General features: G+C 46.5%; 1 protein-coding gene across 1 annotated transcript; it reads right to left on the bottom strand.

Annotated features, from left to right (window-relative positions):
- Positions 1-28,591: 28,591 nt before the first annotated feature.
- LOC121275412 (mediator of RNA polymerase II transcription subunit 2-like) lies at positions 28,592-37,498 on the bottom strand (the record flags this gene model as incomplete). The annotated part of the gene is made up of 4 exons (XM_041182992.1): positions 37,479-37,498; positions 33,331-33,424; positions 29,397-29,453; positions 28,592-28,642 (listed from the first exon to the last, which is right to left on the bottom strand). Coding segments are annotated over exons 1-4 (222 nt in total), but the record flags the coding sequence as incomplete, so codon positions are not given.
- Between the last annotated feature and the right edge of the window lie 34,591 nt (positions 37,499-72,089).

Below are 72,089 nucleotides of genomic sequence, written 5' to 3'. Positions count from 1 at the left end.
TGCCAAACTTTATCTTTGCGGGATTTGCTCATTTGCCTCATGAGTGAAAAAAAAATTGAAATGTGGCCACCCACATAAAAAGGTTGGACAAGTCTGTTCTAAATACTGTGCCCTAAAAGGTGAGTCGCAAGGCTCCATGTTCCTGTCCACTCAAGCATCATCGTGAATCTCCTCCCTCCTCCGAGGGCATTGTGCACAGATGTCTCTGACACCTCCTCCTGCACTCTGGTGCGGTGACTTTCATCCTGTGTCACCAACACCACATGTGCGCTACTTCCTTCCAAAGTACTGATATCTGATTTGGTGGAATGTGGGTTCCTATGTCATGACATCACTTCTTTATGGCATCCCTTCCTGCTCTTGATTTTCAAGGGATGATCTAGCTGGTGGTGGGGGTTTGGGGGTGGGTTTAGGAGGGGTGTGGGAGCAGAACTGAGACCTCTGTAAGACACAAAAGGAGTTATTTAGGGACGGCCCTTCTCATTATGAAAGCACACTCTGATGTCCACCATTGCCTTAATCATGCCCATGCTGCCCGTACGACCCAGCCCCATCCTTACACTCCCTCTCTTGCTAATGTCCCACTGTGCTCAGCAAAGTGACATCATTACTTCTACCATTACCACCATGTGCCAAGGTGATTTCAACAGCGCCTTTACCACCTCGTAACAGTGATTCACCATCACCAACAGACAGCTGTTCAGGCACCCTGGCAATCTCCATGGCCACCTGTTCCACAGGAAAATGCATCCCAGCCAGGCGGACCAACCCCCAATCTAGGCCATCTCCATGGCGTTCTTCTGGTCTGCAAGGACAGCATGAATTTACATTAGCTTGATACATAGGGATATTGCTTTTCACTATGTCTGTGCACCACAGTGCTCATTCATGCATGCTCTGTGCACACCTACATGAGCTGCATATATGTACAAGCCTCATCGCTGAAGCAGAGCTATGTGCCATATCTTGAACCTTAGCCTCAGCATGCAGATATGACCCTTTCCTTGGAGCTCTGTGTGGATGAGGTAAGCTACTCATCTAGCCAGAACGCAGCAGGTCATTGACACTCAATCGGCACTGAATCCATGAGCGCTGATCTCGTCAGTGTGACATTCTTTGATTAAAAATGTTAGGTGAAAAGAATCATGTGCCATTCAGATTACAATGCTCTCATTCATTTTTGTGTGCTTACATGCACTAGCCATTTTCACCATATCATCAATAGTTACTGGTAAGGTTTGGGGAGAAACTGGCTCTGCGCAAATGTTTGGTGCTGTGTATGTATGCGGCTGTGACTCCAAGATAACATGCTGTACTCTGCAATCATTAACAGCCCTTCTTATTTTTCTCCCTCTTAATTACACTCTTAAGTTGTGACAGTATGCAGTTGTGAGGAATCTGGACAAGTATCAACGGTGTGGGCGCAATCTGATAGAAGGGTGGCATGAGGACAAGTGGGTGGGATAATGAGCATGGCATTGTTCATCGTTCATCCACCCACTGAGTCTTGGCAGCATAATATCTGTATCAAATAGTGGTGGCAAGATGATGCCATCTCCATGTCTGTGTCTTGAGAATCCACTCCATGCTTTCAGTGGTTCAGTACAGTACACTTTGGTTAGGCTGTAACCATGACAATTCTGCCTTAGGGAAAGCCCATGATGGGCCATCCGTTCCAGGGCCAGCTAACAGTTGAATGATATTTACAGCTTGGACACTCACCTGACAATGCAACAATGTCTCCCCTGAGGCACAGGAACTTCACAAAGAAAAAGCAAAATACTGCAGATGCTGGAAATATGAAATATAAACAGAAAATGCTGGAAAAACTCAGCAGGTTTGACACTATTTGTGGAGAGAGAAGCAGAGTTAACATTTCAAGTCCATATGACTCTTGTTCAGAGTCCAAGAGAAGTAGAAATGAGAGGAAGCTATACTGTTGAGGGGGTGGGGGAGTAGGTAAAGCAGAATAGAAGGTCAGCAATAAATGGGGACTAAGGAGTGATTGACAAAGATGTCATGGGTACAAGACAAAGGGGGCGTTAATGGTAGTGGTGAAGGCTAAAAAGGTGCTGCTAGTGGCATAAAGATGAGAAAGCAGAATGTGTTAATGGCAGAACAAGGGTCAGCACTCTGTGAAAGAACAACGTAGAACAAGTGACAGATAGCCCTGTTGAGGGGACGGGGGGGGGGGAAGGGGGTAGTAGTTGGGAAAAAGGATTTAAAAGGGGGATTAGAAAAGAGATTAAAAATAAAATGTAGGTAAATAAAAAAAATCTGTATATAAAAAAGGATTTCAAAAAAGGGGTTGAAGAAGGAGGATATTGACAACCTACCTCTCAAATGGGCCTTTCTGAAGGCCCACATTTTATCTGTGTCCATATTGCCTTGTGCTGGGCTTGCCTCTGACCACTCACTATTTCCAGGGTTGCCCACCCCAACTCCAATTCTAGCTTGCCCCTTCCCCAGGTCTGAACATCAGAAATTCAGGCAGATATTTGTAAAGATTGGGTTCGTGGAACTGGGAATTTTCCCATCTCTGCACATCCAACTTGGGAGCGAATATCTGGGCTTACATCTTTCCTAACCATTCAATATAGTCCCCTGATAACGAATAAACCTCAATTAAATCTCCTCTCTGCCATTACTGTTACATAGAAAGCTATATCTTTCCTTATAGCTAAAATGCTCCAGTCTTGGCAACATCCTCCTAGGTTTTATACAATTCCAGCAAAATCTCCCTGCTCTTATACCATAGGCCTCGATCAATTACTGCCCAATCTTCTAATTAGCATCTGAACAGTTCCGACCAATGCTAATTACAGAAAAAAAATGCACACTTACCTGCCAGTGTTTTAAAGGCCAGGCTTCCAATGCTGGCCTCTCCTGAGACCTCCATCGTGGGAAATGAGGCAGGCCTCAATGCTAAGCCGTGCCCCTTTTTATGGCACCAGCTGGCGTATTCTGGGAAATAAGAGTTTAAGTGTCCCAAAACTTGTGTTAAATGTGCTATTTCCAGCTCTGTTTCACAGTTATTTTCAGTATCTACAAAAAACTGTTTTGGATTGGGGGAGAGCGAATTTTAATAAAATAAGGCAGGATCTGCCCAAAGTAGACTGGGAACAGCTACTTATGGGGAAATCTATAGAGGAGCAGTGGGGGGCATTCAAAAAGGAAATGGGGAGGGTACAGGCTTAACATGTTCCCTCTAGGGTGATAGGAAGGAGTAACAAACCCAGAGAACCGTAGATGACCAGAGATATTCAGGATACGATGAGAAAGAAAAGAGAAGCTTTTAGCAGGTACAAGGGAAACAAATCAGCAGAGGCATTAGTGGAGTACAGACAATGCAGGGTGGAGCTTAAGAAAGCAATTAGGAGAGCAAAGAGGGGATATGAGAAAGCTCTGGCTAGTAAAAGTAGGGAAAATCCCAACATATTCTCTAAGTATATCAATGGGAAGAGGATAACCAGGGAAAGAGTAGGGCCCCTTACGGACCAAGGGGCAATCTATGGGTGGAGCCAGAGGACATTGGTACAGTGTTGAATAAATACTTCACATCCATCTTCACCTAAGAGAATGAGGATGAAGGTATAGAACTCGGGGAGAGAGACTGTGAGGTTCTTGAGCAAATTGATATAGGGAGTGACAAGGTATTGGAGGTATAGGCAGGCTTAAAAGTGGTCAAATGTCCAGGTCCAGATGATTTGTGTCCCAGACTGCTGAGGGAGACAAAGGAGGAGATCGCAGGTGTCTCACCCAAATTTTGAATTCCTCTCTGGCCACGGAGGAGGTGCCAGAGGACTGGGAACAGTTAATGTGGTTCCGCTATTTAAGAAGAGTTGTAGAGATAAGCCAGGGAACTACAGACCAGTGAGTCTCACGTCAGTGGTAGGGAAACTATTGGAGAAAATTCTAAAGGAGAGAATCTCTCTCCACTTGGAGAGGCAAGGTTTGATCAGGGATAGTCAGCATGGCTTTGTCAGAGGAAGGTCATGCCTAACAAATTTGACTGAATTTTTTGAAGTGGTAACCAGGTGTGTAGGTGTAGTTTATATGATTTTCAGCAAAGCCTTTGACAAGGTCCCACATGGGAGATTTTTAAAGAAGGCAAATGTACATCGGATATAGGGTAATTTGATAAGGTGGATTCAAAATTGGCTTAGTTGTAGGAGACGGAGGGTGATGACAGAAGGCTGCTTTAGTTACTGGAAACCTGTGTCCAGTGGCTTACCACAGGGATCTGTGCTGGGTCCCCTATATGGTGGGGTAGGATTAGAAAGTATGTGGATGACACAAAGATTGGCCGGGTAGTTAACAGTGAGGTTGAGTGTCTTGGGCTACAGGAAGATATAGACGGGATGGTCAAATGGGCAGATAATTGGCAGATGGAATTTAACCTGGAAAAGTGTGAGGTGATACACTTTGAAAGGAGTAATTTGACAAGGAAGTATTCAATGAACGGCATGACACTAGCAAGTTCTGAGGAACAAAGGGACCTTGGCGTGGGTGTCCATAGATCTTTGAAGGCAGAGGGGCATGTTAGTGGGGTGGTGAGAAAGGCATATGGGACACTTACCTTTATCAATCGAGGCATAAATTACAAAAGTAGGGAGGTCATGTTGGAGTTGTACAGAACCTTGGTGAGGCCACAGCTGGAGTACTGTGTGCAGTTCTGGTTGCCACATTATAGGAAGGATGTGATTGCACTGGAGGGGGTGCAGAGGAGATTCATCAGAATGTTGCCTGGCCTGAAACATTCAAGTTATGAAGAGAGGTTGGATAGACTTGGGTTGTTCTCATTGGAGCAGAGAAGACTGAGGGGTGACCTGATTGAGGTGTACAAGGTTATGAGTGTCATAGACAGGGTGGATAGGGAGCAGCTGTTCCTCTTAGTTAAAGCATCAGTCACAAGGGGGCATAAGTTCAAGGTGAGGGGCAGGAGGTTTAGGGGGGATGTGAAGAAAACCTTTTTTACCCAGAGAGTGGTGACAGTCTGGAATGCACTGCCTGGAAGGGTGGTGGAGGCGGGTTGCCTCACATCCTTTAAAAAGTACCTGGATGAGCACTTAGCACATCATAACATTCAAGGCTATGGGCCAAGTGCTAGTAAATGAGATTAGGTAGTTAGGTCAGGTATTTCTCACTTGTTGGTGCAGATTCGAAGGGCCACAGGGCCTCTTCTGCACTCTGTGATTCTGTGATTCTTACAATTCTTTTAATGAACACGCCGAGATTGAGGGAAAAAACTCATGGGTTTTAAGCTGCCTGGAACTGTCAACATCCAAAACTGCGTAGCATCACCCCAGAGACAGTGCTAACCCACATCCCTGAAAATGTTCAGCCCCCAACACCACCTCTCACTCCACAAAAATGCTCAACCCCATCCCCACCTCACTCCCCAACAATGCTGACTTTTCCAGCTGCAGCTGCCAGGAGCTGGGGAGTCTAGAAGGTGAGTTTGGAGAGGAGGTGCAGGAGGGGGTGAATATTGTTGGGAAGGAGTGATGTTGAATCCTGGTCACTAGTTGAGATGGATTAATGGATCGCCCGCTTGTTTCGGGATGATCAAGTTGGTACCGTAGACAGCAGATCAGTCGATGGTTCTTACGTTGAACAATTTCTAGTTATTTACAAAAGAACTCAGCAGCTACACTTGTGTACTTACCACTAAAACCCTGTCTCTACATTACAGACTCTTACTCTAGGCTATTCACTACTTACTGCGGACTACAGACTACTAAGGTAGCCCGCTCTACTCTGTCATTGGATAATAAGATCATGTGATCTTGTATTATAAAGATTTTTTTCAAGGTATATTATATATCAGATTACCACAGGTAAGGTGAACATTGCTGTGGGTTCTGGAGTGCTTTGACACTCCAGTTGATTTACTTAGAATTATGCTAGTTTTACATCTGCTATGAAAAACTCTAAGTAAATCTATGTAAAAACCAGCGTAAGTATTGGGCAAACAGCCCAAACCTCCATGATTCTGGCCAATCACAGAATAATCCAGACAGGATGAACCAGCAATTGGAAGTTTAAACTTCCTGTGCAAGTGTTGGGGATGGGTTTACATCAGGACTTCCAAGGAGTTCCGCGCATACCTTTTGGGGTACTTCCCTTCTCTGATTATCTAGAGACTGGAAGATCTGGGCCATAGGGAAGTATCTACTTGCCCTGCTACATTCGGGGATCTGTGCACATGCAGTCCAAGATCCCCCGTTCCTCTATATTTCTCGGTTTCCGCCAGTTATTGTGTATTCCTTTGTCTTGTTTCCCTTTGCTAAATGAATCACCTCACACCTCTTTGCAATGAATTCCATTTGCCATGTTTTGCCCACCTGACAGGTGCATTCCTATTTTCCTGGACTCAACAGCTTTCTTCTTCACTTTCAACCACATGGCCAATATTCATATTGTTTGCAAACTTCTTAATCATGCTCTTTACATTTAGTCTAGATCATCAATATGCTTCATGAACGGCAAAGGGCCTACTTCAGTGCCCTTCAGAACCCCATTGGAAACAACCTTTTGACTGTAGAAACATCTACGGACCATTACCTATTGTTCCCTTTTGAATCCAACTTGTCACTTTCCCTTGGATCCCATGAGCTAATCATTTTCTGACCATTCTGCCGCATGAGCCCTTGTCAAAAGCCCTGCTAAAATCCATGTAGAGTGCCTCAAAATTTCTGCCCTCATTGACTTCCTTGTTCCCTCCCCAAAAAATTCAATCAAGTTAGGCATGACCATCCCTTAACAGATCCATGCTAATCTGAGGTTATGCTGACTTGTCTATAATTACCCAGGTAATCCCTTCCTCATTTTATAACAATAGTATATTAGCAGCCATCTGGCTCTTTACCTGAAGCCAGAGAGGCTTGGAAAATGATGGTCAGAGTTTTGCTAATTCTTCCCTTGCTTCTCTTAACAGCCTGGGATACATTCAAGCCGGCCTGGTAATTTATCTACTTTTGAGGATGTTAAATGTTGCATTTTGTCAGTTTATTCACCTATTTTATATATATCAGAGCATTGCTGAAAAAAAAGACATGCTTTCAAAGCTTTTTGTCTTATATTCATCAGATCAGATTCACAAGAATACCAAATCTCAAAGGGAACAACAATTTATACTGCATGAGAAGGTGCTGATTAGTTGAAAGTGGACTCTGATTGGTAGAGGCATTGCCATGGAGAATGCATCAGGGATCGGCTGTTTGAAACAGGCAAAGTACTGACCATAACTAACCAACCTGTGCTTGCAAAACTCAGGACATTGTGTACAACATTAGATGTGATTCTGCAATTGGACAACAGTGATAAACAATCCTAATTTTGCTAAGAATTATTTTGAAAACCAATTGAAGATTAGCAGTCAGTCTCACAATATAGCTCACTTACACGTGCTAGAAGCTTCATATATTCACACACAGGGCCCTGTCCTTTGCAAACAGGAAGAACATGCCCATGCATTGTCCCTTTTTCAACTAAACAACAGCTTGGGAGATAGCTATTCCCTGGTTCTTCCCCGTGGTGATGCCTTGATCAATCAGAGTTGACCAGCCTAGTTTGAATTTTTTAAAAAACTTGGCAGTTAACTATTCCCTGGTGCCAAAATTGGCAGCCCACCCCCCACCCAACATATTTAAATGAATAATTAAGTGTCAATTAGGCTTGTTTTCAAGTCAATTGACTGATAATATGCTGCCCCCACCATAAAACGTTTGGCATGGGCAGCAGGGCAGAAGCGCGAAGTCCATTTTTTAAACTTTAATGATTAAAGGGCAGGAAGCAAGGGGGGAGATTTGCTCTTCTGGGGCTGCCTTTGACTGGTTGTGGGGTGGCCCCTTTAGGTCAATCTCCCCATTCCTTCCTAGCCACTTCCTCCTTTAAGCCCACCCCTGCATTGCTCTGTTCTTCTACCTAACCTACTCAAACGCTCCCAGCCCAAGACCTCGGACTTACCTGCTCTGGGGATCCATAGGTCTTGAATTTCTTTTCTTTCCACAGTCCCACCAGCAGCCCCTGATATATTCTTGATGTTACTGGGACTGATTGAGCTGCCAGCCAATCAGATTGGCTGGCAGCTCCAGAGGGCAGGACTTCCACCCCAATGAGTGGCAGAAGTCCCACTTGGCCCTCATTAGTCTGCCCCACAGCGCTTTATGGTTGTGGGGCGGGTCGCCGAGCAGCATGTCGGCTCCACACCGACCTGGTTTTCAGGGGCCGTGCTGTCTACTCCCCCTGGTATTATTCCACACCAAATCTTTAAGAGCCATCATATTTACATCCTCCTACATCTCCCCTCAATGTCTCAGGCTTTGCCAGTTTAGTCTCTGAGGTGTCTTGACCAACTCCCTGATATTGTTCTGATCTTTTAATAAGGCTGACGATTTTTAATACTCTCCCTTCTGTTGGTGTGAGGGTTCTTCTCCTGGGTGGCTGCAGAGCTTGTAGTAGGTCTTTCCTCTAGATATGAGTAGTAAGCCCAAGTTTCTACTCATTTACTTTTCAAGGATATTGAGGTGCTGCAGTAACTCCTTATGATACCCTGGCTTGCCTTAACCCTGTGCGATCTTGGTTGTGGAGTGTTTTCGATGATTGTACTTTCCCGTTGTTGGTTTCGGACCTATACTCTTTCTCTGGGCTTCAGTAATGGTAACTCGTGCTGTATTCCTTTGATTAAAGTATCCAACTCTGGTTGGTTCTCTGTTCTTTCTCACACTGTTTTACCCTCTCATGGTCATTCATGGTGACATTCTGTTTGAAGTTGTGTCAGAGATGGAAGCTGTGTTCTCAATCTCCTACACGTTAGTAACTGATAGTAAGAAACCTTTTTGTAGCAGTGAGAATCAATAACTCACAACAGCTAGATTAAAGTATTTGTTTTTCTTTAATAACTCCCTCTCTTGGTCTCTCCACTTGCTTGAAGGTAGTGAGGTGAATTGGTTACATGAATGAAGCCATATTTGTTTGCAAACTTTTGGCATTGCTCATTTGCAAGTTGTGGCCCATTGTCAGACACTACGATGTCTGGAATGCCATTCATTGAATAAACTCTTTTGAGGGCTTGAATGACTGCTTCTGCCATAATACTATGCAATCGGTTTACTTCAATCCACCATGAATAATAATCAATAACAATAAGGAAGGTTTTCCCCTTAAAATTAAATAAATTAATTCCCAGGCACTCCCAAGGCCTTATTGGAAAGGAAGAAGATAATAATGGTTCTTTTTGTTCCTTGCAGTGTATGGCACAAGTAACACAGTTAGAAATAATTTCTTCTATAGAGCGAGTAATACCTGGCCACCAGACTGATTTGTGTGCTCTCGTATGACACTTTGTAATTCCTAAGTATCCTTGGTGAAGTCAATGAAGAATATTAATGAAGGGCTCTCAATATGACTAATGTCTCATTGAAAACTAGTAAATTGTAAATGTCAGTGATGTGCTTGCACTGTTCAAAATACTGACGTAGCATCGGATTACTGGAGATATAGCCTGGCCATTCTTCCAGACAATATTCCCAGATTTTAAAACATTCTTCATCTCATTTCTGGGCTTGCTTTATTTCCTCAACTTTCTTGTGGTAGCTGCTAAGTGCTATATGATTAAGGACTTCAACCTTATATGTTTCAACTGCCTCAATGAAGTCTAAATCCTATTTATCAGTTCCTTCTGATGATGTTCATGACACTGTGTCCGCTATTGTTTGACATTTTCCTTGCACAAACTCTATGATGGAGTTGAACCGTTTAATTCTGGGCTGCGTCCTCGCAATTTCTTTCATGTTCAGAAGGGTGTCTAGTGGTTTATGATCTGTTTTGATTTTGAAACGTAATCCCATAACATTGTCTGAAATTTAACATGCCCTCATGACTGCCAAAGCTTCTTTTTCTATCACGGCCGTATCGTTGTTCATTTCTGTCAGTGACCTAGAGGCATAGTAGACTGGTCTATACTTGATGTCTTTTTGCACTTTAAATTGTACTGCCCCCCAGACTGTAGACAAAGCATCCACCGCCACCATGGGCAGTGAGTCTAGGTCGTAATGTGCCCAGATTTCAGAAGAGATTAAAAATTGTTTAATCCTTTTAAAAGCATTTCCCTGGTCTACATTCCAGCTACACTGTTGACCCTGTCTCAAAAGTTGTCTCAAGAGTGTGTTGACCTCTGCTAAATTTGCCTACTTTTGTTCACCAATTGAGGAATCTTTGAAGTTCAGTCATGTTCCTGGGTTGCAGGAATTCTCCCATAACTTTTTTTTGGATCAACAGTGATTCCAGTGGCTTGTACTTTATGACCTAGAAACTTAATCATGGCTTTGACAAGCTCATACTTTTCATTCAGTGTTAGACCTGCATCCGGTAAGACCCTCAGGACTTCTCTGACCTGTGATCATGCTCCTCTCTCATGAATCCATGTATGAGTGCATTATCCATATGGCATATTACTCCTACCATGCCTTATAAAATTTTTGACATCATTCTCTGGAAAGTTTCTGGAGTGGACGCTATTTGAAGGGCATTATAAATATGGCCAGCAATCTGGATTCTTTGTCCAGAAGCAACTGCCAGTGAAATAACCTACTGCATCCTTTCTATTCTGACCTTGACTTTGACCAAGAGTAGGTGAGGGACTTTCCTTGGAGTAAAGAGGCAAATTGGTTTAGCATCCACTCATAGGGTGATGTGGTACTTGGTCTTTAATTTTCCTTGCTCTCTAAACAATTTGGGAATTTGTTTTGGAATGTAGTGTTGTAATTCTCAGCAGCAACTTCATCCACCTCAGATTAATGCCATTTTTACACAAACCTTTCTGCTTGGTATTCTTGATCTTGAATAGCATAGGTCTGAGAATTTTTTGATCTTTATATTTCAGTTTTGCCATCAGTTGGCTTTTACTGTAGTCCCCTCAGGAGCTTATAATTTCACGTATGAGGGTTGCAAGGGATTCTGTTTAAGCCATTTTACCTCACCTGATGAAATAGAAAGGCCTGTTCCTGTGTTTAATTTATTAAACTCTGTGGGGTATCCATCTACTTTGATTTTAACACTCTAATACTTGTTTTCAATGTCAATATCTCCCATAGGAAGGTTAATTTCTGTTCTTGTGGTTCTTCCATTCCCTGTATGTGGTTCTGTTTTAAAATTTTCTCCCTCTTTTTACAGGTGGTCAGTGTTTTCGTGCAAGAAATAGCTTTAAAGTGGCCTACTTCTCCACAGTTGTGGCACTGTGTGCACCCCACCCCCATCACCACCACCCCCAACCCCCCAGCCCTCCATCTTTGCTGGACATGCAGCTTGTCCCTGCCTGACCACAGACGTTTTAAAATGGAAATTGGCACAATTTTCCCCATTTTTATAGGCTTAGACTTTGACATGCTTTTCATTTTATGATCTACAAATTCAGTGGTCTAGTTTGATGTTTTCCATGGGATCCCTCCTTCCCCATGAACAAATGCCTGATCCTGTTTTCTAAGTTCCGTTTGTCTCACTTTCAAAAACATTAAAATTCTCCCTAGATGCTTCATCTAACACCCCTACAATGAACCTGTTGTGAATCAGCTTGTCTTTTAAAATTCCGTAAATGCAGTTCCCTGCCAGCCTATTGAAATTGTTGATGAACAAATCCATGCTTTTGCTTGATATTTGTTTTATTCTGTCAACTTTACTCCTCTCAATTATTAAGTTCCGATGGATGCTGAAGTAAGAGTCAAAAGCTTGCATGACTTCTTCATAAGAGTCTAATTAACCCCCTGCCTTGCTATCATGTTGTCGGCAATAGTTCCTACAGCATAGAGTAGGGTATTGACCTGGTCTTTCCAGTCTTTTTTATACAACTCTCAAGCAGTTCTTTTCTCAAGCTGCCCCACTTCCGGGCCTGCTGTAGACCTCCCACACTCTGAAATGGTTCTGAGCATGGCAGGGTGGATTTCATGCTTCTGTCACATCCTAGGCTTGTTCTTGCATTTGATCCTGCTTCTCCACTGCTGCTCTCTGTTTTGGGTCTGTGCTCACTGCTAGCTGGACTCTGGGTCTGTTACAACTTGCCTCTGCTGCTGTCACGATGTTCCACTGACTTAATGAGTCTTGGAATTTTTTCTTTTGTCCTTCCTTCGATGTTCTCTTTTCTTGCCACCCTTGTAGCTTCCTTCAGTTTTTTTTCTGTGTCTTTCACTCAATGACACCACGTTTTGCTATGTAGTAGCAGTTTACATGGGATTTGGGGATTGTCTAGTCTTCCAAAATTTTGTTGCTTGAATCCATAGTCTTTTTAACCAGAACTATTTACTAACCGGAATTATTTCCAATATTGGATGTCCACACAAGATAAGAGCTTCTGCACTTTTCAAGATCTCACTTACTACTCAGTCATGTGGCCTGGCATCATTATTACATCAACATCATGTATGCTTCTGATATTTACAATATGTACGAGGAGCAATGCAGAATCTCAGGATGATTTGGATGGAGAAAGTCGAGAATATCACAATGATTACATAAAGGAATACAATGAGGTTCTGTTGAATACAAATTCATTTGAAATCTACAATCCAGGACAAAGCAGCCTGCTTGATTGGCACCCTATCCCACCCACATTCAATCCCTTCTCCACCAACACACAGTAGCAGCAGTGTGTACCATTTACAAGGTGCACTGCAGGAACTCAGACAGCACCTTCCAAACCCATGATCACTGCAATCTAGAAGGACAAAGGTAGCAGATGGATGGGAACACCACCACTTGCAAGTTCTCCTCCAAGCCACTCACCATCCTGGCTTGGAAATATATCGCCGTTCCTTCACTGTTGCTGGGTCAAAATCCTGGAACTCCATCCCTAACAGCACTGTGGGTGTACCACAGAGACTGCTGTAGTTCAAGGCGGCAGCTCACCAACATCTTCTCAAGGGCAATTAGGGCAGGGCAATAAATGCTGGCATAGCCAGCAGCGCCCACATCCCTTAAATAAATAAAAATAAAGGACCTGCTTGATTAAAATGTACATTCCTGGTGATAGAAGACCTTTAAAATATCTGAAAGGGTTACTTGATTAACATCACTAGGATCAAACTTGTATTCATTGCTGACATTATTACACTGGTGGCGATCATTTATCATTGTGTGGTACAGTAGTCAAATATCTGAAAGTATCAGTACTTCTGAAAATGTAATTTTTACTCGATATTGATTGGATGGGAGAATTATAAAACTCAATACAGAGGTCATTTCTTCCCCCTAGTGACTTCTTGTCTTTCAGTAAAATCAATTCCTAAAACTGTTGACAACTGAGAGCTGAGGGATTTCCCTGTCCTAAGACTCTGCTTCACTGAATCATTCTGGTCCCTTTATTAATAGTCATGGCTTACAAATCTAGACTTATAGCAGAAAGTAAAGGCACTCTATGTTAGTATATCCTGCAGCTACATTTCAGCATTTAAAATTTAGAGTAAAATGCAAGGTATAAATGATTTATATTCATGAAAATTTTGTGAATGATTTATTTACCTGTAAACTGATTTAACAATGTTTCATCCTTAAAAATGATGAAAACAACTTGAAAATTGCTGAGAAGAAAGACATGTTGCTGAAGCTTTTTGTCTTACACTCATCAGTACAAATGCAAGAATACCATATTTCAAAAGATCATATCAATCTATACAACAGGAAGAAGGGATGCTGATTGATTGGCAAGTCGACTCTGATTGGCCAAGTCATTGCCATGGAGAAAGCAGAGGAGAACTATAGGCTTCCCAGTCTCCAGGTAAATCAAAAAAAATGCAAGGCTTAAATATGTCCCTTTTGTTTGCAGAGATCGGATCTTTGCATATGACTGTATGTTGCTTCTAGCAATCTTAAATGAGCCACATTAGAAGGATCCATACTCTACAAACAAAAGGAAATTGTTCAAAACTTGCACCTTTCTTGAATTACCCAAAGGCTTGTGGAGCCTTTGGTTCCCCACTGCTTTCTCCATGGCAATGCCTTAGCTAGAGTCAACTTGCCAATAAATCAGCATGCTTTTCTCCTATAGTATAAATTTTTGTGATCTTTTGAAATTTGGCATTTTTGCATTTGTTCTGATGAGTGCAAGACAAAAAGCTCCAGCAACATGTTCTCGCTTCAGCAATGTTCAAGTTCTAAACAATCAAACAAGCATTTGAAAACAACTTAAAAGAGAAAAGAAGGCAAAATGTTTAACTGAATGTTTGTAGTGAACTATTAACATCCGTACGGAAAATCTCAAAATGAACACAAACATATCTTAATTTGAAACCAATTATCATAAGCCCCATCAAAATATTAAAGCCATTATTCATTAAGAATGATCCTGTTAATTGGGACAAGTAAATGTCAGTAGGCAGAGAGATCTTATTTCAAAAAGAGTATGAGATAGGAGTTGTCCCGTGTGTTAAAAATGTTATGCAATAGAGTGAAAAGAAATCACACCTGTGTAGAGTGTTGTTAGGAGGAATCATCAAAAGAAGCTGAAGTGTATTCCTACAGAGAAGATAAAAGAGTGCATCAGTGTGAGTTACTCTCACATACACCCTGGTAGCTTACTACAGAAGGGCAATGGTGGTATGTTTATTTATCTCCTGGGTGGAAAATGACGTATAAATTCGAGTCAGTCCCAAAATTAACCCAGTTCAATTCTCACCCAATATGATTAGAAATAATAACATATTACCAATATGGTAAGTTGAATATTTTGAGAGTATATTTTCAATACTTTTCTGTACTATGACCCACACCTATTCAAACCCTATCATTGTCAGTCTTCAGTTGAATTAAAATGCAAAAACATCTACCAGTCAAAGCGGCTGAAACTCAATGCTCTTACTGCAAAGCAGTGAGAATTATTTCAAAAATGAATGTTTGCCAGAGAAGCTGTCTGTGAAACAAAACTGTCACAGCATTTCACAGGAAGAGTACTTGTGAAGGTTTGTTTTCAAATCCTTTGAAGGAATGGCCTTATGCATTTGGATTTGTACAAAGTTCAATTTCCTGTTCTAAAATCCTTAGGTTACACTTCAGTGAGTCAACAGTAAACATATCAACAGAGTCTGAGGAATACATTTCATTTTTCCCATTTCTTCAAGCAATTCAGTTTTTCATTACTGCAATAATTGGCATCCTGCAGTGTTTTGTCTGAAGCCTGCTGACATACTAATGATTTATTTCAAGAAAATTGCAGTGACCTTAAAAAAAAACTTGGACAAAGTAAAAATAAGAAACCCACCCTCCAAAAAAAGGTTTCTGAAGGATTAATGGGAACATCAGCTTGAAAAATGCATATTGTTAAGTTGTGGATGGTTATAGAGCTTAGGACTTGGAAGATATTATAATAAATATAATATGATGAATTTTCCAGCACTCATGCAGTTCTTGTCAATATCCAATTACCTTGTAGATTCTATGTCATAAAATGTATGATACTCTGCTCTAAATGATATACATCATTACTTTTATTTTCAAATACTATTTCAAACCTTTCCTTGTTTTAGAATCATACATAATATAGCATAGGATATTTAGCCCCATTCCTCCCAATCTAAACACATTTTTTGCTGTTATGGACTTGGCCCTGGTTAGTTAACCTCCTATGTAAAAGTGCTATGCAATTTCTCCCTGATCCTCAATGATGCCATTATCTGCACTTCCCCCCTTTAAAATCTATTCGCTTTCAGGAGATGATGGGCAATTTTTCTTCATTAACATCCAATTTGTGTTAACAAGAAAAAACAGGGTGATAGTGACCTGAAAATAATGCAGCCATTCCTCTATGTGGACTGGCTTTTGGACAGAGGTGAATTCTACCATTGAAAACAGGTGAAAGCCTCATCAATATGTGCAGGTAGATGCCCAGTGATATGCATTGGATGCCAAAGCTATTTTCCACCCTCACCACATTCCCATTGCCAATTTCTACTCCCATCCACCAACTACGAGTAATACAAGTCAGATGAGCACCATTTGGAACAGTGTTTAAAGTGATTATGAGCAGTTGTCTGGTAAAGTTATCAGGAACACTGTTGGAATTGTAATAATAATTTGACAAAGGCTACAGTCCTATGCCTATGTGCCAAGAATGAGTTTGAAACATGAGCCCTAATATTAACTCAGAAGTGCATTGGGAGCTGGCAGGCATCCAATATTGTCTCGGAAATTTAGAAGTAAGTTCAGCATGTCTGCCAGTGCCATTTTACTTCCTGGTTTGAGGTCAATTATATAGCAGAGGGCCCCTCATGATGTAATTTCACCTCCAGTATTGAAAGAATTAATCCAAAGATAGAAGTTAGAGGAATTTGGAGTTGTAAACAAGAGTTGTCAATGTGTAATAATGGATCTCAAATTCTCAAAGGCCCCACCTCAATGAAAATTTCTCCTCTCCATTCTCTGTTTGGTCAAGACTATTCCATCAGATCACTCTTCACACTCACTTACCTTGCAGCATTTTAATTACAAATTGGGAGCAGAGTAAGCCATTTGGTCCCTCAAGCCTGCTCCTCCTTTGATAAGATCATGGCTGATCCAATTGTAGCCTCTATTTTTCTGTCAACCCCCTGTAACCATTGACTCCCTTCTCAATCAAGAATCTACTTAACTCAGCCTTAAAAATATTCAATGACCCTGCCTCCAATGCTTTCTTGGAAGATAATTCCACAGGTTAATTAACTTCTGAGAGAAAAACATTCACTGGTTCATTCCTCAGGGCAATGCCTTGAACAATCAGAGTCAAGCTGCCTGGTTTAAATTTTGAACAATGCTTGGCAGGTAATGGTCAGTCACCATTAACTGGTGCATTCTCCATGGCAATGCCTGTACCAATCAGAGACAACTTGCCAACGAATCAGCACTCTCTTCTCATACAGTATAAAGTTGTTGCTTCCCCTGACATTGGTATTCTTGTGATTGTTCTGTTGAATGCAACATGAAAAGCTTCAACAAAATGTCTTTTTCAGCGATAAAAATAAATTTCCTTATCTCCATCTTAAATGGGAGACACTTTATTTTTAAACTGTGCCCCGTAGTTCTAGTCTCTCCCACAAGGGGAAACATCACCTCAGCGCTCACACTGTCACGTTCCTTCTGAATCTGTTATGTTTCAATAAGATCACCTCTCATTCTTCTAAACTCCAATGGTTACAGGCCCAACTTTTTCTCATAAGATGACCCCTTCATTCCAGGGATCAGTCAAGTGAACCTTCACTGAACTGCTTCTAATGCAATTATATCCTTTCTTAAATAAGGAGACCAACATGGTATGCAGTCTCTAGATGTGCTTTCATTAAAGCCCTGTACAACTGGATCAAAAACTTCCCTCCTTTTGTATCCCATTCCCCTTGCAATGACAATATTCAATTTGTCTTCCTAATCATTTGTTGTACCTGCATACTAATTTTTTGTGATTCATATACTAGGAAACCCATATTCCTCTGTACTAGAAAGTTCTGTAATCTCTCTCCATTTAAATAATATGCTGTTTTTCTGTTATTCCTGCCAAAGAGGACAAGTTCACATTTTCCTACAATATGCTCCATCTACCAAATTTTTGCCCACTCACTTAACCTATTTGTGTCCCTTTGCAGATTCTTTATGTCCTCTTTACGACTTACCCTCCTACCTATCTTTGTGTCATCAGCAAATTTAGCAACCATACATCTGGTCCCTTCAACCAAGTCTTTGATAGGGATCTCTGTGACACTCCACTAGTTACAGCTTTCCAACCCTAAAATTACCTATTTATCCCAACTTTCTGCTTCCTGTCAGTTAACCAATCCTCCATCCATGCTAATATATTACCCCACCCGTCCCCGCACCATGAGCTCTTATTTTGCACAGTAACCTTTGATGTAGCATCTTATCAAATGCCTTTTGTAAATCTAAGTACACCACATATATTGGTTCCCTCTTATCCATCTTACTTGTTGCTTCCTCAAAAAGTCATATAAATTAGTCATACACTATTTTCCCTTTCACAAAACCATGTTGACTCTGCCTGATTGTATTAAGATTTTCTAAATGCCCAGTTATAACCTCCTTATAGTAGATTCTAGCTTTCCTCTATCACAGATGTTAAGCTAACTGGCTTATAATTTTCTGCTTTCTGTCTCCCTCCTTCCTTGAGTAGAGGATTCACATTTGCTATTTTCCAATCTCATGGGACCTTTCCAGAATCTAGGAAATTTTGGAAAATTACAAACAATGCATCTACTATCTCAGTAGCCACTGCTTTTAAGACCTTAGGATGCAGACCATCAGGACCTGGGGAATTGTCAGCTTTTAGTTCAAGTAATTTTCTCAGTACCATTTCCCTGGTGATTATAATTGTTTTAAGTTCCTCTCTTCCTTTCACCTATTGATTTATAAGTGTTTCTGGAATGTTATCTGTGTCTTCTACAGTGCTGACAGACAAAAAATTTCCATTCAATGCTTTCACCATTTCTTTATTTCTTATTATTAATTTTCCCCACCTGGGGTAGAATTTTCTCCTTGCTGTTGGGCGGGTGGGGAAGGGGTGTGCGGGGGCAGGGGCAGATCCAATCAGCGCACCCGACCGGGTCCATGTTGCCATCTTACGTGGGCAGGCCTTAATGTGCGCCCAGAAATGCTGTGCGCTGTCTGTGTGGGTGGGGAGGGGGGGGGGTGTGGATTGGGCGGGGGGCGGGGGGGGGCTCCCTGAGTCAGGAGTGCTCTCTTATACGCATGCACGCGAAAGAGCACAGAAATCTCCCTGAGGCACGGAGCTGCCTCAGGGAGATTAATTTGAGTGTGAGAAACAGGAAAAAAGATTTTTAAAAAATATTTGGACATGCCCCCTCATGTGAAACTGTCACATGAGCTGGGACATGTGCATTAATTTTAATTAAAAAAAATTCAAAATTTAAAATCATTCATGAAACCTCATCGCGCCCATGGATATGGTTCCATGAAAAATGTGAAGGCTGTCTGGGCTCTTCGCCTGCCTGCCAACATTAAGGTTGGACGGCAGTTCTGTTAATTATTTTAATTGACAGTTAAATGGCCTTAGTCCACCTTTAAAAGTTTGGTGGGCGCGCAGCTGACTCGGGTGCGCGCCTGCCGAACTAAAAGTCTGAATGATGCACCGTGATGTGGGGACGCACGCCTGATGTCACCTGCATCATTTTACGCCTCAGCGAGCAGGCCCCACCCCCGCTTGCTGAGCCAAAAATTCAGCCCTTGCTGTCTAAGGGACCAATGCTCAGCTCAGGTATTCTTTTCCTTTTTAAATACTTGCAGAAACTCTTTCTATCTGTTTTTTTTTATTTCCAGCTAGCTTTCTCTCATACTCTAATTTCTTCTGCATTTTTTGTTTTAGTCATTCTTTGCTGATTTTAAAATTCTATTCCATCTTTTGTCCTACCACTAATCCTTTCAAAATTGTATGTTTTTTCTTTCAATTTGAAACTATCTTTAACTTACTTAGTTAGCTAAGGATGGTGCATGTTTCTCTTAGGGTCTTTCTTTCTCACTGGAATGTATCTCTGCTGGTGTAATAAATTATTTCCTTAAATGTCTGCCATTGTCCTACGATTTAACCTAATTTCCCAGTTCACTTTAGCTAGCCCTGTCTCCGTACCATTCTGATTGCCTTTATTTAAGTTTAAAACACTAGCCTTAGACCCACACTTCTCACCCTCAAGCTGAATGCAAAATTCAATCACGTTATGATCACTGCTACCTAGAGGCTCCTTTCCCATGAGTTTATTAATTATTCCCATCTCTTTACACATTGATTACGTATTATACATTATAGAGCGCACCTAGCTTTTCCTCTTTATGAACCTCCTCACACCCCCATCTATCCTTCGACTGCTGGCAATCGCTTTCACCTTTATACAATTTGATTCCTCTCTGCAAAAGTCACCATCACTAAATGCACCATGTCCATTAGGTGACCATATACCATTACAGTCATTATAGGTCTATCCTTTCCCCTTTCCAGAAGGAGAGAGTACAAAATGCTAGTGAGAGGGAGAGAACTGGATGGTGCTCCACACAGATGTCACAGGAGGAAACACTAGGGATCAGTGTCATTTCAGTATCCCTGGTCATTGGAGATGAAGACATGCCTACTACCTGGTGACATCATTATCAGTGACTCACGTGTTACGCAACAATCAGTCATATAGAAAAGCAAAATACTGTGCATGCTGGAAATCTGAAATAAAAACAGAAACTGCTGGAACTGATAGGAAGGTCTGGCAGCATCTGTGAAGAGAGAAACAGAGTTAACATTTCAGGTCAATGAGTGATCAGTCCTGAAGAAAGATGAGTGTCATTGTAAGCAGTGTAATTGGAAGCATGAAATCGCAAAGATAATCAAGAAATTGCTGAATGCACTGAAAAGCTATGGGCGCTGACAACATTCTAGCAGCAGTACTGAAGACTTGTGCTCCAGAACTACCTGAATCCCTGCCAAACTGTTCCAGTACGGCTACAACACTGGCATCTACTTGACAATGTGGAAAATTGCCCAAGAATGTCCTGTCCACAAAAAGCAGGACTAATCCAACCCGGACAATTACCACCTATTCTGTCTCCAATCAATTTATTTCCAATCATCAAATTGTGGAAGTTGTCAAGCAGCACTTATTCAGCAATAACCTGCTCATTGATGCTCATTTTAGGTTCCACCAGGGCCACTCAGTTCCAGTCGTAATCACAGCCTTCATCCAAACATGGACAAAAGAGCTGAAGTTTAGAGGTGAAGTGAGTGTGATTGTGCTAGACATCAAGGCAGCAATTGATTGAGTGTGACATCAAGAATGACTAGCAATATTGAAGTCAATGGAATTGGGAAGGGCCAGGGGGCGGGTGGTGAGGGGGTGGGAGAGGGGAATTCCCAACTTGTAGAAGTGATACCTAACACAAAGGATGATAGTTGTGTTTGTTGGAGGCCCATCATCTCAGCCCCAGGAAATCATTGTAAGGGTTTGTCAGTGTAGTGTCCTAGCCTTAACTATCTTCAGCTGCTTCCTTCCAACATTACATTAGAAGTAGGATGTTCACTGATGATTGCACAATGTTCAGCACCACTCGTAACTCCTCAAAACACTGAAGCAGTCTGTGCCCATATGCAGCAAGAGGGGGCTGGTGAAATTGAGAGTTGCAGCTAATGTCCAACAGGCAACAGGTCTTTTGCCAGGAGCCTGCAGACATCTGCCATCATCTCATGTGATAACCTGAGCCTCTTGATGCACTGATGTTCCTGTATGCCAAGGAAACTCAGCCTCTCCCTGTGTACCCTTTGTCAAATGCATTGCCCCCGGTAAGAGGATGCACCCTCTGCTGTCCCCTCTCTGCTGCCCCCTCTCTGATATCCCTCTCTCTGCTGCTCATCTCTCTGCTGTTGCCCTCTCTACATCTGCTCTCTCTGCTGCTCCTGTCTCTACTGCTGCCTTCTCTAGTGCTGATCTCTCTGCTCCCCTCTCTGCTGCTTCCCTCTCTGCTGTTTCCCTCTCTGCTGCTCCCCTCCCTGCTGTTCCTCACTCTGCTGCTTCTCTCTCTGCTGATGCCATGTCTGTACCATAGAACCATGGGAAAGTTATGGTGTAGAAAGAGGCCATAGAGCCAATGGTGTCTGCACCAGCCAAAAAGAGAAAAAGGAAATTAGCTGCTTATTTCAATCCCACTTTCCAGCACCTGGCATGTGGCCTCGCAGGTTACAGCATTTCGGATGAAGATCCAGGTACCTTTTAAATGAGTTGAGTATTTCAGCCTCAACTACCAAATTAGGCAGTGAATTCCAGACACCCCACACCCTCTTGGTGAAAAAGATTTTCTTCATGTCCCCTCTAATCCTCCTACCAATCACCATAAATCTATGCCTCCTGGTAATTGACCACTCAGCTTGGGGAAACAAGACTTTCCTGTCTACCTAATCTTGGCCCCTCATAATTTTGTACACCTCAGTTAGGACACCTCTTAGCCTCCTCTGTTGTAGGGAAAACAACCCTAGCCTATCCAATCTTTCCTCATAATTGCAATTTTCATGCCCTGGCAACATTCTTGTAAATCTCCTCTGTATTCCCTCCAGTGCAATTCTCTCCTTCCTGTAATGTGGTGACCAGAACTGTACACAAAATTCCAACTGTGACCCAACCAACGTTTTTTACATTTCCAGCATTACATCCCTGCTTTTGTATTCAATACCTTGTCCAATAAAGGAAAGCATTCCATATGCTTTCTTTACCACCTTATCCACCTGACCTGTCACCTTCAAGGATGTGTGGACATGCACTCCAATGTCTCCCACTTCCTCAACCTCTCTCAATAACTTTCCTCCCCATATGCATTACCTCACATTTTTCTGGATTGAATTCCATTTGCCAATTTTCCAACCACTCAAGTAAACCATTGATATCATTCTTTGATAACAAATTTTTGTGTCATCTGCAAATTTGCCAATCATGCCTCCCACATTTAAGTCTAAATCATTGATATATACAACAAACAGCAAGGGCCCCAATAATAAGCCCTGTGAAGCATCAATGGAAACCAAAAACATCCATCGACCATTACTCTTTGTTTCCTGTCGTTGAGCCAATTTGGATCCACCTCGCCACCTTCTACTTTCCATGGGATCTCACTTTTCTGACCAGTCTGCATGTGGGACCTTGACAAATGCCTTACAGAAATCCATGTAAACAACACCCACTACACTACCCTCATCAATCCCCCTTTTACTTGCTCAAAAGATTCTATTAAGTTAGTAAGACACAATTTTCCACCAACAAAATCATGCTGTCTATTCTGATCGATCTGTGCCTTTCTAAGTGACAGCTTATCCTGTCTCTCAGAATTGTTTCCAATAATTTACCCACCATCGAAGACAGATTTACAGCGCAATAGTAACTGCCCTATCCTTCACATCCTTTTTAAATAATGGTACAACGTTTGCAGACCTCCAATCCTCTGGGACATTGCCTGTACCTCGTGAGGATGGAAAATGATCCTCAGAGCATCCATTATTTCCTCCTTGGATTCATTCAACAGCTTGGGATACAATCCACCTGGCCCTGGTGAGTTATCCACCTTCAAAGATGCCAGTCCGTCCAGTACTTCCCTTCTCACTGCTTATTTTATCTAATATTTCACAATCCCCCTCTTTAACTAGAATGTCTGCATGACCCCTCTCCTTAATGAACACTGAGGCAATGTTCTCACTGAGAACTCTGCCAACATCTTCCGCATCAACCGACAAGCTCCCATGTAGATCTCTGATAGGCCCTACCTATTTCTTAATTATTCTCTTAATGTGTGGTCCCTCCCTGCTGCTCCCCTCTCTGCTGCCTCCCTCTCTGCTGCTCCTCTCCCATCCCTTCTGCTCCAAACTCTGCTGGTTTTTCCTCTCTCTGCTATCCTCACTCTGATGTTCCACTGCTTCTCCTCTCTTTGCTGCACCCACTCCACTGCTCCCCTCTATTCAGCTCATCTCTCTGCTGTTCCTCTCTCTGCTTCTCCTCTCTTCTTCTCCCCTCTCTTCTGCTCCAATCCCTGTTGTTCCTCTCTCTGCTGCTCCTCTCTGTTGCTCCACTCTCTTTCACTCCCCTCTCTGTTGCCTGCTCTCAGCTGCTGCCCTCTCTGCTGCTCTTTCTTCTGATCTGCTCTATCCCGCTCCCCTTTCTGCTGCTCCTCTCTCTTCGACTCCACTCTCTTCTGCTCCACACTTTGCTGCTCCCCTCTCAGCTGCTCCTCTCTCTATCTCTGATGCTCCCCTCTCTGTTCCTTCCCTCATTGCTGCACCCACTTGGCTGCTCCCCTCTATTCAGCTACTCTCTCTGTTTCTCCTCTCTCTTCTTCTCTACTCTGTTCTGCTCCAATCTCTGTTTTTCCTCTCTCTTGCTGCTACTCTCTTTGATGCTCACCTCTATTCTGCTATTCTTTCTGCTGCTCCCACTGCTGCTGCTCCTCGCTCTTCTTCTTGCCTCCCTGCTGCTTCTCTTTGCTGCTCCCGTGTATTCTGCACTTTTCTCTGCTGTATCCCCACTCCCTGCTGCTCTTCTCTCTGCTGCTCCTCTCTCTGTTGCTCCCTTCTCTGCTGTTTCTCTCTCTACAGCTCCCATATCTGCTGCTCCCCAAAATGCTGCTCCTCTCTCTGATGCTTCTCCTCTCTATTCTGCTCTTCTCTCTGCTGCTGTACTCTCTCTGCTCCTCCTCCTCTGCTGCTCCCCACTCTTCTGCTCCTCTCTCTGCTACTCCCCTCTCTGCTGCTCACCTCTCTGCTGCTCTTGTCTCTGCTGCTCCTCTCACTGCTGGCCCGCCCTCAGCTGCTCATCTCCCTTTTCCTGACTCGTCAGCTTGTTTCTCTGCTTCTCCCCTCTATTCTGCTCCCCCCTCTGCTAGTCCCCTCTCTGCTGCACTACTCTCTCTGCTCCCTTCTCTCTGCCCCTCCTCTCTACTGCTTCTCTCTCCTGATCCTCTCTCTGCTGCTCTTCTCTCTGCTGCTCCGCTCTCTTCTGCTTCCGTCTCTGCTGCTCCCTCTCTGCTGCTCCTCTCTCTTCAGTTTGTCTTTCTGCTGCTCCCCACTCTGCTGTTCTCCTCTCTGTTGCCCGTCTCTCTGCTGCTTCTCTCTCTGCTGCTCCCCTCTCTGCTGCTCCCCTCTCTGCTGTTCTCCTCTCTGCTGTTCTCCTCTCTGCTGTTCTCCTCTCTGCTGTTCTCCTCTCTGCTGTTCTCCTCTCTGCTGTTCTCCTCTCTGTTGCTTCTCTCTCTGCAGCTCCTCTCTCTGTGGCTCCTCTCGCTTCTCCGCTCTCACTGTCGCTCCTCTCTCTGCTGCTCCTCTCTCTCCTGCTTCTCTCTCTGCTGTTCCATCTCTGCTGCTCCATCTCTGCTGCTCCATCTCTGCTGCTCCCCTGTCTGCTGCTCCTCCCTCTGCTGCTACTCTCTCTGCTGCCCATCTCTCTACTGCTTCTCTCTCTGCTGTTCCATCTCTGCTGCTCCCCTGTCTGCTCCTCCTCTCACTGTTGCTCCCCTCTCTGCCGCTCCTCTCTCTGATATTCCTGTCTCTTCAGCTTGTCTCTGCTGCTCCCCTGTATTGTGCGCCCCTCTCTGCTGTTCCCCTCTTTGCAGATCCTCTCTCTGCTGCTCCTCGCTCTGCTGCTCCACTCATTTCTGCTCGCCTCTCTTCTGCTTCTCTCTCTGTTGCTCCTCTCTCTGCTGTGCCCCTTTCTGCTGCTCCCACTGCTGCTCGTCACTCTTCTTCTCCCCTCTCTTCTGCTCCACTATCTGCTGCTCTGCTCTGTGCTCCCCCTCTCTCTGCTGCTCCTCTAGCTGCTCCATTCTCTCTGCTGCTCCCCTCTCTGCTGCTCCCCCCTCTGCTGCTACTCTCTCTGCCACTTCTCACTATGCTGTTCATTCTCTGCTGCTCCCTCGCTGCTGCTCCCATGTCTGCTCCTGCTCTCATTGCTGCTCCTCTCTCTGCTGCTCTTCTCTCTGCTGCTCCTCTCTCTGATATTCCCATCTCTTCAGCTTGTCTCTCTGCTGCTCCCCTGTATTGTGCGCCCCTCTCTGCTGTTCCCCTCTTTGCTGCTTCTCTCTCTGCTACTCCTCTCGCTGCTCCATTCTCTCTGCTTGCCTCTCTCGGTTGCTCCTCTCCCTGCTCACCCCTCTTTCTGTTGCTTCTCTTTCTACTACTCCCCTCTCTCTGCTGCTCCTTCCCTCCTGATTCTCCCTCTGCTGTTCCATCTCTGCTGCTCCCCTCTCTGCTGCTCTTCTCTCTGCTGCACCCGTGTGCTGCTCCTCTCCCTACTGCTCCTCCTTCTGCTGCTACTCTCTCTGCTGCCTGTCCCTCTGCTGCTTCTCTCTCTGCTGTTCCATCTCTGCGGCTCCCCTGTCTGCTCCTCCTCACTGCTGCTCCCTCTCTGCTGCATCTCTCTCTGATATTCCCTTCTCTTCAGATTGTATCTCTGCTGCTCCCCTCATTTCTGCTCGCCTCTCTTCAGCTTCGCTCTCTGATGGTCCTCTCTCTGCTGTGCCGCTTTGTGCTGCTCCCACTGCTGCTCGTCACTCTTCTTCTCCTCCTCGTCTGTTTCACTATCTGCTGCTCCGCGCTCTGCTCTTCCTCTCGCTGCTGCTCCCCTCTCTGCTGATCCTCTCTGTGAGGCAGGCTTTTCTGCTGCTCCTCTCACTGCTGCTCCCCTCTCTGCTGCGCCTCTCTCTGCTGCTTCTCTTTCAGCTGCTCCACTCTCCACTCGTCTGATCCATCTCTGCTGCTCCTCTCTCTGCTGCTGTACTCTCTCGGCTCCCCTCCCTCTGTTCCTCCTCTGTCTGCTGCTCCTTTCTCTGCTACTTGCTTCCCTGCTGCTGGTCCATCTGTTGCCCCTCTATCCGCTGCTCCTCTGTCTGCTGCTGTACTCTCTCTGCTCCCCTCCTTCTGTTCCTCCTCTCTCTGCTGCTCCCCTCTCTTCTGCTCCTCTCTGTGCTGCTTGTCTCTCTGCTGCTCTTCTCTCTGCTGCTCTTCTCTCTGCTGCTGTATTAGTCCCTGCTCCCCTCCCTCTGTTCCTCCTCTCTCTGCTGCTCCCGTCCCTTCTGCTCCTCTCTCTTATGCTCCTCTCCCTGCTGATGCTCACTCTGCTACTTGCTTTGCTGCTGCTGCTCTATCTGTTGCTCCTCTATCTGTTGCTCCTCTCACTGCTGCTGTACTCTCCCTGCTCCCCTCCCTCTGTTCCTCCTCTCTGCTGCTCCCCTCTCTTCTGCTCCTCTCTCTGCTGCTCGTCTCTCTGCTGCTCTTCTCTCTGCTGCTGTATTAGTCCCTGCTCCCCTCCCTCTGTTCCTCCTCTCTCTGCTGCTCCCCTCTCTTCTGCTCCTCTCTCTGCTGCTTCTCTCTCAGCTGCTCCCCTCTTTGCTGCTCCCCTCTCTGCTGCTCCTCTCTCTTCTGCTCTTCTCTCTGCCGCTCCCTCTCTGCTGCTCCCTTCTCTGCTGCTCCCTCTTTGCTGCTCCCTTCTCTACTGCTCCTCTATCATCTGCTCACGTCTCTGCTGCTCCTATCACTGTTGCTCCACTATATGCTGCTCCCCTCTCTGCTGTTCTCCTGTCCATTGCTCCTCTCTCTGATGCTCCCTTCTCTGCTGTTCCCCCCTTTATGCTCCCCTCTCTGCAGGTCCCCTCTCAGTTGCTCCTCTCTCTGCTCCTCTCTCTGCTGCTCCTCTCTCTATTGCTCCTCTCTCTTCTGCTCCCTTCACTGCTGCTCCTGTATCTGTTGCTACTCTCTCTTGTGCTCCACTCTCTGTGGTTCCTCTCGCTTCTCTGCTCTCTCTGCTGCTGCTGCTCTCTCTTCTGCTTTCTCTCTGCTGCTCCTCCCTCTGCTGCTTCTCTCTCTTCGACTCCTCTCTCTCTGCTGCTCCATCTCTGATGCTGCCGTGTCTACTTCTCTTCTGTCTGCCGCTCCTCTCTTTGCTACCCATCTCTGCTGCTACTCTCTCTGCTCTTGCTCTCACTGTTGCTCCACTCTCTGATGTTCTTCTCTCTGCTGCTCCTCTCGCTGATGTTCCCTTCTCTTCAGCTTGTCTCTCTGCTGTTCCCCTGTATTGTACTCCCCTCTCTGCTGTTGCCCTCTCTGCTGCTCCTCTGTCTACTGCTTCTCACTCTGTTGCTCCTCTCTCTGGTGTGCCCATCATTGCTGCTCACCTCTTCTGCTTCTCTCTCTGTTGCTCCTCTCTCTGCTCCCTTCTCTCTGCTGCTCATCTCTGCTTCTTCACTCTCTGCTGGTCCTCTCTCTGCTGCTCCTCTCTCTGCTGCTCATCCCTCTTTTTCTCTCCTCTCTTCTGCTGCACTCTCTGCTGCTCCACTCTCTACTATTCCTCTCTCGACTTCTCCTCTCTCTGCTCCCTTCTCTCTGCTGTTCACCCCTAGGCTACTCCCCTCTCTGCTTCTCCACTCTCTGGTCTCCTCTCTTTTCTGATCCTCTCTCTCTGCTGTTGCTCACTCTGTTGCTCTTCTCTCTGCTGCTGTACTCTCTCTGCTCCCCTCGATTCTGCTCCTTTCTCTACTGCTTCTCTCAGGTGCTCCTCTGTCTCCTGCTCCTCTCTCTGTTGCTCCATCTATGCTGCTCCCCTGTCCTGCTCCTCTCTCTCCTGCCCCTTCTCTGCTGCTCATCTCACTGCTGACCTCTCGTCAGCTTGTCTCTCTACTGCTCCCCTCTATTCTTCTCCCCACACTACCGCTCCTCTCTCTGCTGCACTACTCTATCTTCTCCTCCTCCTCTCTGCTGTTCTTCTCTCCTGCTCCTCTCTTTGCTTCTCCACTCTGCTGTTCATCTCTCTGCTGCTCTTCTCCCTGCTGCTGTACTCTCTCTGCTCCCCTCCCTCTGTTCCTCCCCTCTCTGCTTTCCCCTCTCTGCTGATCCTCTCTGTGCGGCAGGCATTTCTGCTGCTCCCCTCTCTGCTGCGCCTCTCTCTGCTGCTTCTCTCTCAGCTGCTCCACTCTCCGCTTGTCTGATCCACCTCTGCTGCTCCCTCTCTGCTGCTCCCTCCCTGCTGCTCCCCTCTTTGCTGCTCCCCTGTCTGCTGCTCCTCACTTTTCTGCTCTTCTCTCTGCTGCTCCCTCTCTGCTGCTCCCTTCTCTGCTGCTCCCTTCTCTGCTGCTCCCTTCTCTGCTGCTCCCTTCTCTGCTGCTCCCTCTCTGCTGCTCCCTCTCTGCTGCTCCCCTCTTTGCTGCTCCCCTGTCTGCTGCTCCTCACTTTTCTGCTCTTCTCTCTGCTGCTTCCTCTCTGGTGCTCCCTTCTCTACTGCTCCTCTATCATCTGCTCCCATCTCTGCTGCTCCCATCGCTGTTGCTCCATTATATCCTACTGCTGTTCTCCTCTCTGTTGCTCCTCTCTCTGCTGCGCCTCTCTCTTCTGCTCCTCCCTCTACTGCTTCTCTCTCTTCTACTCCCTTCCCTGCTGCTCCTCTATCTGTTGCTGCTCTATCTTCTGCTCCGCTCCCTGCGGCTCCTCTCTCGTCGACTCCTCTCTCTGCTGCTTCTTTCCCTTCTCATCCATCTCTGCTGCTCCCTCTCTGCTACCCCCCTGTCTGCTGCTCTTCCCTCTGCCGCTACTCTCTTGGCTACCCATCTCTGCTGCTACTCTCTCTGCTCCTCCTCTCACCGCTGTTCCTCTCTCTGCTGCTCTTCTCTCTGCTGCACATTTCTCTGATATTCCCTTCTCTTCAGCTTGCCTCTCTGCTGTTCCCATGTATTGTGCTCCCCTCTCTGCTGTTCCCCTCTCTGCTGTTCCTCTGTCTACTGCTTCTCATTCTGTTGCTCCACTCTCTGCTGTTCCCTCATTTCTGCTCACATTTCTTCTTCTCTCTCTGATGCTCCTCTCTCTACTGCTCCTCTCTCTTCTACTCCCTTCACTATGCTGCTCCTTTATCTGTTGCTACTCTCTCTTTTGCTTCACTCTCTGTGGCTCCTCTCACTTCTCTGCTCTCTCTGCTGCTCCTCCATCTGCTGCTCCTCTCTCTTTGACTCCTCTCTCTCTGCTGCTCCCCTCTCTTCTCTCTGCCGCTCCTCTCTTTGCTAACCAACTCTGCTGCTACTCGCTCTGCTCCTGCTCCCACTGCTGCTCCTCTCTCTGATGTTCCCTTCTCTTCAGCTTGTCTCTCTGCTGTTCCCCTGTATTGTACTCCTCTCTCTGCTGTTCCCCTCTCTGCTGCTCCTGTATACTGCTTCTCACTCTGTTGCTCCGCTCTCTGCTGTGGCCCTCATTTCTGCTCGCCTCTCTTCTGCTTCTCTCTCTGTTGCTCCTCTCTCTGCTCCTGCTCTCTCTGCTGCTCCTCTCTCTTCTGCTCTTCTCTCTGCTGCTCCCTCTCTGCTGCTTCCTTCTCTGCTGCTCCCTCTCTGCTGCTCCCTCTCTGCTGCTCCCTCCTCTACTGCTCCTCTATCATCTGCTCCCATCTCTGCTGCTCCCATCGCTGTTGCTCTATTATATTCTACGCCCCTATCTGCTGTTCTCCTCTCCGTTGCTCCTCTCTCTGCTGCGCCTCTCTCTACTGCTCCTCTCTCTACTGCTTCTCTCTCTTCTACTCCCTTCCCTGCTGCTCCTCTATCTGTTGATACTCTAACTTCTGCTCCGCTCCCTGCAGCTCCTCTCGCTTCTCTTATCTCTCTGCTACTCCTCTCCCTGCTGCTCCTCTCTCTTCGACTCCTCTCTCTGCTGCTTCTTTCCCTACTCATCCATCTCTGCTGCTCCCTTTCTGCTGCCCTCCTGTCTGCTGCTCTTCCCTCTGCCGCTCCTCTCTTTGCTACCCATCTCTGCTGCTACTCTCTCTGCTCCTCCTCTCACTGCTGCTCCACTCTCTGCTGCTCTTCTCTCTGCTGCACATTTCACTGATGTTCCCTTCTCTTCAGCTTGTCTCTCTGCTGTTCCCATGTATTGTGCTCCCCTCTCTGTTGTTCCCCTCTCTGCTGTTCCTCTGTCTACTGCTTCTCACTCTGTTGCTCCACTCTGCTGTTCCCCTCATCTCTGCTCACATCTCTTCTTCTTCTCTCTCTGATGCTCCTCTCTCTTCTACTCCCTTCACTATGCTGCTCCTTTATCTGTTGCTACTCTCTCTTTTGCTCCACTCTCTGTGGCTCCTCTCACTTCTCTGCTCTCTCTGCTGCTCCTCCATCTGCTGCTCCTCTCTCTTTGACTCCTCTCTCTCTGCTGCTCCCCTCTCTTCTCTCTGCCGCTCCTCTCTTTGCTAACCAACTCTGCTGCTACTCGCTCTGCTCCTGCTCCCACTGCTGCTCCACTCTCTTCTGCTCTTCTCTTTGCTGCTCCCTCTCTGCTGCTCCCTCCTCTACTGCTCCTCTATCATCTGCTCACGTCCGTGCTGCTCCTATTGCTGTTGCTCCACTATATGCTGCTATATGCTGCTGTTCTCCTCTCCATTGCTCCTCTCTCTGATACTCCCTTCTCTGCTGCTCCCCCCTTTATGCTCCCCTATCTACAGGCCCCCTCTCAGTTGCTCCTCTCTCTACTGCTCCCCTCTCTGCTGCTCCTCTCTCTGCTGCTTCTCTCTCAGCTGCTCCACTCTCTGCTCGTCTGATCCATCTCTGCTTCTCCCTCTCTGTTGCTCCCCTCTTTGCTGCTCCCATTTCTGCTGCTCCTCGCTTTTCTGCTCTTCTCTCTGCTGCTCCCTCTCTGCTGCTCCCTTCTCTGCTGCTCCCTTCTTTGCTCCTCCTCTGTCATCTGCTCCCATCTTTGCTGCTCCCATCGCTGTTGCTCCATTATATTCTACGCCCCTATCTGCTGTTCTCCTCTCCGTTGCTCCTCTCTCTGCTGCGCCTCTCTCTACTGCTCCTCTCTCTACTGCTTCTCTCTCTTCTACTCCCTTCCCTGCTGCTCCTCTATCTGTTAATACTCTATCTTCTGCTCCACTCCCTGCTGCTCCTCTCGCTTCTCTGCTCTCTCTGCTATTCCTCTCTCTGCTGCTCCTCTCTCTTCGACTCCTCTCTCTGCTGCTTCTTTCCCTTCTTATCCATCTCTGCTGCTCCCTCTCTGCTGCCCCCTGTCTGCGGCTCTTCCCTCTGCTGCTACTCTTTTTGCTACCCATCTCTGCTGCTACTCTCTCTGCTCCTCCTCTCACTGCTGCTCCACTCTCTGCTGCTCTTCTCTCTGCTGCACATTTCTCTGATACTCCCTTCTCTTCAGCTTGTCTCTCTGCTGTTCCCATGTATTGTGCTCCCCTCTCTGCTGTTCCTCTGTCTACTGCATCTCACTCTGTTGCTCCTCTCTCTACTGTTCCCCTCATTTCTGCTCACCTCTCTTCTTCTTCTCTCTCTGATGCTCCTCTCTCTACTGCTCCTCTCTCTTCTACTCCCTTCACTGCTGCTTCTCTATCTGTTGCTACTCTCTCTTTTGCTCCACTCTCTGCGGTTCTTCTCGCTTCTCTGCTTTCTCTGCTGCTCCTCTCTCTGCTGCTTTCTCTCTGCTGCTCCTCCCTCTGCTGCTCCTCTCTCTTTGACTCCTCTCTCTGCTGCTCCATCTCTGCTGCTCCCCTGTCTACTTCTCTTCTCTCTGCCGCTCCTCTCTTTGCTACCCATCTCTGCTGCTACTCTCTCTGCTCCTGATCTCACTGCTGCTCCTCTCCCTGATGTTCACTTCTCTTCAGCTTGTCTCTCTGCTGTTCCTCTTTATTGTACTCCCCTCTCTGCTGTTCCCCTCTCTGCTGCTCCTGTGTCTACTGCTTCTCTCTCTGTTGCTCCTCTCTCTGCTCCCTTCTCTCTGCTGCTCCTCTCTATGCTCCCTTCTCTCTGCTGCTCCTCCCTGCTTCTTCACTCTCTGTTGGTCCTCTCTCTGCTGGTCCCCTCTCTGCTGCTCATCACTCTTTTTCTCCCCTCTCTGCTGCTCCACTCTCTGCTGCTCCACTCTCTGCTGATCCCCTCCCTGCTCCCTTCTCTCTGCTGTTCCCCCCTAGGCTATTCTCCTCTCTGCTTCTCCACTCTCTGCTTCTCATCTCTTTTCTGATCCGGTCTCTGCTTTTCCTCACTCTGCTGTTCTTTTCTCTGCTGCTGTACTCTCTCTGCTCCCCTCCCTCTGTTCCTCCTCTCTCTGCTGCTCCCTTCTCTCTGCTGCACCTCTCTCTTCTGCTCTTCTCTCTGCCGCTCCCTCTCTGCTGCTCCCTTCTCTGCTGCTCCCTCTCTGCTGATCCCTCCTCTTCTGCTCCTCTATCATCTGCTCATGTCTGTGCTGCTCCTATTGCTGTTGCTCCACTATATGCTCCTCCCCTCTCTGCTGTTCTCCTTTCCATTGCTCCTCTCTCTGATGCTCCCTTCTCTGCTGCTCCCACTTTTATGCTACCCTATCTACAGGTCCCCTCTCAGTTGCTCCTCTCTCTGCTGCTCCCATCTCTGCTGCTCCTCTCTCTGCTGCTTCTCTTTCAGCTGCTCCACTATCTGCTCATCTGATCCATCTCTGCTGCTCCCTCTCTTCTGCTCCCCTCTTTGCCGCTCCCCTTTCTGCTGCTCCTCACTTTTCTGCTCTTCTCTCTGCTGCTCCCTTCTCTACTGCTCCTCTATCATCTGCTCCCATCTCTGCTGCTCCCATCGCTGTTGTTCCATTATATTCTATGCCCCTATCTGCTGTTCTCCTCTCCGTTGCTCCTCTCTCTGCTGCGCCTCTCTCTACTGCTTCTCTCTCTTCTACTCCCTTCCCTGCTGCTCCTCTATCTGTTGATACTCTATCTTCTGCTCCACTCTCTGTGGCTCCTCTCGCTTCTCTGCAGTCTCTGCTACTCCTCTCTCTGCTGCTCCTCTCTCTTCGACTCCTCTCTCTGCTGCTTCTTTCTCTTCTCATCCATCTGCTCCCCTCTGTTCTGCTCCCCACTGTACCATTCCCCTCTCTGTTGCACTACTTTCTCTTCTCCTCTCTGCTGCTCTTTCCTCCTGCTCCTCTCTTTGCTTCTCCACTCTGCTGCTCCTCTCACTGCTGCTCCCCTCTCTGCTGCTCCTCTCTCTGCTGCTTACTTCTCTACTGCTCCTCTGTCATCTCCTCCCATCACTGTTGCTCCATTATATTCTACAACCCTATCTGCTGCTCCCCTCTCTGCTGCTCCTCTTTCTACTGCTTCTCTCTCTACTGGTCCCTTCCCAGCTGCTTCTCTATCTGTTGCTACTCTATCTTCTGCTCTGCTTTCTGCGGCTCCTCTCACTTCTCTGCAGTCTCTGCTACTCCTCTCTCTGCTGCTCCTCTCTCTTTGACTCCTCTCTCTGCTGCTTCTTTCTCTTCTCATTCATCTCTGCTGCTCTCTCTCTGCTCCCCCCTGTCTGCTGCTCTTCCCTCTGCCGTTACTCTCTTTGCTACCCATCTCTGCTGCTACTCTCCCTGCAGCTCCTCTCCTTGCTGCTCCACTCTCTGCTGTTCCCCTCATTTCTGCTCACCTCTCTTCTGCTTCACTCTCTGTTGCTCCTCTCTCTGCTGCTCCCCTGTCTGCTGCTCGTCACTCTTTTTCTCCCCTCTCTTCTGCTGCACTCTCTGCTGCTCCTCTCTCTGCTCCGCCTCTCTCTGCCGATCCTCTCTGCTGCTTCCTTCTCTCTGCTGCTCCTCTCTTTGCTACTTCTCTCTGCTTCTCCTCTCTTTGCTGCTCCTCCCTTTGCTGTTCCCCCCAGGCTACTACCCTCTCTGCTTCTCCACTCTCTGCTTCTCCACTCTTTTCTGATCATCTCTCTCTGCTGTTCCTCACTCTGCTCCTCTTCTCTCTGCTGCTGTACTCACTCTGCTCCCCTCCCTCTGCTCCTCCTCGCCCTGCTGCTCCCCTCGTTTCTGCTCCTCTCTCTACTGCTTCTCTCAGTTGCTCCTCTCTCTCCTGATCCTCTCTCTGTTGTTCCATCCATGCTGCTCCCTTCTCTCCTGCCCCGTTCTCTGCTGCTCATCTCACTGCTGCCCTCTCATCAGCTTGTCTCTCTGCTGCTCCCCTCTCTGCTGCTCCACTCTCTACTTCTCCTCTCTTTGCTACTCCTCTCTCTCTGCTTCTTCTCTCTTTGCTACTCCCTCTCTGCTGATCCCACTGTTGTTTGTCGCTCTTCTTCTCCCCTCGCTTCTGCTCCACTCTCTGCTGCTTCTCTCTCTCTGCTCATATTCTCTCTGCTGCTCCTCTCTCTGCTCCCTTCTCTCTGCTGCTCCTCTCTGCTTCTTCTCTCTCTGATGCTCCTCTCCCCATTGCTCCTCCCTTTGCTGCTCCCCACTTCTGCTGCTCCCTTCTCTGCTCCTCCTCCCTCTTCAGTTCATCTCTCTGCTGGTCCCCTCTCTGTTGCTCCTCTCTCTTCTGCTCCTCTCTCTGCTACTCCATTCCCTGCTGTTCCTCTATCTGCTTCTCTCTCTGCGGCTCTTCTTGCTTCTCCGCTCTCTCTGCTGCTCATCTCGCTGCTTCTCCGAACTCTGCTGCTTCTCTCTCTGTGGCTCCTCTCTCTGCTGCTTCTCTCTCTGCTGCTCCTCTCCCAGCTCCTTCTCTCTCTGCTGTTCCAGCTCTGCTGCTCCCTTGTCTGCTGTTATTCTCTCTGCTGCCCATCTCTCTGCTGTTACTCTCTCTGCTCTTGTCACTGCTGCTCCACTCTCTGCTGCACTTCTATCTGCTGCTCCTTTCTCTGATGTTCCCTTCTCTTCAGCTTATCTCTCTGCTGCTCCCCTGTATTGTGCTCCCCTCTCTGCTGTTCCCCTCTCTTATGCTTCTCTGTCTACAGCTTCTCACACTGTTGGTCTTCTCTCTGCTGCTCCTCTCTCCGTTATACCCCTCATTTCTGCTCATCTCTCTTCTGCTTCTCTCTGTTGCTCCTCTCTCTGCTGCTCCCCTTTTTGCTGCTCCCTGTCTGCTGCTCCCACTGCTGTTCATCACTCATCTTCTCCCGTCTCTGCTGCTCCTCTCTCTGCTCCTCCTCTCTCTGCTAATCCTTCTCTCTGCTGCTCCTCTCTGCTGCTTCTCTCTTTGCTGCTACCCTTTCTACTCCTCCACTCTCTGCTTCTCCTTTCTTTGCTGCTCCTCCTTTCCCTGCTGTTCCCCTGTATTCTGTTCCCCTCTCTGCTCTCCTTCTCTCGGTTTCTCCACTTCCTGCTCCCCTCTTTTCTGCTCCCTGCCATGCTAATCTACTCCCTGCCGATCCCCTCTCTGTTGCACCTACCTCTGCTGCTCCTCTCTCTGCTACTCCCTTCCTTGCTGCTCCTCTAACTGTTGCTCCTCTATCTGCTGCTCCTTTCTCTGCAGCTCCTCTTGCTTCTCCTTTCTTTCAGCTGCTCATCTCCCTGCTGCTCCTATCTCTGCTGCTTCTCTCCCTGCTGCTTCTCTCTTTGATGTTTCATCTCTGCTGCTCCCCTGTCTGCTGCTCTTCTCTCTGCTTCTCCTCTCTCTGCTGCTCCTCCTCTCTCTGCTGCTCCTCCCTTTGCTGCTCCCCTCTCTGCTGCTCCCCTATCTGCTGCTCCACTCTCTGCTTCTCCTCTCTTTGCTGCTCCCCTCTCTCTGCTGCTCCTCTTTCTTGTGCTCCCGTCTCTGCTTCTCCCCTCTCTGCTGCTCCTCTGTCTGCTGCACCGCTGTGTGCTGCTCCCCTCTATTGTGCTCCCCTCTCTGCTGCTCCTCTCTCTGCTGCTCCTCCCTTTGCTGCTTTCCCCTCTGCCGCTCCCCTCTCAGCGGCTTCACTCTCTTCTCCTCCTCTCTTTGCTGCTCCCCTCTCTACGCTGCTCCGCTCACTGCTATTCCCATCTCTGCTTCTCCTCTCTCTGCAGCTCCTCTTTCTTGTGCTCCCATCTCTGCTTCTCCCCTTTCTGCTGCTCCTCTATCTGCTGCACCGCTGTGTGCTGCTACCCTTTATTGTGCTCCCCTCTCTGCTGCTCCTCTCTCTGCTTCTCCTCTCTCTGCTGCTCCTCTCTCTGCTGCTCCTCTTTCTTGTGCTCCCATCTCTGCTGCTCCCCTCTCTTCTGCTCTTCTCTCTGCTGCATCCCTCTGTGCTGCTCCCCTCTATTGTGCTCCCATCTCTGCTGCTCCCGCTCTGCTTCTCCTCTTTCTTCATTTCCTCTCTCTGCTGCTCCCCGCTCTGCTGTTCTCCTCTCCGTTGCTCCTCTCCCTGCTGCTCCATTTCTGCTGCTCCCCTCTCTGCTGCTCCCCTCTCTGCTGCTCCCCTATTTTCTGCTCCCCTCTCTGCTGCTCTCCTCTCTGCTGTTCTTCTCTCTTTTGCTCCTCTCTCTACTGCTCCTCTCTCTGCCTCTCCTCTCTGCCTCTCCTCTCTCTGCTTCTCTTCCCTCTGCTGCTCTTCTCTCTGCTTTTCCCCTCTCTGCTACTCGTCTCTCAGGGCAGAATTTTGTGCTCATCGGCTGAGCGCCCGCCCGACCCAGACAAACAGAAAAAGATGTGCGTTCACGTCAAATAATTGTTCCCATATCATCGCACACTTAAGCGATATTGCATTTGACTGGTGTGCATCGGAGTCGGCACCACACCTGCAGACAATTAACAGCCCTATTAAGACCTTTAAACCTTAAAGCTAAGGTCTTTGAGGCAAAATCTTGCCCTTTTCGGGCGTGAACCAGGCCGGAAGGTGATTTCACACTGGCGGGCCAATTAACACCCGTCCAGCGTGAAACACGAGTGGCAGTGCTCAGTGCTGCCTGTGTGGGTGGGGGAGGATGGTGAGCGGGGCGAGGGCAAACTTTACGCATGTGCTCAAGTGCGCACTTCAGAATTTCCCTGAGACACAGAGCTGCCTCAGAAATATAAAGCATTTTCAAAAAGAATAATAAATAATTATTTTAATAAAACAGTCCCCTCATGTGACTCTGTCACATGAGCAGGGACATGTTATTAATTAAATTTTAATTTTTTTGTATTATTTTTATTTGCTTTAGGATGAGTTTTCCTATGAAGTGCAAAGGTTGCTTGGCTTTTTCGCCTGCCCACCAACTGTGAGGTTGGTCAGCAAGCAAAAAATATAATCTAATAACCTTGTTAATGGCCACGAAATATCGTGGGACTGCGTGTTGATGTCGGGACACTTACCCGACGTCAACCCGCGTCATTTTGCACACAAGTGGATCAGGTGTGCACTCACCCACCGAACTAAAAGTTTTTGCCCTTGGATTTTTTAGGAAACCTCATCCACAAGTGGGATGTGGTTTTCAAAAACAAATAACAATTAATTAATTAAAAATTTCATTCATAACATGTGTTTGCTCATATGACAGAGTCACATGAGGGGACATGTTTTTAACATTGCTTAAGTTTTTAATTTTATATTTTAAAAACCTTCAGTTCCCTGAGGCGGCTCTGTGCCTCAGGGAGCTTTTACTCTGCGCTCCCACAAGAGTGCGCAAACTTCAGTGCTCGCGTTCCCTTCACCCCCACCCCGGCAGCGCTCACGTTAGCTGGCCATTAATTCTCCAGCCAGCATGAAATCATGGTTGGAGCTCAGTCGCGGGTGGTGTTTGGCTTCCCAACTGCCCCCGGGCCCGCTGAGCCCACCCAACCACTCTGTTTCTACCCTCTATTCTGTTCGTCTCTCTGCTGCTCCCCTCTCTGGTAGCTGACAGGTCTGCAGGTCACTCAACAGCTGGCTGCCATTGCTCCTAATTCTCATCTCATTTCTCCTTGCCTGAGTTCCAATCTAAGGCAGCCAAAATGCTCCCCTTCCTGATGTGATTCACAAAAGCTCCAAAGTGTAGAAAAGAAATATTCTTTGAAGTAAGCCTTTCCCATTAGTAGTAAGCAGCTGTGAGGACTTACTTCAGGTCAGTTTTGACTCTTTCTTTAAAGCATATGAGAAAATGGACCTTTCCTTAAACATCTGGAAAAATAACGTTCTCTTCCAACCAACTCCCACAGCACAATAACTCCCCATGTTGATTAAGATCAACAGCGAGATCCTGGAAAATGTAGACCATTTTCCGTATCTTAGCAGTTTCCTCTCAATGAAAGCAGACATCGATGACAAAATTCATCATCGCCTCCAATGTGCCAGCTCAGCCTTCAGCCAACTAAGGAAAAAAGTATTTGAGGACTAGAATCTCAAACCTGAAACTAAGGTCAAGGTTTACAGGGCAGCAGTGAATCCCGCAGTCATATATGCTTCGGAGGCTTGGACGGCCTAAGGCAGGCACCTCAAAGACCTGGAGAAGTACCGCTAGTGGTGCTTTTGCCAGATCCTCCAAATCCAGTGGAAAAAAAGGTGGTCCAATCTCCCAAGCCCAACTTGCTAGCATCAAGGCGCTAATCACTCAAATCCAGCTTTGCTGGGCAGGACATGTCACTTGTGCGTCTGACACAAGATTCACAAAGCAACTATTCTACCTGGAACTCAATCGTGGCAGGAGATCCCCCAGGAGGACAGCAGAAATGATTTAGGGATGCTAAGATTATTCTCTCTTCTTATGATTTCATCTAACATCATAATACAATGCAGCCAGCACTAAGCACACAGCTGAGTGGCTATATACATCAGCAGAGGAAGGAATATTGTGAGAGGCTAGCATGGGGTCAATCTAGCCTGCACTGTTTAAAGCCAGCCTGTGGTGCTGTTTGTCTAGTGCTGAATATCATTCTGTGAGAGAATGTCACCTGGGATAGATTAAAGGAAATCACAATACGGCAAAGAGCAGACTCCAAAGATTTCAAATGCAGCACTGGATGTTTTGTTGCAAGAAGTGGGCAGAATGCGAGAGGTCTTCTAGAGTCAGGCAACCAGGAGACCCTCCAGACACACACTGAGAAGGCAGTTGTAAACAGATAGACATTGCAGTCAATGCCAGCAGTGCTGCCCAAGGACCTAAATGCAGCTTAGCAACATCGTTTCAGCTGCCAAGGCCAGTGAAAGCATTTTCAAATGCTATAGCCTTACAACTGAACCATTAGCTAAACACAATCCTCAATTCACCATACCAGATGGGTTTTTACAGCAATCGACAATGATTTCATGGTCATCGTTAGATTTTTAATTCCAGGTTTCTATTGAATTCAAATTTCACCATCTGCCATAGTGGGATTCAAACCCAGGTACCCACAGCATTCGCCTGGGTCTCTGGATTACTAGTCCTGCGACAATACCACTGCCTCTGCAATTCTATCTGCTATGTTCTTGCCCACTGACTCGGCCCGTATAAATTCTCCTGAAGCCTCTTTTCATCTTCCTCACATCTCACCTTCATAGTTTAGCTTCATCAGCAAAATTGGATATGTTATAATTGGTCCCCATATCAAAATTGTTGATATAAATTGTGAATTGCTGGAGCCCAAGGACTGATTCTTGCAGTACCCAACTAGTCATAGCCTGCCTAACTGAGAATGACCCATTTATTCTTACTCTATTTATGTCTGCAATCAATTCTCAATCCATGCCAGTGTACTACACCCAATCCCATGTGCTCTAATTTTGCTTACTAACCTAATGCGTGGGATTGAAAGCCTTTTGAAAATCCAAATACACCAAATTCACTGGCTCCCCCTTATCTATTTTGTTAGTTACATTCTCAAAAAATTCTAACAGGTTTGTCAAACATGATTTTCCTTTCATAAATCCATGATGACTCTGCCCAATCCTACCATTATTTTCTAAGTTAAAAGCAAAATACTGCAGATGCTGGAAATCTGAAACAAAAACAGAAAATGCTGGAAAAACTCAGCAGGTCTATCACATCTGTGGAGAGAGAAACAAAGTTAACATTTCAAGTCCATATGATCCTTCTTCAGAGCTAAAGAGAAGTAGGAATGTGTTGAAATTTACGCTTTTTAAGGGCTGGGGATGGTGGTGGGGTGGGGGGGGGGGGTGGGGGGGGAAGGAGGTGGGGGGTGGTATGGTGGGTGGTGGAGCAGGTGTAGTGGATAGAAGGCCAGCAATAGGTGGGGACAAAGGAGAGATTGACAAAGGTGTCATGGACAAAAGGACAAAGGGGGTGTTAATGGTAGTGGTAAGGGCTAAAAAAAGATGCTGATAGTAGCGTAAAGGTAAGAAAGCAGAATGTGATAATAGCAGAACAAGGGTAAGCACACAGTGAAAGAACAACATGGAAGAAGTAACAGGTGGCTCTTTTGGGGGTGGGATGGGGGGAAGGGGCAGTGGTGGGGAAAAAGGATAGAAAAATGGATAAGGGGGGGATAAAAAAGGAGATAAAACAATGAATGAATGAATAAAGATAAAAATAAATAAAAATAAGTGGATAAAAAATAAAAATGATTGTTGAAAAAAGGGATTAAAAAAGGGATGAGGATGGAGGAGACAGTTCATGGTCTGAAGTTGTTGAACTCAATGTTAAGTCCAGAAGGGTGTAAAGTGACTAATTGGAAGATGAGGTGCTCTTCCTCTAGTTTGTGTTGGGCTTCGCTGAAACATTGGAGCAGGCCAAGGTTGGACATGTGGGCATGAGAGCAGGGTAGTGTGTTGAAATGGCAAGCGACAAGAAGGTCTGGGTCATGCTTGCAGACTGACTGAAGGTGTTCCACAAAGCAGTCACCCAGTCTGTGTTTGGTCTCTCCAGTGTAGAGGAAACCACATTGGGAGCAGCAAATGCAGTAGACCGTATTGTTGGAGGTGCAAGTGAAGTGCTACTTTACCTGAAAGGAGTGTTGGGGCCCTTGTATGTTAAGGACAGAGGAGATAAAGGGACAGGTGTTGCGCCTTCAGCGATTGCCTGGGAAGGTAACTTGCGAAGGGGATAAGGAGTTGGGGCTCATGGAGGAGTGCACCAGGTGTCACAGAAGGAACTGTGCTTATGGAATGCTGACAGGGAGAGTGAGGGGAAGATGTGTTTGGCGGTGGTATCATGCTGGAGTTGGGAGAAATGGCGGAGTTTGACCCTTTGAATGAGGAGGATGGTGAGGACAAGGGGAACCTTATCATGGTTCTGGGAGGAAGGCAGAGGCACAGGAGATGGGTCGGGCACAGCTGAGGGCCCTATCAACCACAGTGGGTGGGAAATCTCAGTTAAGGAAGAAGGAAGACATGTCAGAAGCACCGTTTTGGAAAGTGACATCATTGGAACAGCTGTGATGGAGGCAAAGGAACTGAGAGAATGGGATGCAGTCCTTACAGGAAGCAGGGTGTGAGGAGCTGTATTCGAGGTAGCTGTGGGAGTCGGTGAACTTTTAATGAATATTGGTGGACAGTCTATCACCAGAAATGGAGACAGAGAGGTCAAGAAAGGGAAGGGAAGTGTCAGAGATGGGCCATGTGAGGGTGATAGAGGGATGGAAATTGGAAGAAAAATGTATAAATTTTTTCAGGTCCAGACGAGAGCATGAAGCGGAAACAGTCAGCACTGTACCGATAAAAGAGTTTTGGGAGGGGGCTTGAGTAGGACTGGAACAAGGAATGTCACACATATCCCATAAAGAGACAGGCATAACTGGGGCCCATACAGGTACCCATAGCCACACCTTTTATTTGGAGGAAGTGAGACAATTTTAAGGAAAAGTGTCTGAGAGTTGTTCAATGAGAGAACAAGTTCAGCCAGGTGGAGGAGAGTGATGATGGATGGGGATTCTCTGTTCAAGGAATAAGTGGAGAGCCCTCAGACCATCCAGGTGAGGGATGGAGGTGTAGGGGGATTGGATGTCCATGGTGAAGAGGAGGTGGTTGGGGTCAGGGAACTGAAAATTGTTGATATGATGTAGGGCCTCAGAGGAATTGTGGATGTAGGTGGGAAGAGACTGGAAAAGGGGAGGGAGAACAGGGTCAAGATAGGAAGAAATGAGTTCCATGGGGCAGATACAGGCCACCACAATCGGTCGACTGGGATAGTCCTGTTTGTGGATTTTGGGAAAGAGACAGGAGCGAGCTGGGTTTGGGAGACTATGAGGTTGGAAGCTGTGGAGGGAAGATCTCCAGAGGAGATGAGGTCAGTGACAGTCCTGGAAACAATGGCTTGATGTTTAGTGGTGGGGTCATGGCCCAGGGGGAGGTAGGAAGAAGTGTTTGAGAGTTGGCGCTCAGCCTTTGGAAGGTAAAGGTCAGTAAGCCAGATGACAACAGCACCACCCTTGTCAGCAGGTTTGATAACAAAGTCAGGGCTGGACCTAAGAGAACGGGTTGCAGGAAGTTCAGATGGAGACAGGTGAGAGGAGCAGAGAAATTGAGACAGTCAATGTCACGTCAACCATTCCCAATGAAAAGACCAAGATCAGGTAAGAAACCACAGGGAGGGGTCCAGGTGGAGGGACAATACTGGAGGTGGGTGAAAGGATCCGTGGAACGGGGGGAGGATTCCTGCCCAAAGAAGTGAGCATGGAGACGAAGGCAGCGGAAGAAGAGTTCAGCATCGTGCCGAGCCCGGAATTCATTGAGGTGAGGGCGTAAGGATATGAAACTGAGCCCTCTGCTGAGTACTGAACGATCAGCATCAGGGAGGGGAAGGTCAGAGGATATGGTGAATACGCATCAAGGGCTGGGGTTAGAAGACGGGATGGGGTCAGAGGGATGGGAAGGGGTGGAGAGTCCTGGATAGACGTTGGTATCAATGAATTGTTGGAGCTTGCATTCCTTAACACCTGAAAGAAAGTGAAAAAGTTTCTTGTTAAGGCATCAGATGAGACAAAAATAAAATGAAACTGTAGACAAGGATAAGAATTATTTTCTAAGTGTCTAGTTATCACATCCTTTATACTAGTCTCTAGCATTTTCCCTACTACTGATGTCAGACTAACATGTCTGTAATTGCCCATTTGCCCTCTCTCTCACCTTTTTTAAATGGTGGGGTTACATTTGTTATCTTCAAATCTGCAGGAACCATTCCAGATCTATCGAACTTTGAAAGATGACCACCAATGCATCCATTATCTCTACAGCCATTTCTTTCAACACTGTGTGCTGTAGATCATCAGATCCAGGGGATTTGCGATCTTTCAGCCGCATTAAATTCCCCAGTGCTACTTTTTCACAAATAACAATTTCTGTCAGTTCCTCATTCTCATTCCTCATTTTCAGATTCCATTTTCTCTTTCTTTATCAGTTTCTTGGTCCTCCTTTGCTGAATGCTTAAATGCTCCCACTCTTCAGGTTTACTACTTTTTTGGGCAGCTTTAGAAACCTCTTCATCTGAACTAATACAGTCTTTAACTTCTCTTGTTAGCCATGGTTAGAACACTTTTCTTGCTGGGTATTTTATGCCTCAAAGAAATGTAAATTTGTTGTAAACCAAGAATTAATTCCTTAAATGCTAGCAATTGCCTGTTTGCCATCAAACATTTTAATGTAGTTTCCCAATCTACCACAGCCAACTTGTTCCTCATTCCTTCGTAGTTTCCTTTATTTAGATTTAAGACCCTAGTTTCAGGTTAAACTACATCACTATCAAACTTAATGTAAAATTCTATCATATCATGGCCACTCTTCCCTAAAGGCTCCTTTACAACGAGATTATTAATTAGCCCATTCTCATTGCACAATACTAGATCTAAAGTAACCCATTTTCTAGTTGGTTCCTCAACATATTGTTCTAGAAAACCATCTTGTATACATTCTAGCAAGTGTTTTCCACAGCATTCATGCTAATTAGGTTTATTCAGACTGTATGCAGATTGAAGTCCCCCATGATTACTGTATTACCCAATTGTTACTTGCCATATGTTAACACTACTGTTTAGTGGCCTACAAATTATACAAATTGCTGTCCCTCGCTGTTTCTTAGCTCCATCCAAATTGAATTCTACATCTTGATCTCCCAATCTAAGATCCTCTTTCCCTAATGTACTGTTCTCATCTTTCATTAATAGCACTACTCCACCTCTGTTACCTTTTTGCCTTTTCCATCCAACTAAGAACAAAGGAGCACATGGTCTGAATTTGCCTAGTGTGAGATGGCACTGAAGTCTATCCTAAAATCCAAGGATTCTCTCTTTAAACTTAGGGATAGTTTGTTTGGGTGAGAAGAGTGGATTTATCCCACCAGCAGGGATAACAGAGTATATTTTTTTGACTTCTTATGAGGCATATTACAAAGATAAGTGCACTTAGCTGGTAACATCTTGTTAAAGTTTTCATCAAACTAGCTTTCAAAAGATTGGGAAAGTTTGAATGACAGCATATGCAGAATTATAGTAATCAGCTCATATAACAAAGGCCGGAGTTTTCAATGTCCACTGGCAGCAGGCATGTTTGGCAGCGTGAGCGGACAATATGCCAAGAAGACCAAAAATCAGTTTCACGACATCATGAAACCTGTTATAATCGTCTATTCTGCCCATCAATGGCGGGCCGCTTTCCCCACCTTCAGACATCGGGAACCCCACTGTAATACATCTGAATATCATTATAAGCCCAGCTCAATGGAATCATCCTCCCCACGCTGGATCTTCTGAGGGTATGTCCAGGGGTAAACACGCCGGTGCAGAACATGTCTTGACAAGTGTGATGTGCAGAAGTCAAGGCTTACCGTCAGGGCCTTACTCACATCACAGGAAAAGGTGTCAGTGGTGGGGGTGAGGTTGGGGGTGGGGGTGGCGAACAAAGGTGTTGGGGGGTGAGTTTAGCGGGGGGGGCGGGAAACAAAGGTGTTGGGGGGTGAGATTGAGGGCAGGGGGAAGCAGGGGGTTACAAGGGAGAAGATGGCAACTAGAGAGGTAGGTGTAAGGGGGGAGGAAGGTGTAAGGGAAGGAGTCCAGAGAGGGGAAGGAAGTCCAGGGGGTAGAAGGAGTCCGGGAGTAGGAAGGGGTCCCATGAGGGGAAGGAGTAAGAGTGGCAGAATAAGTAAGGATGGAGGAAGAAGTCAGGAAGGGGGGAAGGACTAAGGACGGGCGTGGAGTCCATGGTGGGGGGGGAGTCCGGGAGCGGGGCAGGAGTTCCAAGAGGGGAAAGAGTACAAAGGAGGGATGTCCAGGTGAACGTGCAAGGAAGGGCTTTGTTGAGTCCCTGACTGCCTCTTGGGGAGTGAACCGAGGGTGGGCATGGTTGGAGGGAATAATGAGAATGACCAAGGGCAGAGTGAGGCAATAGGGTGGGAGAGGGAGGGTGTGATGGTATTGGCAGAAGGGACAGTTAGGGTGGTTGGTGGGGACTCGAAGGAAAACATGAACATTGTGGGTGGGACGGAGGAGGTCAGGGAGGTTAATTTGGATGGGGCTGAGATTTTTGGGAAGGAAGGGAAGATGCCGTTAACCTGGACATCCCTGAAGGAAAAGGGGTGTGGCTGGTAGGTCACAGTGAGGAGGTGAAAGGTGATGCCAGAGGCTTAACAGTGATGGGGGAAAAGAAACGTGTGACTGGGGAAGGGGAAAGGATGGAGGACCTGGAGGAAAATGTTAGACACACCATGCTTGTTAAATTGAAAGTAAAATGAGGGTTCTGGTGGGTGACATCAGGTGCTGCATGGAAATGTGATCAATAGGTGGGCAGACATGCATCTCAGCTCTGATGGTCAACTGAAAGTGAACCCCAGCAGCATTGAAAATGCTCAAGACATTGAGATGCATGTGATGTGGAAAGGATCCGCATGGGTGGGAGAGTGCTTGCACAAGGCTCCGCAAAGCTCTACCCCACACACACTTCTCCCTACAGAATCACTCACAGGCCGGCTGTGTGCAGCTGAACTGCTGGTGGTGGGGTGGGGGGGCCGCAGGCAGGGAGATGCAGTGGGAGGAGTCATGAAGCCTGTCAATGAAGCTGAAAGACACCATTACACATTATCCAGTGAAAGTGAATATATTTCCAGATTGTAAAGTGACAAAATGTCTTCACCCATGCAACCTATGTAGTGAACCTCAAGCAATTAATAGAACACTGCGACTTGAGGACATTTTAAACAATATGCTGAGGGACCATTTGGTATGTGGAGTCAAGGACAATGCCATTCAGCACCGATTGCTTGCTGAGGTCAATATTAATTTTAAACATGCCCTAGAAATCTTCCTCACCATGGAAAATGCTGCAAGAGACTTGTAGGCTTTGCAAAACATGGATAATGGTGCCATACTTCATGTTGGGCAGGAACCTGCCGCCAAGCGTGGCACAAAAGCCAAACCTGCAGAATTAAAGCACGATTCAATAACCACTGCGAAAAACATTAAGGAGCTATAGATGTGGAGGTGACCACGGTGCAGATACTTGCAAATTCAAAGAGCCAGAATGCTAATACTGTCATAAGAAGGGTCACATAGTGAGGCAATGCTGGGCAAAGTTAAAGCAATCTGCAAAACAGCAAACAAACATGATAAAAGTAATAGGTACAGGTACAGCAGTACAGGTACTGCTGTTCCTGATGTTTACTCCTTATATGATGTGACTGCTGTGAAGACTGAGCCTATTACAGTGACAGTACAAGTGAATGAGAAGCCACTGACAATGGAAGTGGATGCTGGTGCCTCAACTACGGTGGTTGGAGAGCACACTTTCATATATCTTAATGAAGAAAGACAGCCAATAAACCTGGAGCAGACAACCGCTAAATTAAGGGTTTACAGGGGAAAATCTATTCAAGTAAAGGGCATTGTCACTGTCCCAGTCTCTTACAAGTGACAGACAGTCCAACTGCCTTTAATAATAGTGAAAGGAGAGAAATCTAGTCTTTTAGGTTAGGATTGGCTACAGAAGATAGAATCCCAGAACTTCTAAGGAAATACAACATGGTTTTTTGGATGAATTAGGGAAGTTAAAAGGCACGCACCTCAAGATACATGTTGATCCTCAGGTGATACCACATTTCTTTAAGGCCAGACTTATGCCTTATACATTGAGAGAAAAGATGGATAAGAGCTGAGCAGGTTAGAAAAGCTGGGCATCATCCAATTTGTCCAATTCTTGGAGTGGGCCACACCCATAGTTCCAGTGGTTAACTCTAACCACACCATATGCACCTGTATATAAGGCAACAAAACTAGTTAGGTACCCCTTTCCAAGGATAGGTGACTTACATGCCAAGCTGACTAGAGGCAAGTCCCATATGAAATTGGATATCAGCTACGCCTACCAACAATTAGATCTGGATAGCACATCTAGAGAATACATGACCATTAACACACACAATGTTCTTTGTCAGTACACTCATCTACCCTTTGGAGTCTCATCAGCATGTGCTATTTTCCAGAGAACAATGGAGAGTCTTTTGCAAGGACACCCACGAGTGGTAATATATTTGGATGATGTTCTCATCAATGGATCAACTGAGACAGAACACTTGGCCAACCTGAAGGAGGTGCTAAGAAGATTCATGGAAGTTGCCATATGGTTAAAGAAGGAAAAAATGCACATTTCAAGCACCAGAAGTCACTTAACTAGGTCACAGAGTGGACACCTTGAGTTTACATCCAGAAGAAGATAGAGTTCAGGCAATAAAAGACGCACCATCGCTATGCAAGTCCTTCCTGGGTAAGATCAACTACTATAGCCGCTTCTTACTCAACCTATCAACTGTTTTGGCACCATTACACATGCTGCTAAAAGAGAACCACCATTGGTCATGGGGTTCACAACAGGAAGAAGCCTTTGTGAAAGCAAATAAATTACTGCATTTGTCATGTTTATTGGTATCCTACAACTCATTGAAAGATCTGGTATTAACATGTGGTGCCTCTCTTTGTGGTGTTGGAGCTGTGTCATCACATAAAATGGAAAATGGATTAGAAAGGCCCATTGGCTGTGTCTCGAGAACCATTTCCCAAGCTGCGAAGACCCCAATTTTCAGTTAGAAAAGGAAGGATTATCAGTAATATTCAGTATAAAAAAGTTTCACCAGTACCTACATGGACGACAGTTTACCATTGTGTCAGACCGTAAACCACGAATGGGATTATTCAGCGAGGATAAAGCCATTCCGCCAATAGCATCAGCAAGAAGACAATGCTGGGCTCTGACATTTTTTGCAGATGAGAACATTTTTATGTACCACCCTGGCCTACACATTGCAAATGCAGATGCACTGGAGTACAGTGGAGTTCCGCAGGCTAGGGTCCTAAGCCCAACCATTTTCACTTGCTTCATCAATGACCTTCCTTCCGTTATGAGGTCAGAAGTGGGGATGTTCGTTGATGATTGCACAATGTTCAGCACCATTCATGACTCCTCAGATACTGAAGCAGTCCATGTCCAAATGTAGCAAGATCTGTACAATATCCAGGCTTGGGCTGACAAGCAGCAAGTAACATTCGCGCCACATAACTGTCAGGCAATGACCATCTCCAACAAGAGAGAATTCAACCATCACTCCTTGATGTTCAATGGCATTATCATCACTGAATCCCCCACTGTCAACATCCTGGGGATTACCATTGACCAGAAACTGAATTGAACTAGCCTTATAAATATTGTGTCCACAAGAATAGGTCAGAGGCTAGGAATCATGAGATGAGTAACTCACCTCCTGACTCCCCAAAGCCTGTCCACCATCTACAAGGCACATGTCAGGAGTGTGATGAAATACTCTCCACTTACCTGGATGAGTGCAGCTCCCACAACACTCAAGAAGCTTGACACCATACAGGATAAAGCAGCCTGCTTGATTGGCTCCACATCCACAAACATTCACTCCCTCCACCACCAACGCATAGTAACAGCAGTGTGTACCATCTACAAGATGCACTGCAGGAATTCACCAAGGCTCCTTACACAGCACCTTCCAAACCCATGACCACTACCATCTAGAAGGACAAGGGCAGCAGATAGGTGGGAACAACACCACCTGGAGGTTCCCCTCCAAGTCACTCACCATCATGCCTTGGAAATATATTGCCGTTCTTTCACTATCACTGGGTCAAAATTCTGGAACTCCTTCACTAACAGCGCTATGGGTGTACCTACGCCACATGGACTACAGCGGTTCAAGAAGGCAGCTCACCACCACTTTTTTAAGGGCAACTAAGGATGGGCAATAAATGCTGGCCCAGCCAGCAAAGCCTACATCCCGTGAATAATTTTTTTAAAACTCAGTCACTCCTGTAACCAGATAGTATTGTAAATGCACCTGTTCCACAAGAATTAGTGCTATTATTAAATTTCTTAGATTCTTCACCTGTGTGTGCAAAACAAATTAGAAATTGGACGAATAGAGATCCAACATTATCGCAAGTCAGAGATTTTGTCTTAAAAGAATGACCAAGCTCGCCTGTATCTGAAGAATTGAGACCATTCCATGTCAGAAACACTGAATTAAGCTATCAAGATGGAATTGTGTTGTGGGGTTCAAGAGTTGCCATCCCATCACAAGGTGGAGAGTCACTCTTGACAGAGCTCCACAATGTGCATCCAGGCATATCAAAGATGAAAATGCTTGCACTATGTCTAGTGGCCAGGCATTGACGGTGACATTGAAGGCATGGTCAAACACTGTGTCCACTTTCTGCAACAACAAAAGTTGTCTGTTTCACCTCCCCTACATCCCTGGGAGTGGTCTGCTCGACCCTGAGTTCAACTACATATCGATAATTTTTAGGACCATTCTTAGGTACCATGATCTTGTTAGTTATAGATGCACATTCAAAATGGATGGATGTGTACGAAGACAAATCCCCAATGCCAAATGCAACTATCAAGAAGCTACATCACTGTTTCAGCATTCATGGCCTACCTGAAACTGTTGTTTCTGATAATGGTACAGCCTTTACCAGCACCGGGTTCAGAAATTTATGGATCTGAATGGAACCTGACATATTAAAACAGCCCCTTGGCACCCCTCATCAAATGGTCTAGCTGAGAGGGCAGTACAAACTTTTAAGTTTGGTATGAAAAAAATTATTGGAAGGCACTCTGAAAACTTGACTTTCCCTGTTTCTCTTCAATTATCGTGCAACACCACGTTTGACTACAGGTTTCACGTCATCGGTGTTATTAATGAAATGTTTACACGTTTACACTTGGTGTTTCCTAATTTAAAGATGAAGGTAGCACAGAACCAGAGAAATCAGAAATGTAACCATGACATACACAGCAAAACTTGCACTTTCAGTGCAGGTGACATAGAACACATGAAAAATTCCAGCAATGGGCCCTGCTGGGCTCCGGAGGCCATTGTTTCAGAGGCTGGTGCATTATCTTTCCAAGTACAAGTGGGAGATAGAATCATCCATAAGCACATAGATCATGTCCCTGCCAGGGGGGCATTCCAACAGTTAACTGATCAAGCTGTGATTAAATTTGAATTGTCGACTTCTGAGGTGTGTGATCAATCTAGAACAGACATTCCAGATGTTTCAGAAAAGTTGCCAATCCCGAGCTGCCCAGTTCTGATTATGTGTCTCAAAGTGCAGCTCCAGATCCTGTCGATCCTGTTCAGGAACCTCCAGTGGTAGAGTTATGCTGCCCCAGCTGTATAAGAAGAGCACTTCAGAAACTTGATTTATAATCACCTGAAATTGTATATATGTTTGTTGAATTGTTTAACTGTTTTTCTGTAAAGAGTCATTGTAAAAAACTAAAGGGGGAGGAAATGTGGAAACTAGATGTATGGTCACTCCCTCCTGCCAATCACAGGTCATGTGGTGTACTGTGGGGCCTCTGTCCAGTGAGGTCTTAGCACGGGCAATCCACGGGGCTAAGTTTTTCCAATAAGAGATCTGGTCGAGTGTGCAAGCACTGAAAATGTCTTGGTAATAAAGTTTAATTGTTTCTTGATGAAACCAGTCTGCTCCACAGAGTCATCACAGTGAAAATTACCTCCCAGCACTCAAAATGTTAACAATTCAAGATACGCTAACACTATTGGAATTGTTCGTATTGGAGAAAAGACTAAAGTCATGTCAGATCTGAATGATTATTATATTTCAACTTTGTTTATAGAACTAGAGGATATGAGCATAAAATTTGTCAATACATATCAGGCGTCGGACTTTCATGGCTCAGTTTGAGCCAGAGTGGAGACAGCGGCCAGAGAAAATGGTGGCAATGTCTCATCTCTGTTCCAGATATCAGCAATCTTTGTAAGGTGGCGGGGAGCAGGAGCTTGAAAACACACCTGTGCTACTGTTTAGACCAATTAAGCCTGTTAAGAGTTTGTTAAAACCCCAACTCCCTAAAGAGTTTTGAATTTGGTGGAGGTGGTCAGCATTTAGGAGCTACCTGCCTCAGACCAGCTGAAGGCAGGCATGGGGCTGAGTTATGGAGGCCAGAAAAGTTTGTGAAGCTAAGTGTAATTGTTGATCATAGTTAAAATACCTTTGAGGTAAAGGTTCAGATTTCCCTATGACGGAGAGGCTCTCCTTCTCAGTGTAAATCCTGGAAATGACTGAAATTCTAAGTCCCGTCCCCAAACACGGCATTTCCTATTTTCACTGGGGTCTGGAGTATAATAAGGCTAGGGTTTCTGCATACATGGTTTACAGAGGCAGCTAGCCATTTAAATCATTAGCTGCCTCCACTAAAGTGGGATTTTGGTAGGCCAAGCATGTGAAACCCGAAGTGCGCAGATTACACCAAGTAAGATCTGGTCTGAACTTGGCAGATTTATTTGGATAGCCAGGGTACCTTTTTGGTGAGGTAAGGTACCCCTTTGGATATAGTCCTGGGACATCTTTGGGAGAGGTAAAGCACCCTTTGGAATAGGTAATGCGCATTTTGGGATTGTTAAAAGTAAACATGATTATGTTAAAAAGTGTATAACCTCATTGTGAATGGCAAAGCTGTCAAAGAACTGTCAAATAATTGTCAAGCTGTCAAAGAACTGTCAAGCTGTCATAGAACAGTCAAAGAACTATTAAAAAGCTGTCAAGGAACTACAAAACCATGAAAGCTGTCAAAACATTTTTGAAGAACTATTAAATGATGCTAGCTGAGTTGGCATGGAGGGAGTAAAGGGCAAAGGGTGGTTGGTGGGGGGCATGGTTGGCAAGAGCTGGCACTAAATTGGCATATAAAGGGGCAGGGGGATATTGGGCATAAGGAGTGTGAGGAGCCATGGGGGTTGAAGGGCAAGAGGTGACATTGATTGGCATGGATAGGGCATGGGGAATGTGTAAGAGATGAGGGGGGTGAGGGGTAAGCACTGGAGTACTGTTTTATGTTCTAATCTTTTTTTAAAAAAAACTTAAAGTGCCAGGGCACAGAGGCAGGCCTTTCCCCCTAGTCTGCCACCACACCCAGCAGCCTGCACATTCATTCCAAGGTGGTGGGCCCAACTTCTAAGCCAGCCCACTCCCAGAATGAAAATCTGGTCTTGTAGGTGACTATTTCTAAAGGTCAGGTTTGCAGAGCTCGGAATTCTTCCAACTCTGCACCTGACCCAGAAGCAGCAGCCGATCAGTGGAGGAGGCAGCGTTAAGAATGTTGTCAGGCCCTCGTTCTCCTGACACTACATGGACGTCGGAACAGTGCGCACAGCTGTTTGAACTCCATCTGAGCACCAGGAAAGGTGCAACTGCCAATGGGTGCTGCACCCTCAGAAATTGAGGACATTGAAGATGAGGAGCAGCAGCCTGCACAGGAAGGGCAGAGCGCTAGGCGTCAGGAGGCCAGAGGAAAGGGCCACAATGGAGAAGGAGACACTATCCTAAGCAGATGATCTACAGGTAGAGCCAAAGGTATCTGGAGATGACTGATGACCAGTGCCGAAGGGGGCCATGACTTTCTAGGTAGATGGTAACAGACATCTGTACCATTGTCAGTGCAGTCCTCTGCAGCATCTCAGGTGGCAGCACACTGGTGCATCACCCAGGTGACAGAAGATCTCTTTACCAAGGTTGGACAACACATCAGATTCACAACTGAAGGAGCATCACCGGCTCAGATGGCATTGGGTGTGAGGTCTGGATTGGTGGTGTCCTGCAATAATTCTGGCTCTGGTGACTGTAATTGTTTTAATTTCCTTGCTCGCTTTCACCTCCTAATTCACACTTATTTCTGGCATGTTATTTGTACCCTTACAGTGAAGACAGATGCGAAACATCTGTTCAATTCATCTGCCATTTCCTCATTTTCCATTACTACTTCCCTACACTCACTCTCTAGAGGACTGAAGCTCACTTTACTTACTCTTTTACTCTTTAAATACCTGAAGGAACTTTTCTATCTGCTTTTATATTTCTAGCTAGCTTACTCTCATACTCTAATTTCTCCCTTCTGATTAATCTTTTACTCATTCTTTGCTGTTCTTTATCTTCTGTCCAATCTTCTGAACTGCCACTCATCTTTGTGGAATTATACACTTTTGCTTTTAATTTTATAGACCGGGATTTTCCAATCCTATTGTAGCAGGACCCACCACAGGAGGTTCGCCAGCCCAGCCAAAAGTCCATTGATTTTCAGCGGGACTAGACGATCCCGGTGGTGGGAGGAGCCTGAAAATCCTACCCACTGTCTTTAACTTCCTTAATTAGCCATAGATGATACATCCTTCCCTTAGAGTCTTTCTTTCTCACTGCAATATATTTTTTTCTGAGTACTCTGAAATATACCCACTTGCCTGGATGAGTGCAGTTCCAACAACACTCAAGAAGCTTGACACCATCCAGGACAAAGCAGCCTGCTTGATTGGCATCACATCCACAAACCTTCACTCCTCCACCACTGACGTATAGTGGCAGCAGTGTATACTATTTCAAGATGCACTACAGAAACTCACCAAGGCTCCTTAGGCAGCACTTTCCAAACTCATGACCACTACCATCTAGAAGGACCAAGATAGCAGAAAAATGGGAACATCATCACCTGGAAGTTCCCCTCCAAGCCACTCACCATCCTGAACTGGAAATATATCGCCGTTCCTTCACTGTTAGAGGGTCAAAATTCTGGAACTCCCTCCCTAACAGCACTGTGAGTGTACCTACATTACATGGACTTCAGCGGTTCAAGAAGGCAGGTCACCACCACCTTCTTGAGAGCAATTAGGGATGGGCAATAAATGCTGGCCTAGCCAGCGACACCCACATCCCATGAATGAATTTTTAAAAATGTGTGCCATTGCATCTCTACTGACCTAACCCTTAACCTAATTCCCCATTTCACTTCTGCCAATCTATCTTCATGCCCTCATAATTGCCCTTATTTAAGTTTACAGATTTGTCTTAGATCTACTGTTCTCTCCCTCAAACTGAATATGAAATTCAATCATGTTATGATCACTGCTACCTAGGGGTGCCTTCACTATGAGGTCATTAATTAATCCTGTCTCATTGCACATTACCAGATCTAGTATAGCCTGCTCTGTGGTTGGCTCTAGAACATGATGCTCTAAGAAACTGTCCAGAAAACAACTCTATGAACTCATCATCCAGCCTACCTTTACCAATCTGAATTGTCCAACCTATATGCAGATTGAAATCATCCATGATTATCACCATGCCTTTCTCACAAGCTCCCATGATTTCTTCCTGTATTTCCCATTCTGCAGTGTAGTTACTGTTATGGGGTGTATAAGCCAGTCCCACAAGTCAATTCTTACCTTTGCTACTTCTTGCCCCCACTATACTGATTCTACATCTTGATCTCCAAAAATAAGGTAATCTCTCTCTACTGTACCAATGTCATCCTTAATTAACAGAGCTACCTCTCTATCTTTTCCTACCTTGCTATCTTTTCTAAATGTCATGTACCCTTGAATATTCAAGTGTCAGTCTTTGTCATCTGTAGCTATGTCTCTGTAATGGCTATCAGATCATACATATTTATTTCTATTTGCACGCTCAATTCACCTGTTCTGTTACAAATGCTACTTGCTTTCAGGTATAAGGCCTTTAGTTCTGTCTTTTTACTATTTTCGTAACCTCTAGCCTTATCTTCTGGCGTATTCTTAGGTTTGTACACCCTGTCTCTTCCTGCCACATTCTGATGCTCATTTCTCTTACTGCTACCTTGTTCTCTTGCCTTGTTTCTCTAGGTAATTTATCACATCTTCCCAAACTCGATCCCCCCACCCCCCCACCACCACCAGCAGCTATTAATTTTAACAACCTCTAAAGTCCTAATTATACAACTCACCAGAACACTGACCCCAGCATGTTCAGTGAAGACTGTCCCAACAGTACAGCTCCCACTCTCCCCAGCACTGGTGCCAGTGCCCTATAAATCAGAATTTATTTCTCCCACACCAATCTTTGAGCCATGCCTTTAACTCTCTAATCTGATTTACCCTAGTCCAATTTGTTCATGGCTCAGGTCGTAGACCAGAGATTATTACCTTTGGTAGGTTCGGCTTTTTAATTTAGCCCCTCCCTCACACTCCCTCAGTAGAACCTCTTTCCTAGTTTAACGTATGTTGGTACCTATGTGGACCGCAGCCACTGGATCCTCCCTCTCATGCAAGTTCCTCTCCAGCCTAGAGTAGATGTTTCTAAACTCTAGCACCAGGCAGGCAACACAACTGGCTGGACTCACACACTTAGCTGCTGGGAACCTTGTCTATCCTCCTGGTAATGTTGTCCCCTACTACCACTACATTCTTATTAACTTGTCCTGTTTGAATGGTTTCCTGTACCATGGTGTCATGGTCATTTTGCTCATCCACTGCTTTCATCCATGCAGATTGCAAGAACCTTGAATCTGTTGGACAATTGCAAAGGCTGAGGCTCCTCCAATTCTACCTTTTCGATCCCCTTGCCTGCTTCACTCGCAGTCACACCCTCCTGTCCCTGGATGCTGACCAAATCAGGTGACCCTACCCTAAAGAGTGTGACCACCTCCTGGAATAAAGTGTCCAGGGAACTTTGCCCTGATACATTGCAGCGTTTGCAGCTTGACCTCCATCTCTGAGCCGAAACTCCTCAAGCTGCAGACACATACTATAGACATGTTTATCATGGATCATACTGGTGGCCAGGAAACCCCACATTCTGCAGCCACAACAGATCACCTGCCTTGTCATCTTTATTGTCTGCTTGTTATTTTCTTTATTAATCTATAATTAATAAACCTACTACTCACAATGAGCTTTTCTACTGTTAGTAAAGTTTACTGATACTAATGAAACCTTTCAATTTCTAACAAATTACACAAGTTTTGAAGGAAAAATGAGCAAAGTACTCATCAAACAATCACTTACCTGCTTCCCTATGATGTCACACTTTGATTTTTTTTTGTTTTCAAAATGTGGTTAACTCTTTAAGACATCGCCACTGCTCTTGTAATATTTTGGTCGGCTGCGCCCTCCATAACATGGCATTCCAGAGAGATGTGGACCTTGAGAACAGTGAGCTAGAAGCTCACTGGGGGAAGGAGCTGAATGTAAGAGAGGAGGAGAATTGGATGCAGGTGGAGATGATGCTAAATGGAGAGGTGCTACAACTTCATGATGGGGTGGCCTCCTCCTGCCACCCTCCACAAAGAGGACCTCTCTCCTGTCCTTCATATGTGCCCAGCCTCTGGCATCATACTTCCCTGTGGTGCAGTGGATGCCTTGGCACAAATCCTTTTCCTCAGGACAACCAGCAGTCTCAGTGAAGGCTGCCATGGGGTGTCTAAATGAGTTCCCCACATCAGCTGACCTGCCTCGGTTCTTTCCCCTACCATCTTTAATTGGACAGGAAACCTGTCTCCATATCCATTAAGGACTCACCCCCTCAAATATCTGAACTTCAGTTAGTCTCCCACTGGAGGAGAGTTCCTGACACAGAAACAGACCCAGCTCCTGTTTCTTGCCTCTGTGGAAAAAAAAAACTCCAGCCCCAGCTAAATATTAAAAAAATGTTTTTCTTGCAAAATAGCGAACCTGTGAAATAATTATTGCTGCCCTGGCCATCTCTTTAAAAAGAGGTGAATTACAATTAACTATGAAAGGGCTTGAAGGCTAGGGAAACAGCTTTAGATAATAAAACTATTAGATGAAGCACAATAGTCACAATATTGCTCCTACCAAAAATAATAAGAAATATTTTGGAAATAATCATTAATCCTTGTCATTCATCCAAAAAGAAAAATTGTTCAAAATCCCTAATAGCCATTTCTTTTGATGTAAAGTACAACCAGATTTTTTGTTTAATTATAGTAATGCCATGTAAATAACCTGAGCTATAACTTAGCCCACACTCTAGATAATTTCAATTTCTACTGGGGACACAACAAAGCAATACACATATGACTGACCAGTTCCATGTCAGACCAAAACATTTTGACCTTTAACATTGCTGAACTCTCTAAGGGATCAGATTAGTTTGATACTCTTATGCAAAAGATTTTTAAAATGCGTGTTTGGTAATGTATGGAACTGTCAGAAAGCATTCCAAGGGATTCATGGAAGGTACACAACCAAAACAGACTATTTACTCCTAGAACACAAGGAAACCAAATAAAGTTTATTCAGTCAAGGTTACGGGTAGGATCTTAATGAAATAGTCACTGAGAAACTAGGGACATTTCAGTTCAAAGGACATCAGACACAACAGGTACAGAGAGGATAGTGAATTGGAGGGTAGTGCTGTCTGCATTCACAATTATTTTATTTTTGCAACAATCATTTGGGAGATCACTTTTGTTCGGGATGTGGGACAAGGACAGGGCATAAGGGATACCAACAATCTGAGCTTTTCATTGAATGGATAAATCGAATGTCAATTTTTAGTTGACTATGAAACCAGTGAATGTGAGGTGTATAAACATTGGGCTGGATTTTACATCAACAAATCAGGCAGGCCATCCTGCCACACCCCACCCCCAACACCCACAGCGCAAACATAAAACAGGACATAGTGATGCCATGTTGGCAATACAATGTCATCACACTAATCTCCCAAATTATGAAAGGCGAGCAGCCGTGGGAACTGGCAGCCTGCCCGCCATTTTGAAATACCTAATTAACAAGTAACTAGCTTGTTAACAACCCAACTGGTCACAATTTTTCATAGCCCGTACATGAAAATATTAAGGACGGTTTTACAGCAACTACGTCTAGGCAGAACAAAGGTGGAAGAAAAGTCCTTCTACCGGTTCCATGGTTGAATGTCCCAGCAGATTCTGTGGTGAAGGTGGCAGTATCTGTATGGTCAGAGTTTTCCCATTGGTGTGTAAAATGATGCGTGGTGACGTCGGGCGAGTGTCCATCGCCCGACTCCAGGGGAACACAATGTGCCATCACAATGTTTAGGTGGGCAGTCGCGCGATGTTCTCAGATGCGCACCCGCCAATAATTAATCATGTAGTTAATGCTCTTGAGGCAGCAATTGACTGCAATCTTCAGGACATCGCACAGGCGCAACTGGCAGGTGGGTAGGAGACATTGTTATAAACCTCATCCACGGGCGGGATAAGAGGGGTGAGCGGGGTCACAAATGTTATCTGTTAGATATTTAATTGTGAAAGTTACCGATACTTGCCTGTGTGAGCAGGGATACTTCAAAACTCTTCACAGCTGCTTGGACAGGAGTAATAGTCTTCAGGTCAGGGCTCTACTGTGAAGATCATTTTTGGGGCATGCTAATTTTAGGAAGCCTTCCCTTAGCCTGGGAATGGGATTTGTGCTCTCCACTGGAGGCACCTCCTCTGAGGAGGAAGGGAGGGCCAAAAGCGGGGAGAAGGTCAGGAATCCACATTCAGCCTCCAGTGGAGCCACCTTTGGGAGGACAGGTGTAGGCATCTGGGGTGCAGGACCAACAGGAAATCCAAGGCGGAAGGGGCAACAGAAGACGCCACTATCCTGCTGCCTGGGAATACAGGTGGCGAAGCAGCTACCTCAATATATCTGAGGTGCAGTACCAAAGGAGGCTCTGTCTCTCAAGGGAGACAGTCAACTCTATCTGCCAGATGATAGGCCCTGAGATCTGCGCCAACTGTGTAGGTGGGCACCTCATGCAAGTGGAGCTGAAGGTCATGACAGCCCTCAACTACTATGCCTCCGGCTCTTTCCAGGGGTCGATGGATGATCTTTGCGGAGTCTTCCAGTCAGGTGTCCACACTTGTGTCAAGCAGGTGACAGACACTCTTTTCAGGTGATGGTGAAGTGGTATTGTCACTGGGCTAGTAATCCAGAGACCCAAGGTAATGCTCTGGGGTCCGAGGTTCGAATCCCGCCGTGGAAGATGGTGGAATTTGAATTCTATAAAAATCTGGAATTAAAAGTCCAACAAAACCATTGTTGATAATTGGAAACCCCCCCATCATCTGGTTCATTAATGCCCTTTAAGGAAGGAAATCTGTCACCCTTACCTGGTCTGGCCTACATGTGACTCCAGACCCACAGCAATGTGGTTGACTCTTAAATGCCCTCTGTAATGACCTAGTAAGCCACTCAGTTGTAACAAACCGCTACAAAAAAGGAATGAAACTAGACGGATCACCTGGCATCGATCTAGGCACTGGAAACGACAATGGCAATCTCACCCTGCAAAGTGCTCCTTATTAACATCTGGGGCCTAGTGCCAAAATTGGGAGAGCTGTCTCATAGAATAGTCAAGCAACAGCCTGACATAGTCATCCTCACGGAATCATATCTTACAGATAATGTCCCAAGCTCCACCATCACCATCCCTGGGTATGTCCCACCCATAGGACAGACCAAGCAGAGGTGGTGGCACAATGGTATACAGTCGGGAGGGAGTTGCCCTGGGAGTTCTCAACACCAACTCTGGACCTCATAAATTCTCATGGCATCAGGTCAAACATGGGCAAGGAAACTTCCTGCTGATTACCACGTGTCGCCCTCCCTCAGCTGATGAATCAGTGCTCTTCCATGTTGAACATCACTTGGAGGAAGCACTGAGGGTGGAAAGGGCACTGAATGTACCCTGGGTGGGTGGCTTCAATGTCCAACACCAAGAGTGGCTTTGTAGCACTGCTACTGACCGAACTGGCCGAGTCCTAAAGGACATAACTGCTAGATTGGGTCTGCAGCAGGTGGTGAGGGACCAAAAAGAGGGAAAAACATACTTGACCTCATCCTCATCAACCTGCCTGCTGCAGATGCATCTGTCCATGACAGTATCGGTAGGAGTGACCACTGCACAGTCATTGTGGAGACGAAGTCCCGCCTTCACATTGAGGATACCCTCTATTGTGTTGTGTGGCACTGCCACCGTGCTAAATGGGATAGATTTCCAACAGATCTAGCAACTCATGACTGGGCATCAGCAGCAGCAGAATTGTACTCGAACACAATCTTTAACCCCATGGCCCGGCATATCCCTCACTCTACCATTACCACCAAGCCAAAGAGTCAACCCTGGTTCAATGAAGAGTGCAGGAGGGCATGCCAGGAGCAGTGCTAGGCATACCTAAAAATAAGGTGTCAACCTGGTGAAGCTATAACACACGACCACTTGCGTGCCAAGCAACATAAGCAGCATGTGATAGACAGAAATAAGTGATCCCACAACCAACAGATTAGATCTAAGTTCTGCAGTCCTGTCACATCCAGTCGTGAATGGTGGTGGACAATTAAACAACTCAGGAGGAGGTGGCTCCACAAATATCCCCATCCTCAATGATGGAGGAGCCCAGCAGATCAGTGCTAAAAGATAAAGCTGAAGCATTCACAACAATCTTCAGCCAGAAGTGCTGAGTGGATGATCCATCTCGGCCTCCGCCGGAGGTCTCAAACATCACAGGTGCCAGTTTTCAGACAATTTGATTCACTCCACGTGATATCAAGAAACGGCTGAAGCCACTGATACTGCAAATGCTATGGGCCCTGACAACATTCCAGCAATAGTGCTGAAGCCTTGTGCTCCAGAATCTGCCGCGCCTCTAGCCAATCTGTTCCAGTGCAGCTACAACACTGATATCTACCAGGCTATTTGGAAAATTGCCCAGGTATTTTCTGCGCACAAAAACGCAGGACAAATCCAACCAGACCAATCACTGCCCCATCAGTCTACTCTCAATCATCAATCAATCAAAATAATTGAATGGGTCATCAACTGTGCTATCAAGCGGCACTTGCTTAGCAATAAGCTGCTCACTGAGACCCAGTTTGGGTTCTGTCAGAGCCACTCAGCTCCTGACCATATTACAGGTTCAAACATGGACAAAAGAGCTGAACTCCTGAGGTGAGGTGAGAGCGACTGCCCTTGACATCAAGGAAGCATTTGACCGAGTGCGGCAGCATGGAGCTAAAGCTGGAGTCAATGGGAATCAGGGGGAAAACTCTCTGCCGGTTGGAGTCATACCTAGCACAAAGGAAGACGGTTGTGGTTGTTGGAGGTCAGTCACCTCAGCTCCAGGACATCACTGCAGGAGTTCCGTGAGGTAGTGTCCTAGGCCCAACCATCTTCAGCTGCTTCATCAATGACCTTCCTTCCATAATAAGGTCAGTAGCTGGGATGTTCACTGACCATTTGTGACTCCTCAGATACTGAAGCAGTCCTTGTCCAAATGCAGCAAGACCTGGACAATATCCAGGTTTGGGCTGACAAGTGGCAAGTAACATTCACGCTACACAAGTATCAGGCAATGACTATCTCCAACAAGAGAGAATCCAACCATCGTCCCTTAACATTCAATGGCATTACCATCACTGAATCCCCCACTGTCAACATCCTGGAGGTCACCATTGACCATAAACTGAACTGGACTAGCCATATAAATACTATGGCTACAACAGCAGGTCAGAGGCTAGGATTCGTGCAATGAGTAACTTACCTCCTGACTCCACAAAGTCTGCCCACCATTTACAAGGCACAAGTCAGGAGTGTGATGGAATACTCCCCACTTGTCTGGATGAGCGCAGCTCCTACAACACTGAAGAAGCTTGACATCATCCAGGACAAAGCAGCCCGCTTGATTGGCACCAAATCCACAAACATTCACTCCCTCCACCACCGATGCACAGTAGCAGCAGTGTGTACTATCCACAAGGTGCACTGCAAGAATTCACCAAGGGTCCTTCGACAGCACCTTCCAAACCCACGACCCACCTGGAAGGACAAGGGCAGCAGATAGATGGGAACACCACCACCTGCAAGTTCCCCTCCAAGTCACTCATCATCCTGACTTGGAAATATATTGCCATTCTTTCACTGTCGCTGGGTCAAAATCCTGGAACTCCTTTCCTAGCAGCACTGTGGGTGTATCTACACTGCATGGGCTGCAGCAGTTCAAGAAGGCAGCTTAGCCCCATCTTTTCAAGAGCAATTAGGGATGGGCAATAAATGCTGGCCCAGCCAGCGAAGCCCACTTCCCATGAATGAATTTTTTTTTAAATCCAGTACCGCTGGGACGATGCCAGCCAGACACAGCGAGCCAGAGGCTTCGCAGCAATTGCTGGCTTCACCCGTGTCCAGGATGCAATAGACGCACACATGTGGCCATCAAGGTGCCAGCAGGTGAGCCCGATGCCTTCGTCAACAGGAAGGGCTTCCACTCCATGAACGTGCAGATAGTGTGTGACCACAGGATGCTGATTCTACAAGTCTGTGCAAGGTACCCAGGCAGCTCCCACGACACTTGCATCCTCAGACGCTCCCAAGCGCCAAGGAACTTCTGTGCTCCACCCCGGCTTGATGGATGGCTGCTGGGTGACAAGGGCTATCCCCTCAAAAGGTGGCTCATGATGCCTCTCTGCCATCCAAGAACAGAGGCTGAGCAGCTGTACAATAGGAGCCACGCCTCCATAAGGGCTGTGGTGGAGAGAACAATCGGTCTTATCAAGATGCGCTTCCGATGCCTGGTCCATTCAGAGGGCGCACTCCAGTACCCCCCAGATTGTGTGTCGTTGATAGTGGTTGCATGCTGCACTCTCCACTGGCACTGGAAAGGGACAATGCAGTGGACAAAGAAAATGTAGACACAGTTGCTCCGGATGCAGACGATGAGACCAGCAGTGAGTCCGAGGATGAGTACACACAGGAGAACGCTGAGGGGGTAGACGCTGACCCAGGCACACTCCAGTAGGCAGGGACACCTGGGAGGCTTTAATCCAAAGAACCTTCAGATAGCCCACGACAGATTGACCTTCAACGCACACCAGGGCTGCAGGCTCCACACTCGATACCTGAGTGCTAAATCTGCCTGGGTAGTAACATTAACTGAGGCCCTTGTCAATAAAGCTCAATATCAAACAACTCACGCATAACATCATGGGTTCATGTCCACCTGCAGAAGTAAGGAATCACCTTGAGGCATGGCAACATGTCAAAATTTAATGAGGTTACAAACTTCAGAAACCAAAAAAAAGGTGTTGCAAATCACGCTAAGTCTTTATGAACTAATATGGGGCACCAGTGAGAAACCCGTGGTGTGCCTAATGTGCCTTAAATTTACGTTTATAGGTGCTATGTCTAGGTGCTGCCCCTTGCTGGCACTGGCACCTGAGGCTGTGCTATCCTGTTGGCCTCGATGACCTTAGCAGCCGTCCTCTGGCCCGAGGAGCCTTTGATGGCCCGGCCAGGGAAGGAGCGGCCAGTTCCACAGCTGGCTTCTCCCCAGTCGACACAGCCTCATCGGATACCACAGTCACTGGCAGAGGGGCAGAGGAGCTGCTGCCCTCATCCGGAGCGCCCTGAGAGGAGCCCGCAGAGATGCATGATGTCGCTTCGGGCCTTCCTGCTCACCGTAGATGGATGGGTACCCAGCTGGGAAACTTGGTGCCCAGTCCATCTCCCACACTGGCACTGACCAGCTGAGGCCAATGCTGCTGTGAGGGCTTGCAGGTCCGAGCGCAACCCCAAGAGGGCCCGGATTGTTCTCCTGGAGGAGCCTCTTCACGAGAGTTGCCACTCTCTCCATGGAGGAAGCATGGCTCTCGGCCATGAGGCTCATTGCATCGGTGATGCTCTGCATGGGCTCCTCCAGCACAGGCACCATGCCACGTATTGCCTCATGTATCTCCGCCGGATCCTCCCACATATCCTGCTGCACTTCCAGCGTTTGCTGCTTCACAGTCGACTCCAGAGGCACATCATCAGCCACCGACTGAGCATGGGTCTGGTCCCCAGTAGTCCTCCAACTGCTGGCGCCATGGGCACACTCAGTCTGTGTCCGCACCTCAAGTGACTGTGAAGTGTCCTCACCGCTGTGCCCCGCGACACTAGCTGAAGATCTAATTCCCACTGAGGTGCTGGTATCTGCACTGTTGCCTGCCTGGCAGAGATGGTGTGATGCTGGTGAGTCAATTTCCCCTGTACCCTTGGGTGTCAGAAGTGGACCCTCTGCCTCCTCCTCCCGGCCCTGCTCCAGTGATGCTGAAAGGAAGAAAAAGGACATTTGATTATTTACAGTGCAGACAATGTCAACTTGCATGCTGGTCCCTACGGATCATTATGCGCTCATCCTTCCATATTCAATGGTCAACCTATGTTGCAACCTTCAATCACTGAGCATTCAGTAGTGCCACGGCTGCAGGGACCTGAGTGTCCGCCAAACATACCTCCCCGTGGCACCCCAGCCTCACCGCCACCAGTGGACCTGGGAGCATGGCATCTCTCTAGATCCATGGCCAGCTGTTCGAAAAAGTCAAGATGGCCAACTGGGCTTGGCCTCCTCCAGTCCGAATCCACTCAGCAGTATTATGTGTAGTCTTCTCTTGAAAAGGAGAGAGGAGCATTGATTAGTCCAGCCTGTACCTGGATTCCCATCGCATCCCTGCCAATGCAACCAGAGTGGGACATTGCAGGGCTCTAATGCTTGGTTACCTCGCAGCTGCCGCACACTCGCACAAAGAAGCCAAGGCTTAACCCACCGCCCCCCCATTGCCCAGATGCTGCCTCCATCACATGTGGCACCACAAGGTTTAACCTTGCTGAGCAAGGAGGCACAAGCGCATGGAGTGCAAAGGCCAGCAGATGGATTGGTACCCCGGCACCTGGAAGCTCCCCTCCCAGCATGTTAGCACCCTAACTTTGACATGCTTCACAGTTCCAGCACTCTGCCTAGGTGCAGATCCTTGACTTTCAACCTCATTCTATACTCTAGGTGTTAGTGACACACATGCTGTGGGTGCAAAACTCATCTTAGCTTAACCCCTCATGGGCAATATCTGCTGGCACACCCAACGAGGGATACATGCCGTGAAGGATTCAATGCCATAACTGTACTCAGAGTTGCTGTGGTGGGGGGAGGTTTGGGAGGAAAGGATGACGGCTGCATTAAGTGGCCTCAGCCAACATGCTACTCACCCTTCCCGAGAGCAGGAGGTCATTGAATCTTTTTTGGCACTGGAGGCATGTGCACCGCACCACATCATGGGAGCTGACACTCTCGGCCACCTCCTCCCACACACATTTGGTCAGGTGGGGGGGCCTCCGCCTCCCATCCCTCAGAAGCAGTACCTCCCACCGCACTGCCACCTCCTCCAGGAGGGCAGCTAGCCACTCATCCAAAAACCAAGGGGCACACTGCCCGCTGCCCTACCCTACAGCCTGGCCTGACCCAATGGTCTACCCTGCGCACTTGCATGCTGAACAGAAGTCCTCTGCTGAGCCCTTCTGCCAGCCATTGTGAGCAGCTTTGCAAAGGCTGCACGGCCCACTCCTGCTATCTTTGGGAATCAAGAAATACACTGGGCGGGCCTTAATAGGTCCGCCTGCATAAAATGTCAGCACAGACCTGCTCGTGGGCGGCAATTGGGTCCGTGCCTGCTCCTGCTCAGCCCACCCGAAATTCTCCTCTATATTTTTTTGTGACCTTTAGGTTCTGGTGCCTGGACTGGTCTGGTGGAGCCCTGCAATATAGTCCGCAGAGGGTGTCATGCATCGTCGTCGTCTGCTGCACCCTTTACAACCTGGTGCTGCAACGTGGAGAGGAGCTGGCTGAGGAGGAGATGGAGGAGCTGTTTTCTCCTCTGATGAGGAGAATGTCAAAGAGGATGAGGGTGAGGAGGTCCTCAAAGGCAACGATGATGGCAATGAGGCTCTCAAACTGGCCAGACAAGGCAGGCGCACTCAGGAGGCCATCATAGCTGGTAGATTTGCGGAGGATTATGATGACATGCAGTGAAGAGACACCATAGATCTTCACATAGCGCCTGAGAGTGTCTGACTTCTAACTGTCCAAGGACATCTCGTTTGCACTCTGTGATCGGAATCATATCACGGAAACTCAACCATGAAACTTTAAAAGCATCTGATCCTTTGTCCGCCTTCAGCACGTGACCCTTTAAGAGCGCAGCATCAGTGGTCATAAATGCTGAAGGTAGTGAACATTATGTACAAGTGATTAACACCCATGCCCAGGCTGTGCAGCTTGGCCTAAATAGCCAAGTGGTTATGGTACTGGGCTTGCAACCCCAAGATCAAGAGTTCAAATCTCACAATGGCAAACTATGAAACAATGTAACTTCATCTGAATAGGAACAGATGGAAACGTGTTTGTACTCAAAAGAGTTACATCTTCTTAACCCTGAAAAACCTGTTATTAATGTTTTGTTTGCACTTCAGCCCCACGCTCCTGATCTATGGGCACCCGGTGTGGAAGGGGGTCAGGAAGGAGGAGGACCTCCTCGTGAACCTGCTCTTGGGCCTGGCCAAGTTGGCTATTAACAGGTCCAGGCAGCGGGCGATCGAAGGGGGAGTCCCGCCCGATTGTTTATCCCTCTTCCGCGGCTACGTTCGCGGCCGGATGTCCCTGGAGAGGGAGCATGCGGTGTCTGCTGGCACTCTCGAGGCCTTCCGTGCTCGGTGGGCACCGCGGGGACTGGGGTGTTTTATCGACCCCTTTAATCACATTTTGGTTTAAAGTTTGTAAGTTTCCTTTAAACTTTGTTCTTGGTTTTATAGCTGACCTGAATTAGGGGCTGTGCCTGATTTATCCCAATTTTGTTAATTTGGTTTAATTGGTTTTAACTTGAAAGAGTTACATCTTCTTAACCCTGAAAAACCTGTTATTAATGTTTTGTTTGCACTTCAGCCCCACACTCCTGATCTATGGACACCTGGTGCGGAAGGGGGTCGGGAAGGAGGAGGACCTCCTCGTGAACCTGCTCCTGGGCCCGGCCAAGTTGGCTATTAACAGGTCCAGGCAGTGGGTGATCGACGGGGGAGTCCCGCCCGATTGTTTGTCCCTCTTCTGCGGCTACGTTCGCGGCCGGATGTCCTTGGAGAGGGAGCACGCGGTGTCTGCTGGCACTCTCGAGGCTCAGTGGGCACCGCGGAGACTGGGGTGTTTTGTTGACCCCTTTAATCACATTTTGATTTAAAGTTTGTAAGTTTCCTTTAAACTTTGTTCTTGGTTTTACAGCTGACCTAAATTAGGGGCTGTGCCTGATTTATCCCTAATTTTGTTAATTTAGTTTAATTGTTTTAACTCGAAAAGAGTTACATCTTCTTAACTCTTCTAACTCTGCCACTATTTTTTGATGCTCCCTGGACATCCATAGCGGAGGCAGAGGCAGCCTGCTGACTGCTACATCCTGTCTGTGGGCATCCTCTGGATGATCAAGACTTGGAGGGCCCCGACCTGCTTTTGGGATCCTGCTATGTGGCATTTGCACTCGCCCCGACCTGTGGAGCTGGAGTTGCTGGGGTCACAGAATGAGGGGATAAGAATGGGCTGGACACTCCCAGAGTCATCTGGGTGGATGACCCCAGAATGTGCACCTGCTGATCCTTCTCCCTATAGATGCCCAAGGGTCCCTGGCTGACACCTTGAGGAGAAGGAGAAGCTGGAGTAATATCGAGTTGCCCCACACCCCTCTCACTTACATACTGTTGGAGGTCAACTATGGCATCAGTGATGGAGTTAAGCCTGCACAGAATTGCAGGAGACCCGGCCTGGACCAAGGTCTCCATGGCAGCCTCCATTCTACCATTGTTGGCCTTGGTGCATTTGTATGCCGGTGCTATCACCTCAGCCTGAAGATGGACGGACTCCTCCGTTGTGGCTTGCAATCTGAGGAGTGAAGCAGACATCCCTTCCTGATGTTCCTGACCTTGCCTTTGCAGCTCCAGCAACTGTGACATGACTGAGTACAGAGGCTCGTCATCTGATTCGGACTCAGCAAATTTCTGGCCTCTAGCAGTCCTCTGAGTGCCAGAGACCTGGGAAGTTCCTGCCTTTGCCTCCTGTGAATCAGAAAGTGATGGTCCTACCAAGGTGTGTGTCTCTGAGTTGGTGAAGGGTGTGTGAGATCTGTGACGAGACTTCAAGGAGAGTGCCTTCAGATTGCTCTTCAGAGGTTTATTCAGTACTTGATTGAAGGCCCTAGATAGCGGACTCTGTTGGCTATTTGGCAAATATGCCTGCAAAAGCAAGGGGAGATAATTAGTGCATGGCAGAGGCCTGTGAAACAGGACACATCACTCACGGCCTGGTTGTCTGGTGGATGTTGCACTGCTGGATCCTGACTTAGTGGAGCACTGCCGATCCCACTGTCACCACTTGAATGGTTCAGATCCTCCATGGCCAGCTGGATGGCTGATTTCAATGTCTGTGAGGATCTTGATTTCAGGCATTCCTCCACCAGTCTGCAACCTCTCTCTCTTGTTGCTTGCCAGCTTTTCCTACATGAATAGAGATGGAGCGAGTGTAAGCAGTATGCCCGCCAGGCCAGATGATAAGTATGTCTGGCATGGTATGTGTGAGAGAGTAAATGGCAATGTCCCTTGAACTAGCAGAGAGTGAGAGCCCTGTGGATGTGTGCTGGGTTTGTGAATGTGTGAGTTGAGAGTGATGAGAAGAGTGACTTATCCTGAAAGAATGGAAGAGATCATTCATCCGCTTGTGGCACCAGGGTGGCTGTCTTCTTTTGCAGCATGTTGGTGCAGACCACGGCTGCCACACCTCCCAAGCCAGCTTAGTGATTTTGCTGCACATTGTGCAGCCAGGGTGGGGGTAGAAGACATCACAGCAAGACTCCCCTGCATCTAAAAGGCGCTCGAGGGTTACATTATTGAACCTTGGGGCTGCAGTCCTTTCACCTTTAGGGGCCACATCTTCCATGCAGCAGGACTGGGCTGGAAGCACTGAGAGGTGTGCGCGGGGCTGCACTTTAAATACCTTGCCCGTCGTGATGAAACGGTGATGTGATGGCGTGGCCCTCAAAACGGTGTCTTTCCCGGGAATGCATAATTAATGCGGCAGGTTTGTGACAATACAGTGTGAGAAACCCACATTGCAGCCGATGGGTAAAATGTCGATTCTCCCGCCCACGATGGCACTTAATGCAAATCTGAGTCAATTCCGCCGTACGTTGTAGATACAGGAATGAGCAAAATTCTGAATTCAAAATTACTCAAGTAGGCTTTGTTTGGGTTCATTTGCTGAACGCAAATTTGAACAACATCCATCTGCACATGAGAACTGCCAATGTCTGCCATGCTGCCAAAAATTTCTCTTTGCATGATGGACACAGGATGACCAGCTGCTACCTGAGCCATAGCAACAAAGGACTTTGGAACAAAAATGTTATTTTCTTGATCTAAAAATCCACACAATTCAAGCTGGACAAGGCCATCCGACGTTTGGCAATGTTGGAGGAGTATGCATTACAGTGCCTTACATTATCTATTTTTTGCTGCTACTTTTGCAAGAATGGGAATATTCATTCTTAATAATTAGTGCCTATTAGAATCTACAATTCCAATGTTAACTTGAGGCATGTCTGTGGTGAGAGGGAATGGGAGAGCGGGGAAAGTCAAGCTCAAATCCCTGTACTAGTGATAGGCCCATACCAATCGAAACAGACTCCAGCATAAACACTGTGGGAATGATAAGGAGCAAGTGTGGATTTAGGGTGGCAGGCAGCCACCACAGAGGACCTGAGGGAACAGTCTCTGAGAGTCAACTTTGTGGGTGCTAGCAGGGGCAATGAAGTGCAGGGGGCTGGGGTTGAGGGGGGTGGGGGTTGGTAGGCGGTGCAGGCTGCGAGGGTGCAAGGTGATTGGGGTAGGGTTGGGAGGCGATCACTGTGGTGGGAGGAGGGGAAGCTCAGAAGACTGATTCCTGCTCCTGGCCCACATGGAAACTATGAGAAACCTAAAATGTGTTTCCTTTCTGATCTTCTTCTGCCCTGGACTAATTGTGAGGCATCTTAACCCAGTGCAGTCAACGTTGAGTGCGACTCATGCAGCCTATGGTCCAAATAACATTATTGGGCCAGATGTTTGAAAATTTCTGAGGCCCACAACTGCTGCTAATTGTGTTTTCCTAAATCAATCTGTGACCTGATAGCAATGCATACCACGTGGTATTTGTTGTGTCTCAATATCATCTATTAAATTTTCATGCAAATTCTGGGAATTATGTGATGTGGCAAACAGAATAACGAAGAGTAACATGTTCCTATAAATTTCGGCTGTTAAATATAGCATGTGTTAAATTATGAAAATGAAACTGTTGGTGAAACTACCAATGTCATCACAGTTTGAATTTGTATAGACTTTGATTTCAATGTGGTATCAAAAAAGTGCTGAGAGTTTCTTGGCCCTCTTGCATGTGTTTTTTTTAATTTACTTGGAGTTAAGTTACTTTTTAGACAGTAACTCCCATCACTGTCCACATCAAACATTTGGACCCCAATTTAAACATAACCCATCCAGTGGAAATGACCTCCCCCCCATCCTCCGTGGATGCACCTGCCACCGTTTGTAAGGTGGCGGGTAGTGTGCACTGCCTGAGATTAGCCATTAGTCTGTGAACTCTAACCAGGCTTTCCTTGATTATTGTGAAATTGAGAAGTGGTTTCTCCATAAATCAGGACTGCAGATCATTGAACTACAAATCCTTTGAGCCCCAACTTGAAGACAAGTTGATAAATTAAGCATGTCGGCATGATAGGGTTTTATTTAAATGATATCATAGTTGGACAATACAATGAGATTGTGAAATATAAAGGTTATGATAAAATAGACAGGATTATATTTTGCATTTTTCTCAATTACAGTAACATCTTTAATATTTAAGCAAGTGTATTTGATCGTTGGTCACCATTAAATGAAATTTTCCGGTGAACCTACCTTCTAATGTTGCTGCCGTAGGGATGGTTTTAGCATAAAGAATATTACATTGGAACAGGGAGTAAGATGTCAAAAATCACTTTATGTTGATTTCCCTCAAATCAAAGTTAAAGAGGTAGTATTCAGTAAAGACTGCATGTTTGCGTGAGTGTGAGTCTGAGTCTGTGTGCACATGGGAGTGCAAATGAGTGAGTGTGGGTGTGAGTAAGTATGTGAGTTAATGTGTGAATGTGTGTGTGGGGTATATTATCAGACCATCTCTGGAATCATAAAAAAAGGAATTACAATGTCAGAGGGACAATGAAAACATTGAGAGTTATATAATCAATTTCATTTTCATAACCTGGCACATGCTGTATTTAATAGCTAAAAATTATAAATAGACAAAATTTGTCTTCATTCTCTCAGGTAGCTCACACAATTTCCATCATTTGTATGAAAACTTAGGCCTGAATTTTTGCTATGATGAAGAGGCGCTCTGCCATGGTGAAAAGAACAGGCATGGCCAAAAATCCTATGTCCTTCCCCTGAACACGGCACTTCTATTTTCGCAAGGCAAGAATGGGGGCAGGGTGGAGTTTGTGCATGGTTGGTTTGCTGAGGTAGATGGTCATTTAAATCATCAGCTATCTCCACTCAGTTCCGATGTTTGCATCCCTGTAGTGTGAAACATGGAATATGCATGTTAGACCAGGTAAGAGGAGGTCTGAATTTTGTGGATTCATTTGGATAGCCAATATATCCCTTTGGACAGGTAAGGTACACCTTGGATTTGTTCCCTGGACCCCTTTGGGGGAGGTCAGATGCCCTCTGGGAGAGGTCAGGTACCCTTTGGAATTGTTAAATGTGTGTGGAAAGTACATGAACTCTCTTGAACTCATTACTGGCGAGTTCATAGGAACTTCAACAGACTTGTCAAAATCAGGTAAGAAGTCATAAGCACCTGTCAAAGGGACCTGT

The sequence above is a fragment of the Carcharodon carcharias genome, chromosome 1 (genome assembly GCF_017639515.1).
Source record: "Carcharodon carcharias isolate sCarCar2 chromosome 1, sCarCar2.pri, whole genome shotgun sequence".
Classification (NCBI taxonomy): domain Eukaryota; kingdom Metazoa; phylum Chordata; class Chondrichthyes; order Lamniformes; family Lamnidae; genus Carcharodon; species Carcharodon carcharias.
Note: the sequence above shows the minus strand (reverse complement) of the source record. Positions and strands in the feature narration are given on the sequence as shown.